The sequence below is a fragment of the Mus musculus genome, chromosome 3 (genome assembly GCF_000001635.26).
Source record: "Mus musculus strain C57BL/6J chromosome 3, GRCm38.p6 C57BL/6J".
Taxonomy (NCBI): Eukaryota; Metazoa; Chordata; class Mammalia; order Rodentia; family Muridae; genus Mus; species Mus musculus.
The window spans coordinates 58,406,539-58,478,627 of record NC_000069.6 but is presented as its reverse complement, the minus strand read 5'-3'; the positions used below and the strand labels follow the sequence as shown (position 1 = coordinate 58,478,627).

Genomic DNA, 72,089 nt, shown 5'->3' with positions numbered 1-72,089 from the left:
CTCCTATTTTCTGCCTCAGCTCATTGGCTATTGTTTTTGTTGTTGTTGTTGTTGTAGTTGTTGTTGACAGGTGATGCTTATAAGAGATTCCCTCTACAGTCTTACACTTTCCCATGAGGAATTTGTCTCCTTCAGTTTTCTGGCATTCTTTGGCAAGCTTCCTGTTCTCCAGCTTTATAGTTTAATATACAATTGATCTATAGAAAAAGATAATGAACACTAATACAATGAGATAGATTTAACTCTTGAGTTGGCTGTTTTGACATCAAACTCAAAACTCTTAAATATTAATTTATGTATATTTTGCCTGTGAGGTCAGGCATGAATGTACAATTCAGTGTGTATGTTTGGAGGTCAGAGGAGAGCTCAATGTTGGTTCTCACCTGACACCTTGTGGGCCCTGAGGATCTAATTTGTGTTTGCATGCAAATGACTTTTAACTCCTACTCTTGAATCTAGGATAGTCCTCCCGAAAGTTTTGCTTGTCTGCTTTTGATACTCCTTCCCTGAGATGTTTGCTCTTACTTAATTCAGTGAATACTAGGAGAAGAGAAGGAAACACTCTCCCATCATTTCAATAACTGTTCTGTGTTTATAGTCTACAGAACCACATTTCTATATATTATTTAACTGAGCCCTTAAAAATTCCTTGGAAAGCCAATCAATGTTCTAGCATAAGGTGGGAAGAAGTTCAGAAATCTCATTCCCTAACTGAGGCATAGTGGACAGTTGCTGGCTGTGGGAGGGCGAGTCAGTTTCTTAAAGGATATGGCTTTTGGTATATTGATCATCCAAGAGGGATAGAAGTCTGGTCCTTTACAAGTTCAGAATTGGTTCTTAACCCATGAGCCATCTTTCTAGCCCCACAGTGGGCCTTCAGTGAACACTTTTAAGGCAACATTTCCTATTTTCCTAGTGACACTGGAAAGAGAGACTTGACAAATGCCCTTTCTTAGAATTCAAAGTACTGAAGGAAAAGATGGAAATATCAGGATTTTGCTGAGGCCCATGAAGGAGAAGCTACATCCTCCTGGTGAAAAGAATAAAACCTGAATTCTACCTCTGACACTTACCTGTCCTAGAGATCAGAGCATTACAGACTATTTTTTATTGTCTCATCCCTTAAGATTTAAAGGAGCTGGACCTGTCAGTCATTGGCCAGGAGATAAAGACCACCGCCCATGAAGGCTGATTCACCTTTTGATATGCCAGGACCATTGCATCATAATAAGCAAAGGCAGCCAATCTCAGCCCACTTATTTGGTATCTATGTCCATCATAATATCTAGTCCAATTGAAAACCGTATCAAGGAAGGGTTGGTTGTCAAGGACAACTTAAATATTGGAAGCAAGAAAGGTAATGGCATGGGTGTTTATGTAATTAGCTGGAAGATAGTGCTAGGTATTGGTTGCATATAGGAGGAGGGCACCCGAGGAATTAAGGCAAATGGCAGTATCTAGGTGGTTAGAGTTTTTGTTGTTGCTGCTGTTGTTTAGTTTTTTTAAAAAGTAGTTTTTTGTTTTTTTGAAAAAGAGGAATGTGAGTCATGAAAGAAATCGCAAGAAGCCAAGACCGTTTGAAGGATGTTTGATGTTTAGCGATTTAGTATTGGGATGAAAAGCCTAAGGTCAGTGAAAGAATCTGCTCTTTCGACCAGAGTAGAAAGATGACAACTTATTTAGTATGCTGCAAGAAACATAGCAGGTATGAAAATACATAGCAGGTGTAATGGGCATAGGAGATCTGCCGTTGGAAGGAGGCCTGTTTAGAAGTGTAGCGCAAACTTCTTTGTGTGCTATTTCCTGGCATGTCTATCATTCAGATGGAGGCAACTCTTTTTTTTTTTTAATACATTGAATATTCCAGCATTATTTATTTGATCAAAGTAAAATACACTTTCCCACTGCTATAAACTACAGTTGTTCACACACCCACATTTTTTTTAACGATGTGTCAACAATTTTGTATTGTACATAAAATGTTTGGTTTAAAAAACAAAACAAAACAAAACAAAACAAATCCTTAAATGCTCTCTAGGCATTTTAATTGCTGTAAGATTTGACTTCCCAGACATCTACGTGGTATGAGGGATGGCAGGTCAACACATGAGCTTTACCATGGCAACTCTTTTTTTTTTTTTTCGGGAAGCTTTTCTTCTTCTTCTTCTTCTTCTTCTTCTTCTTCTTCTTCTTCTTCTTCTTCTTCTTCTTCTTCTTCTTCTTCTTCTTCTTTTTTTTTTTTAAAGATTTATTTATTTATTTACATGTAAGTACACTGTAGCTATCCTCAGATACTCCAGAAGAGGGAGTCAGATCTCATTACGGATGGTTGTAAGCCACCATGTGGTTGCTGGGATTTGAACTTCGGACTTTCGGAAGAGCAGTCGGGTGCTCTTACCCACTGAGCCATCTCACCAGCCCGCAACTCTTTTTGATATGAAGTTATGGTTATTTCTGCTGTTGTGCTAGTTCACAGTTTGGTGAAACAGAGCTGTTACTGTTGTTCTTGCTCGTTTTTTTGTTTTCCTTCGAGCACCTTCTGTAAGGCTGGATTTATAGACATGGCTTAAATTTGGTTTTATCTTGGATTGTTTCATTTTTGCCATATATGTTGACTGAATGTTTTGCAGGATATAGTAGTCTGGGGTGACATTTGTTTTCTCTTAGCATCTACAGCACATCTTTCTAGGCTCTTCTGGCTTTTAGTGTCTCCACTGAGAAGTCAGGTTTAATTCTAATGGGTCTGCCTTTATATGTTAGTTGGTCTTTTTCCCCCACAGCTTTTATTGGTCTTTCTTTGTTCTGTACAATCAGTGTTTTGATTATTATGTTCTGAGGCAACTCTCTTCTCTGGCCTAGTCTATTTGATGTTCTGTATGCTTTTTGTACCTTTATAGACATTTCTGGTAGAAGTTAGGGAACCTTTTGTCTATAATTTTGTTGAAAATATTTTCTGTGCTTTTGGCCTATGTTTCTTATTCTTCCTCTAATCCTATTTCTTAAATTTTATCTTTTCACAGTGGCCCCAGGAATTTTTATTTTAACATTTTCTTTCATTGGCATATCCATCTTTTCTATTCAATGCCTGAGGTTCTCTCTTCCATCTTGTATTCTGGTGATGAACCTTGTCTCTGTAGTTACTGTTTGAATTGTGAAGATTTTCATTTCCAGAATCTTCTCAGGGTTTTTTTTTTTTTTTTTTTTTTTTTTTTTTTTTTTTTTTTTTTTTTTTTTGAGACAGGGTTTCTCTATAGCCCTGGCTGTCCTGGAACTCACTTTGTAGACCAGGCTGGCCTCAAACTCAGAAATCCACCTGCCTCTGCCTCCCGAGTGCTGGGATTAAAGGCGTGCGCCACCACGCCCAGCTTGAATCCTCTCAGTTTGTGTTTTCTTTATAGATTCTATTTCCATTTTCAGGTCTTTAATCATGTTATTCACTTTCATCCATTCTTTGTGTTTTCCTGGATTTCTTTAGCAGTTTCCTTCATGTCCCTTCACTGTTTGTGTTTTCATCAATTTCTTTATGGGATTTATTCATTTCCTCTTTAAAGACTTCTAGCATGGTCATAAAGCCTGTTTTAAGGTCCCTTTCTTGTGCTTCAGCTGTGTTGGCATATTCAGATCCTGCTCAGAAGGTTTTCTGGGCTCTAGTAGAGAAGGCACGCTGTCCTGGCTGTTACTGTGTTTCCAGGCTTGTGTCTAGACAGCTGGGATTAGGCTCTAGTAGAGAAGGCTCGCTGTCCTGGCTGTTACAGTGTTTCCAGGCTTGTGTCTAGACAGCTTACTGTTACAGTGTTTCCAGGCTTGTGTCTAGACAGCTGGGATTAGGCTCTAGAAGAGAAGGCACGCTGTCCTGGCTGTTACAGTGTTTCCAGGCTTGTGTCTAGACAGCTGGGATTAGGCTCTAGTAGAGAAGGCACGCTGTCCTGGCTGTTACTGTGTTTCCAGGCTTGTGTCTAGACAGCTTACTGTTACAGTGTTTCCAGGCTTGTGTCTAGACAGCTGGGATTAGGCTCTAGTAGAGAAGGCTCGCTGTCCTGGCTGTTACAGTGTTTCCAGGCTTGTGTCTAGACAGCTTACTGTTACAGTGTTTCCAGGCTTGTGTCTAGACAGCTGGGATTAGGCTCTAGAAGAGAAGGCACGCTGTCCTGGCTGTTACAGTGTTTCCAGGCTTGTGTCTAGACAGCTGGGATTAGGCTCTAGTAGAGAAGGCACGCTGTCCTGGCTGTTACTGTGTTTCCAGGCTTGTGTCTAGACAGCTTACTGTTACAGTGTTTCCAGGCTTGCGTCTAGACAGCTGGGATTAGGAAGATTGCATATAGTCCTGGGTGCTGATAATCTGCTCTTGTCTTTGTTGGTTGGGTGTTTTGTTCCTTGGTTTCTGTTTCTTCTCTGGTTTTTACAAGAGTATAATGGGTATGCGTTGCCTGCTAGGAAGTTCTGCTGTGGACATATAGGTGTGGCCTCTTGCAGTTCCAGGTAAAATGTGCTTCTGGCTATTGGGAGCTGACACCTGGGAATGGGCTGTGGCTGTGGGTCTGAGGGGGTTCACAGGAGGGAGAAAACAGAACCTGCTTACTCTGTCTCCTTGGACTTGGGACAGAGAGTGAAGAGCGGTCACCCCATAAGCTCGGCTATAGATCTTGGGACAGACCTAAAGAATTAGATCTGGAAAAGCAAAGGTGAAGATCTACAGTCAGCCTACCTGCTTCTTTAGCAGGAGTGGCCTGTGGATGAGCACGGGGTGTCTCCTGGAGTTGTGGGCTGGGATAAAGCAATGAGTAGGTGGAGGGAGATTGTGAGGAGAAGGTATTCGAGATCCACAGGAGATATTGGCTAGGGGCTAGGAAGGGTGCAACAGCTAGGGATGTTGCAGAGCTAGTGATGAGACTGGATGGGGAGGTAAGATGGGAGAGAAGTAGGCAGGGAGTGGTAAAGGTTAGCTTATCTGTTACTCTGGCCTGCTCAGCTCATGTGCTCCCAAGGAATCCCTCCTGGTACTGGAGCCTGGGGTCCTGGGATGAGTTGGGAAAAGGAAGATAGAGAAGATTTTGGTAATTCCTTGGTTGTGAGATCAGAGAGGATAGGTAGACCTTAGCAGGTATTCTGCTAGAGAGCTGGGAGGAGAGTTGAGTATCTGGGGTCAGTCTACCTCGTTTCTTGGCAGGAGTCTAGATACCTTTTTAAAATAGACTCATCTTTGGTTTTTGTGTTTTACATAGGTGTATTTTCACAGTTAATTTTATATTTGTAGTGTGAAGTACAAGGATTTTACAAAGGGGCCAGGAAAGTATCCTCTTACACAAACAACCTTCGGGTCTTCTTGACACACATTTGCACCAGAATGCATTCTTTCTTACTCCCCATCCTGATCTTACTGTGTAGCCTTGCCATGAGGTATAAAAATGTCTGGGGCTCAAACCCAGGGATAACTGAAAGCTCCAGTTTAGGTTAATTGTGTGGGTAAGAACTCCTTTTCCTAAGCAGAACCTCTGGCCTCCATGAGCACACTACTGCAACGGTAAGATATCCCCCTCCCATGTCCACACAAGAGAAATACAATGTAAAAAGGGAATTTAGTTTAATAAGTATTTAATTTGAAAGGAAGGACTTATCAGACATGGCTAAACAGCAATCCGATATTGTATGCCTGCTGCTGTGAAGAAGAGCAAGGCTCCAAGCCCTGTGTTGGACTCTTCTGGCTAGGTGGACTTAGGATTTAAGGAGGTCTCTAGAAGTAACCCCTATTTCTAGGTTATAGGGTATGAGTGGGAGAAGAAAAGCTTAAACAAAGTGGAATGCTGTGGTCATACCTGTAGCCCTAACACGTGGGAGGCTGAGACAGGATGCTTGTAGAGAAAATGAGGTCAGTCTTGGATACATAGCAAGACTTTAAATTAAACAAACCAAAACAACACAACACATGGAGGGAGGGAGGAAGGGAGGGAGGGAGGGAGGGAAGAAGAGGGAGGGGAGAAGAGGGAGGGAAGAAGAGGGAGGGAGGGAGAGTAGGTTAGGGGAGAATAACATTTGAGTTGGGAAGCTGGGATTTACTTGACAATAATTGGGTAAATAAGTAAAATGAATATCTATTGGTTTCCACAGACAGATTACCCACCTTCGTTCTAAGAGCCAAAGGCACAGCATCTGTAGACCTGTGTCTCCTCTAAGACTGGAAGCAAAACTGATTTCCTGCTTCTTTTTGCTTCTGGTTAGGTGTGCCATAGCTCTTGACCAGAAATAGAAGAGAACTTACCCCCTGTGATAAAGGTTTCCTTAGTAGAAGCCCATAGCTAACAAGATGCTTAATGGTGAGAGACTGTATAAGGCAACGAGGTGTACTCTTTCTTTTATAGTCAACATGGTACTAAGATTCCCATCTGTGTCATAAAGAAAATATCACTAATTAATTAGCTAACTACATCTAGATAAGAGAGGAAGATGTAGAATAAATTGACAGTTTATGCATTCCTCCTAATTTCTGAAGAGAGAGAGAGAGAGAGAGAGAGAGAGAGAGAGAATATCAGGGATAAAAAATAGGAGCTTGCTCGCTCATGCTGGGCTGGACATCCCTGATATATATTTATCTTGACATAGGTCTGCCTAAGATGTGCAGGTGGGCTTTGTAGCCCAAGCAGGCCTCGAAGCTGTGATCCTCTTGTCCTAGGCTCTTTAGTAGCTAGATTACAGACCTATGCCACCAGGCCTGGCAAATGTGTCCTTATGAAAGGCATGAGATTCTATATTGTATGTCTGTTCCCCTTTGTCGAATAGTAACTTTTTTATTTCTTTTTTGCATCGCCTTGGTCTTATCCAAAGATGTTATCTTTCTGTCTAAGAGTTCCTATCAATTTAATGAGTATATTTTGTCTACTTTTCTTTTAGCTTAGCAGCATGACCCAATTTTCTTTCTTAGATCTAGTATAGAACTGTACACAATCCCTTGGAGGAAGAAATATTAAGTAAAATTGTCCCTTTATATTTTTCTTAAAGGTCAAGTCTGATGCTGTGTATAAAAAAGGAGTAAACTGTTCTTTGTAACTTAGATGAAGCAGCTACCAGCCTTGCAATAGGGCAATTCACAAGCACTGTGTAGATGACAACATTTATTCTAACCCAAATCGCTGACTGGTAGGGCTGAGCCTGTCCTGTGTTGTTTGGTGTACTGATGAGTCCCTTACAACCTTTACACGAAGTGAAACTGTCATTTAAAAAAAAGGGGGGGGGGGAGTATGCACTACTTGTTAAAAAATATTTTAATAGTCTTTTCCTTTTTTGGGTCTCATTTTGTAGTCCAGGCTGGCATAGATTTACTAGATAGACCAGCCTGGCCTCAACCTGTAATCCCTTCTCAGCATCCCAAATGCTGAGATTATAGGTGTGAGCTACCACACTTGGCTTGACAATCCACATTCCTGACAGAGGAGCAATCACACTGATCTCAGAGAGCTGCATGAAAGCTGCTTGAGGGGAGGGTGTGTTGTTATGTGTTATCGGTATTCTGTTCATCCTGAATGGCCAGCTGTTAAACACAGAGCCCAAGGTTTATAGATGTCATGACCTGAACAAGCCAGGTACACATCTTCAACATGTTTGTTCCAGAAAATATGCTTTCGTCCCTTTGATCCTGAGCCCATGGAAGCACAGTGGGAGAAACATGGAATACCAGGTCTCTTACACTATAGCTGTACCTCTGGTCAATTCTGAGATCTTGGGCAGATTACAAACTCCTAAACATGTCTCCATACTTGTCAAATAAGCAAATTCTTGCTGTCGCTAGCCATTGGGTAGTTGTGCTGTTCTAAAAGGGTAAGGAGGAAATTTTTTGTCAAAAGGGTTGTAAATTTCCCAGTCTTTCTCCAGAGGCTCTGGTCAAAAATTGATAAAGAAAAAGACCATGGCTTTAACCAGGTGCCCAGAAAGTGGTAAAACAAAAAAAGCAGAAGCCAGCACAAGGAGTCATGTCCTACAAGAAGCCTATGAGTAAGTTATTACCCCAATACTTAATGATTAATAAAAAAAAAGTATAAGATTCATGTGGATCTTCATTTACTCCTTCAGTAATCTGAGTAATTAGTGCCAGAACATACAACTGTAAATATGAAAGCAGGGTCCCTCTCAGAGACTGCAGCACTGAGGCCAGTGGGTACAGAGGGCTATCAAAGGGCAAAGGGGACTTTTCATTTAACATCATACTGCTCAGCTTCTGTCTTTAAGTATTGATGCTCTCCTGCCCAGAGTCTAAGCTGTTCATTTTAAATTTCTGTCGCAGACATGATGTCGTCTCCTGTTCCTGTGCCTCTCCAACCCCAGGCTGGCGGTCAGGACCCAAGGGGTAGAAGCTCGTTTGAGGGTGTGATTATCTGAGAAGAGAATGCTTCCAGGAAGCTGTGTTTCTGGATGAGTCAGCTAGCTTCAGAGCCATTACTGAACGCTGAACTCGGTAGATTCCGGAAGTTAAGTCGGTAGTGAAAAAGCCAAGACTCACAGGCTCAGAACCCCACTTATTCCCTCTCTCTAGAGAATAGGACAGGGCAGTCTTTAAGGGGCCCATTTTCATTCTATAAAGGGACTTCTTTACAGCTTTTCTCAGTGATTGTCTTTGCAACAGCTGGCTATTAGGGGCAGGATGGGAGAGTTGAGAAAAAGGAAACCTGTGACGACTAAGATTGGTGGATGAGAGGAGGACCACACAGACCTAGGCTCTTGCACAATCTTGCACAAGATTATTAAGCTAATGCTTCAACACTAAGTCCTTGTCCTGAGTCACTTTCCTGTGTCTGGAGAAAGTCCAAAAGGATGATAAATTGGTCTTTGTGGAGGCATGTTGAACTAATACAGCAGACTCCATGGGTACCAGTCTTGCTGAGCAAACTATTAGACATAGTTTGTACATGCTGAAGTCCACTCACCCACTGCCATATCTCTTAGTAAGCATTCTGGCTCATGGGCTTATATGGAAGTATGTTCAGTAACCACATGGTAGAGGTTGAGCATGTACGAGTGGACTCCTTGTCTGTGTAATGACTCCCTGGGTTCTTGAACAGCTTCTACTGCTGTTTCTAGATGCTACTGTTACTCTCAAAGTAGCGTCAGTTGTGCCTGGATATGGGCTTCCCATCCTGTCTTAGTCACTTCTCTATTACGGTCATAAAACATCAGTCCAAGGCAACTTATTGATGGAAAACTGGGTTGATTTTGGGATTAGGGTTCCAGAGGGATGAGAGCCCATCACCATGACAGCAGGTAAATCTGGCACCAGGTAGGCATCATGGCAGGAATAGTGGAAAGCTCACATCTCAGAGCCACAAGTAACAAGCTAAGATAGCCCCAACTGGGAATGATCCAAGACTTTTGAAACTCAAAGTCTGCCCTTAGTGATTTACTTCCTCCAGCAAGGCCATATTTCCTAAACCTCCCAAAATAGTGTCACCCACTGGGGACCAAATACTCCAAATGCCAGAGGTTACGGTGGACATCTCATTCAAACCACCATATATCCCTAGCCCTCAATATATATATTTTTTTTCTTTTTGAGAGTCTGATTCTGTAATCTGGGTTAGCCTTCAACTCATGGCAATCCTCCTGTTTCAAAATGTTCTTGACACAGAAGTCACTCTGTGACTGAGCAGTAGAGACCAGTTGTTTTCAATCACCAACTTTTGTCTTTTCTTTCCTTCCTTCCTGGCTCTCCCTACAAAGCACCAGAGGTTTGGTATCCCAAATGAACTCACTTCATTTTCCCATAGAACAAGATATTAGTTCCTTACATATTTATTTTTGTTCATTTTTAGAACTCAATGTATTTTGAAATACTTCCAGTTTGAAACTGGAAGTAAAAGGAAGAAATAAAGCCCCCACCTTTCTTAGATGACTAGGTAAGAGCAAGGCAGTTTCTCTTTAGAGGAGTGTCCTTGGAGAGTGAGAGAAAGTGTAACAGAATGCATAGGCACATGGAATAATGATCAGTGATGGTAATATCACAAGAGTAGAGGCAATCAGACAGAAGCATTCAGCAAATGTGGTCTTTGAATCAATTCTGACGATATATAAAGTTGAAGCTTCAAGATCTGATTTAGAAATAGAGAACTCTACAAAAATGCAACCAGGGAAACACAAGCTCCAGGAATAGCCACAGGAAAAATAGCACAGATTACTAGAGTATTTTAAGGGGTAGGGAGAGAGAGACACACACACACATGGACCCTTTAGGTGAAGAGATTTCAAGGTATGACAACCATTTAAAATGTGCCATCACATCAGTCCTTCCTTTGGTCCAGATTCAAAGAAACTATAAACATGACAGAAGGGAGATGTGACTGTCAGTGAACGCTGACTAGATTTCCTGTGAGACAAATGGATTGCTCATTTTGAGGTGGTGCAATGGTTTGCTTACAAAAAAAATATGTTTGTGAATGTGAAGTCTAGGACATCTCAGGTTCTCTTCAAAATAATCTGGAAGATCACGGGAGTAGACAGTAGAAACGTTAGTAATGTAAGATTGGCCATGAGCAGATAGTTTAAATTGGGTTGTGAACATATGGGCATTTACTAGACTACTTTTTTTTTTTTTTTGCATATGATTGGGGATCACCACAACTTAGTGACAAAGATGATGGTAAAATAAACATTAGTGTGAGTGGACATGGGATGTATAACTTTCCAACAATAAAAGGGTAAGAAGTGAAAAACAGTATCAGTTGAATAAGCCAAAAGAGGGGAAAATGAGGACGTTCCCAGAAAGTATTTTAAAGAGAAAGCACAAAATTACATGGCAGAAATAGTCTAGACATGCCAGCAATGATGATACATGGTAATGGATTAACTCACTTGTTAAAAGGCAGATTGAGTTACGAACAAGGAGCTGTGACGAAAGGATGGACCATCTAGAGACTGCCATATCCATGGATCCATCCCATAATCAGCTTCCAAACGCTGACACCATTGCATACACTAGCAAGATTTTGCTTAAAGGACCCAGATATAGCTGTCTCTTGTGAGACTATGCCGGGGCCTAGCAAACACAGAAGTGGATGCTCACAGTCAGCTATTGGATGGATCACAGGGCCCCCAATGGAGGAGCTAGAGAAAGTACCCAAGGAGCTAAAGGGAACTGCAACCCTATAGGTGGAACAATAATATGAACTAAGCAGTACCCCGGAGCTCTTGTCTCTAGCTGCATATGTATCAAAAGATGGCCTAGTCGGCCATCACTGGAAAGAGAAGCCCATTGGACTTGCAAACTTTTATATGCCCCAGTACAGGGGAACGTCAGGGCCAAAAAGGGGGAGTGGGTGGGTGGGTATGGGGGACTTTTGGGATAGCATTGGAAATGTAAATGAGGAAAATACCTAATAAAAAATTAAAAAAAAAAAAGAGAGAGACACTAAGGACAGTGAGGAAAACTGAAAGTGAAGAAATGGAAAATGACATCTCATCTCAATGAAATGATGGTGAAAAATTAGGCATAGCACTCCAATAAGAACACTGTGGTTGATTAGCATCAAAGGAGCATTGGTGGCATTGACAAGAACAGCTCTAGTGGCTCTGTGGACCAAGGCCAGTTGGCACCACTGTGACAGCCCAGGAGAGCAGGGAAAGCAAAGGAGAAAGCTGGAAGGGCAGAGTGGCGGGGGGGTGGGGGAAGGACACAAGACTTTGTTAGGGGAAGAGTGTTACATTTTATTATTTATTATATACTTACATGGATAATCCAGAGGAGAGGGGTGATATACAAGAAGTTGGGGGGGGGGCAGGGGGAGGATGGAAAACACTCCTGGGACAGTAGTCAAGTGGGGAGGCTGAAGGAGATATTAGCAGTAGACAAGAAGAAAACACTTTCTATTTCATTTTATTTCTAATTTATTAATGTTACTACAGAAACAGTACATGAGTGCAAATTCACAGACATCAAATATTACACTTTAAGCTAACACACACCGCCAGACTACTGTAAACAGCTGGGTTAGTATCCTTCCAAACTCTCTATTTATATTGTACACACATAGTTATTTGCAGAAGTACACTATACAGTATTGTGTATGGCATGTTTTTTTAAACATGTATCATGTGTATTACATGTATTTCCCCCCAAACTTTTAACAAATTTAACATTGCATCCTAGAGGTCTACTGTCAGCATACAGTCCTTCTTCATTCTTTTTCACTGACACCTACCATTTTATAGCATCTAGCATATTCCATTATCTTGTTAGATTTGTATTTTTCCAATTTTATATTAGAAGCTGCCTTGTGAATATGTGTTTCTTTAGGGAGATACTAAAAAGTGGGTCCATTGGGTCACAGGGCACCTAAAATTTCAATTTTACTGGACATTAACCAGCTGCGTTTAGAAGTGGCTATGCAAACTTTACGACATCAGATTTCTGTTTTTTCATATTTGTCAGCTCTTAATCCTTGTGTCTAATGTTCACCAACTGGATCTGAGATAGCGTGTTTCATGTGCACTTTGCTTTGCTGAGGCTGAGCATCTCTTCACAATTTATTTGTAAAACTATGCACTTTCATGCATTATCAATGTTTTGAATTTCACAAAGTAGAAGACTCACTTCTAGTGTAGCTGGAAATTTTAATTTTTGTGAGAGCTAACTTTACTTTCTTCAAAGGGTACACAGTCTCAATATTGCCTGTTGACTTAGCCATCCATTCCTTCTCCACTGATCTGAACGGTAAGGCTTACCACTTACCTAGCATACAGCCTTGTATTTATCTCAGAGTTCTCAGTCCTACTGGAGATTCATTTTTGGCATCAGGTACCTGAGTTATTAACTTCATTCATTAAATAGCTGATTAGGACAGCCAAAATGCATGTTGCTTATGAGACGAGACAATATAATTCATGACATGGAAATTCTAGTCAAATTAGGTTAAATTAGATCAATTATCTGCAAACTGAGAGTATTAAAAATGTATAAACTTCTCTCTGAGATTAGTTCTTTTGGGGGTGACCTCCCAGGCTCAGTACAGGTGTGAAGTCTTTTGTCTGGTCTCCTCTTTCCAGAAGGATTATTTGATGCAAAAGCTTTCTGACGATTTAAGTTATTTCCTGGCAATGGCAAAGGATTTCACATAACACAGCAAATTATTACTTAGAGAACCTTCCTCTACCGAACGAGCAAGGTCTATAAACTGTACTTATTGTGGATAAGCAACATGGTACTTCACCTTCTACTTTCACATTGGATGCTGAGATCCTGGGGTTGGAGAGGGGGCAAAGATCATGTCCTAAACAGCTTTCGCTCCTCAAACATTCAGTATAGGGTTAAGCACCTAAGTTAAGATAGAATCAAACTGCTTTTCAACATTTCTAGGAAATAAAAATACAAATAAAGCCCAAATATTTCCCCAAACATCAACATATTTATCTGTGAAGACTACTGCCTTATTAAGGGATTTACATATTTTTTCAGTGAGCTAGAATTAGACACTGGCCTAGTATTTATTATATACGCCAAGTGTGGGAGAGGTTTCCTTGTCTGCAGTCTTCTTTGGGTTTATCTATCAATATACTAATTGCAAGATGACAGAAACTATCATCTGGAAGACATTTTGAATTGCAGTGGGCAAGAGCACTTTGTGGTTATTTTATGGAAATAATGAAAGCATGCAAACAATTGGCGCTACAAGTAACCTTAACTTTTAATATGGGAAAGCTGAAGTGTGTCATTTAGCTTGTCTTAATCTCCAACCATTTTTTTCTAAAGTTAGCAATTTCCTTTCCTTCCTTCTTTCAGAGGAACATTATGGCTTCTGTGGGCAGGTCCTAGTCTGTAAACATACGGACTCTGGATCTCTGAAAGGCAGTAAGGAAACACTCCAAACTGCCTAATTATTCAGTTTCCCTGGCAAGAAAAGGAAACATTAGAGCTAACTCACTATCTAATCATGTTGAACAAGTTTAGTTTTCAAGTAGACTGTGCCATCACAAAGTAAGAGCTTATCTTGCCATTACTATCACCAGTCCCTCAAAGACTGTTCATTTTTAAATTCCATTCAAACAAGAGAGAAAAGAAAAAGTGCAGGTCTGTGAACTTTTAAATTTGCATTCTATAGTACTCACTTAGCAATTCTTCCATTTGAACATGTCAGACCAATATAGACCACTAAGGGAACTCTTGTATAGTAACTCTTCACATATATAAGAAAAACGTGCATGAAAAGAGAAAGAGAAATTCGTAACCTATTATGGAAATAGGAGACAGGGATGTTCTCTGGAAGATCAAATGGTGGGCCAATTGGTACAAACATCAGAGGATATTAGTATTAGAAAATTGAAACACAAATTATTAGGGGTCTGGAAGCAGGGGGCAGGAGAGGTGTGTTACTGTATTAGCAGAGTATTGAAGAGCTGCCTGACCTATGTTAGAAAATGAAAGGTAAAGTTAAAGGAAAACCTACTCTTAAGGTGTATTTGCAAACTGGAGTCAGAATCCATACTATCTCTTCAGGAAGCAAGAGGCTGGAAAGGTTTGGAATTATGGTGGCCAGTCACCTGGAGGAAGATTCAATTGTTTACCACTGGGCTGAGGATAGAGGCCTAGAGTGACCAAATTCCTGTTTGCCCCACTCTTCGGTCAGATTCTTGCAATTCCTTCGACAGGAAACAAAGACTTTAATTTTCTAGAGATGCATGGCTCCTGGTATGAGACTGACTAAACTTAAAAATATTGGCTGAGGTGCTTTTTTTTTCTAAAGGTGGGGGGGGGAGAACAAAGTACTGATTCTGGAAGTAGAATATTCAATAAACTTCAATTTGTCCCATGGAAATGCTGTCTCACCACTCTTTTGCATTTTTCTAAACTGTCTCCAGTTTTTACCCACCACTCTACCAAAGAACTGAATTGAGATTCTCCCACTATCATCCAATGAATCATTCTTGTTAATAATGCCAAACTACAAACACTGATGGAGCAGTTATTTCTAGCTTCCCTCCCACAAAATTCTGTGCTTCTTAGGCCTGTGTATGCTTTCAGAGCTTTGAGTAGGCTTTTGTGTTTAGAACACACCTTTCCTCTTAGGACCTTCAAGAATTAAATGTCACCATTTCAGGAACCCCCTGAGAAAGACACCCTTTACTGCATTTCTTGTCATTGGTTGGTTTGTGTAGCCTCAATTCAATTGTGAATCCTGGGGACTGGCCTTTCACCTTTCAACAGAATCACTGAAGAGAAATGAAACACATCCATCATAAAGGACATGTCATCAAGGCTTAATAGCTTCATCTAACAGTTAAAATAGCGAAATGTTAATTCTCCAACTCCCTATGCTTTTTTTTGTTTTGTTGGATAGATCTTAAATTTATATTAGGACTACCTAAAAATAATTTCCTTTGGGCAAAGTTAGTTTTCAACTGTATATGCAGTACTGTATTGGAAAATTAAACCAACATAAAGCTTATGTATTAGCACCTGGTCTATAGGTTGAGACAGAAAATTAAAGGTAGAGGACATTCTCATAAGACTTACCTCACAAATTGGAATTTCAACTAGTTGACAGTCTAGGTATTTGAAGACTTTAACCCCAACAAAAAACTAATCTAAATGAAGATCCTTAACCTATTGGAATTTCTGTAAGAAATTGTTCAAATATGTCCACATAAAAGCCCAATACCTGGCTCACCTCTGTTCCTGACTCTGGAGTTCAGTGTGCCTCGTGGAAATGGGGAACAGATTTGGATGGAAACTTCATTACACAACTTTAGGTAGGGACAAGGTAAGCAATCAAAGTTTTGTATCCTAGGAAGGAAGGAATATATAGGATAGGCACACGGTTGCATGTTCTTTAATACTGTTTCTTATGTAAGAGCTTCTTAATATTTAAAGCTATTAAGAGCTTTACACTGCCAATTTTCATTCTGGAGAAAAACCCACCATACTACATTAATTCCTACTATTTAAAAGATGTAACTGATTAAAGTGGTTTGCATTTCTTAGTTTATCAGAAGTCAATTCTTTTGGAATCTTTTTTATTAACCATTTACTAGTTTTGCTCCTTTTAAAAAGATACGAGTAGCAGCAATTGCTGTCATCATTTTTAACCTTAGAATATTAACGATTTCCTTGGTGGATACTATTATATTTTGCTTGTTTTTATATCCCTAAAATAAAAACTCATTTCTTGTTTTTACAAAAATCACTTTAAGTGCCAGGCATCAAACAAAATCTTGTGCATTCTTGGGCAGCCATCTGCCATTTAACTGTCTCCTTCTGAAACCCTTTTCTAACATTCTTTGTATGAAGTACCACATTATTAGCAATGAAGGGCATGAAGGGAAATCTTTAGGTTTATATTCCAACAGCAGTTTCACATCCTATCTTGCCCATAGTGGCTCTACTAGAATCTCACTCTGAATCCTTAGGGTTATTACATATTCAAGTCTACATACTTACCTAGTTCTTTTAAGTATTTCTAACATTACTATTAACATGAAAATTTTGTTTATTGAACATTATTTCTTGTAACACAACTAGAATATAAAATATTTGGTAATCTCATGTATGTTTCAATTTTATGCCTTCTGTTTGAAGCTAGAACGTTTCAAATAGATAAAGAACATTTAACCTCTTCTAACATGGAAAGCTAACTACTGTTTCTCATTAAGACTTAATTAGCTAGTGGGCTACCCATACAGGACATGTTAATTTCTACAGGCACCTTTCTGAATTCAAGTAAAAGTTTTGGTAGACGAGGATTTCCTATTTATATTGTTAACATAATATGAATATTGAGTACAAATATTGCTCACCATTCTTGTGTTCTTTAAATTATTTTACTTTGAAAATTTAAGAACTATCATTGTAATTAACATCATGGGTGTTCACTTAAGGAATATTTTGAACTGTGAAAATACAAATCTAGTCAAATTCTGAACACATATAGAGCCAAATATTTGAACAAAACTGTAGTTTAATTTCAGAAAATGTGTTAAAATATATATTTTACATCAATTTCTGACATACACTTAATGTGTTAGTATACACAAAATGATGCTTTCTCTTGAAACTGTATTTATGAAATGTACATTTTAATTTAAATACTCAGTATACACTGCACTTAATCTGCATGTTGCATTTATTAAATACATTAAAATCTGCAATGTAACAAAACGTTTTCTGCATATGAAATTCAAAACACCATTTTAAATGAACAAAAGATGGCTCACTTCATTTTTGTTTCTGTACAACTGGTGCATTGTACACTAGCTCAGCTCCACCATACGACCTGTTCGTTCTTTTTTATTTGACATTGTTCACAGACTAGTACACAGTACAATAAGAGTGCTGGATAAAAACATGAGGTACGAAAGTGGTTCAAAGATTACAGGCCATGCAGATCATGCTAGACAGCAAAGAAAATTGTGACCAAGAAAACACTAAATAAAAATACATAAAGAATGTGCATTATAAAACAAAACAAAACTCCATTACACAGCTTTGCTTCTTTGGTTACAAAGTAGGTTGAACAATTTCACAGCTTTTTTTATTCCCACCCAAAAAAAAAAAAAAAAATCATACGAAATGTTGAAAAGCAGAGGAATCGTGGCAATTTCTATTAGAAAGTAGAAACAAATGAACAAAGTTTTCTTCATGAAAAATAGCCCAATTATTTATTATATCACAATAACTGGTGACTACCTGTACAGGTGCACTGTGTTTTTCATACTTACAACTATACAAAATTTACATTCAAGCTGGATCTTTTGAAAATAAATACCAACGGTAAATTGCCATTAGTGTTAGAAATATGCCAGGATTCTTTTGTTCAATTATTGCCTAAACGTTTTTATTTTTTAAATGTAATCCTGTCGTTCAATTCCTTTACTGATACTTATAATTATTCAAGAAAATTAAAAAAGTTCTGTGACATTGTTCATGTACAATATGAAAATAGCAGCCCTGTAATAAATAAAACACAAAATAAATGAAAACTTATGTAGGCAAATGTTATTGATATTGAAAGAAAAGTGGCTCTTTAGATGAACTGTTATTTATAACGTGACAGGAAGGCTCAAGGTACATCCATGGGTGGTAAGAAACATGGGAGAGCCACCAAAACTTTTAAAGATCCCACTCATGGGCACATGTAGAATGCAGACTCTCCTTGCTTTACTAAACCCCATCTAGTATTCTCCTCGTGTACTGATGACACACAAGTGGACCGACAGCCACAGTGCTGCATGACATCTGAGAGGGAAGCTCCTGTAGAACGATTGTCTAATACTGAAAAGGCCAAGCACACAGCCGAAGCATGGCTACTTGCTTTCTATAAAGTGGAAAGAACACCAGTGGCACACAAGGAAAGATTGCTTTCAGTTTTTCCTTAACGAGGCTTAAGAAAGCTTTATGCTGAGGAGACATTCGGCTGCTGTGGAGGTTGCGTTGGCTGAGGAGGCTGTGCTATCATTGCTTGTTGTTGAGAAGTGCTACCAGGATTGGCCTGTTGGGCTGGGAGTTGGGACAACTGATCATTGTTTGAAAGAGATTTTAACAGTGCATTTTCTCGTTCAAGTAAAGAGTTTCTTTCCACTAATTCTTTTATTTGCTCCTTTAGAACTTCCACTTCTTCTCTTACTGCATACATCAAATGGCTTTTCACCAGATCCTGTGAAGAACAAAATTAGGAATGTCAAAAAAGAGTTGAGAAGAGTTAAGAACTACTTAGTTCTAGACTATTTGGGTGCCTCATAAACACTAAATAGTTTCTATATTTTGCTTTTTAAAAGCAGTTTTCTCCTCTTGGTTTTTAATGTTTCTGCGATATCTTAACAGGGCCTGTGGGAGATGGGGTGGAAAAAAGTCTCTTTTCCAGCTAGTATAGAAAGTGCTCCCAAAGTTTAGAGTGAGCATTTTAAGATGCAGAATAAAGACAGCAGAGAAGTAATATTCCAATGCAAAGCTATATGATAATAAACTAGTCACAGGCGTATTTTAGAGACTTAAGTGCCAATACAGCCTCCACTTTAAATGAACAAAAGGCTGAAGCTTTTCAGATGAGCACACACTATACTGAATTATGTCTTTCCCTCTTATGGTCCGGATCCATCGTGTGGCACAAAGTATGACATTGTCAGACAGACGGACAACTAGTATTGTGTGGGTTAGAAACTTTCTGTGTCCTAGCATTTTTAAAAATTTGATACTAAGAGGGAACTTTGGGCTTAAAGAAATTCAGGTTTCTGCTCTCTGGACCAACAGTGCCGTGAAAGGACAGCTGGGAGCCTACTTACCATTGCTTGTTCTATTTTGTTGTCAATGGCTACAACACCGCCCCCAGATGCACTGGAAAAAATTAGAATATTTCATTAAATTATCCTTAACACTTTAACCATCCAACTCTTAAAATAATGTATATTTGTGTTTACCCAATACCAAATGTAATAACTTTAAATATAATTTATTAACTTTTTTACATGAGGATCTTGGTACATGGCCATCTTCTAAAAATAATTTATAGTCCCAGTATTTACAATTTGTCTATGACATGCATATGCCATTTTAAAACTCCCAATTTTCATTAGGAATTTTTTCTTTGATGGTCTTAATACATTAAAATTCAGATGACTTCTTTCTATCAAGTTTATATTTTAACATTTTTTTTTAAGTGTGTAGGAAGGTCTTCTAAAAAGAATTCAAGAGGATTTTGGATAAGCTGGTTAAAATGGAATTCAGTATTCTGGTAGACCTATGTACTTTGACTATAGGTTACTTGCTGGCAGACAATCACCTAAGAAAAGCATGTTTTTCCTGAGAATAATCAGTTGTCTGGCTATTAGAGATACCAAATTCAAAAAATACCCGAGCGTTTATGACACAGAAGATTAAATAATTGTTTTCTATAATTTATATCCTCCTATTGTTTAAGTAGTAAACATAGCAATAATCTATACATATACTCACTTGTTAGTATTTTTATAGATTTTTGAAAGGCAGAATTAGTTTAAACTTTTTGTTTTGAAATAGTCTTGTAAAAGAAATCTGATACTTCTTTGAGTTAACATGAGGTCTTTAAATATAATTTTGGAATAAAACATTACTTACAAAGTATACTATAGCTGAAAAGAATTTGGGATGTAAAATATCTGAAGACTACTTTTCTTTGAATGGTATGGACTATTAGAAATATGCCAGGTTGAGGTTCAGAACCATTCTTTTCCATGTACCTCTGAGATTATAATCCAAGGAGGCCTGGCTATCATGCCAGGGTCTGCTACTCACTCATTTATTTAATGTCTCTGGACCTCAGTTTCCCTATCTGTAAAATGAATGGGGTCAGTCCCTAAGCTTCAATGGACTTGGCCACTTTGGTACTTTCAGCCAACATATAGAAAATGCACTTAGAGTGTACTAGTTAACTTTTTGTTGCTGCTAAGATGAACAGGTACTGTATACTTAAGACCTTGAAGGGATATTCACTAACCAACAGTGTTTAGATGCTGGGCTTTCAGTCACTGGAGAAATATGTGCAAATATAAATAAGATTACATGTAACTAAATTACTGACCAACTATATAACCTATAAGGCTTTGGTGTAAAAAAACAAAACAAAACAAAACACCACAAATAAAGATGGTGACAGGTATTTAAACTAGCACTTGCTTGAGAATCCTAGTTTACCTTTTCTGTATTATTACTTTTACCAAGAAAGACTTTTACTTTAAGTCATTTCATGGTGTGAAGACATCCTATTCCTTTGATACATGTGGCTTAAATAGACTACTTTAAAATATTACTAACCAGTTTTATACATTAGCAGTTTAAAAATTTTAAAAAGGAGTTTATTATTTCCTTTTCTTCTTAACTAAAAGGAGTCAAAAAGTTTCAAGTCATTACTACAACTAAGGAATGGTAACGAGCTTGCAACACTTTGAATGCTGACCTAACAGAGTCTTGTCCTGACTCTGATCTCATGCAGCAAGGAAGAAATGGATTTACAAGCTATAAAAAGGTCATGCTAAAGAAAAGTGGTCTGTTAGGTCTCAACATTTCAATTTTGTTAAGCACTGTGTTCTAATCAATCACAAATACAATTACTATTTTAATGATATTCAACAATTTATACTAATTAAAGTTTCTCAAACTAGTATACACCGGTCTCTAGAAGTCTAGTATAAACAGACTGCTGAGCTCTAAACCGCACTTTTAACAAGTTCCCAGAAAATGCTGATCCTGTTGCCTGACTGTTTTAAGAACCACTGGCTTACAGTGAATAAAAGTTATAGGAGAAAGAGTAAACAAAAACAAACAAAAACCCCAATCCTATTGGGGGTAGGGGGGTGGCAGTTAACAGGGTCTTACTATGTAACCCTGGCTGACCTGAAACTATGGGACCAGGCTGGTCTCAAACTCAAGAGAGTTATCTGTCGCTGGCTTCCCAGTGTTTTTATCAAATGCATACACCATCACGCGCAGCAACCAATCCTACTTTTAAAACAATTTAATATATGAAATTCTTCATGACTTTGACCTTTGCTGTAGATGGTCTCTTATCCCTTTTATGTGTTCTGGTCTTATATAATATTTATAATCTGATACATAGGTTTTCTTGTGTTTCCTTCACTTTGCAGAAACTTCTCTGGATGGAGATACCTGTAGTTCTAATGTATGTGGCTTTAACTTGTTCTTTAAGGAGTGCAGGGCCATCTCTTTTTGTGATATCTTTTACTGTCCTATAGTATAATCCATTATTCTATTCCTCTTCTAGTCCAGCAATATGTATGCTTTAAATTTTAAACAGTGCAGGAAGATACCACAGCATCATACCAAATTCTTGCTCCTTAATATACTCACTGAATTCTGGAAAATTAGTTTATAGATTTTTTTTTCTCTACCTCAAATAGGCATTTTATGTCCTAATTCTCTGAAGATTAAATGAGTTTAAGTATTATTTTGCATAGTTCCTGGCACAAAGAATGATCAATGAAAAGTAACTGATTTTACTATATTAATGGAACTACAGTTGACTTTATTAGATTGAAGTTCTTGAGGGAAGTTCAATTAGCTTTAGAGAAGAACAGTGCCTTGACACATAAGAGCTCAAATGCATTCTGACAGTAATTAGAGATTACAATAATTTGATTTCAAACACTAATGGCTTGTATTAGGAAGCCATGAAAATTCTTTGGATTCAAATTCATTTTCAAAGTAAAGTTAATCTTAACCAGTATTAACTGGTTAATACTGCATCAACACTATCTGGGAACTTGCTAGAAGTGGATACATTTGGATCTGCCCTAGAACTACTGAGTCAGACTGACACTCCTGGAATGAGGACAGTTAATGAATTTAATAACCCCTGTGAGTGATTCTGATAGAAACTTAGGTTTTGGGAACCACCATTTTAAATGGCCAAATTTATAATGAAGGTATTAACACTGTTAAGTTTTAAGTAGTTTCAAATGAGGTGAATGTTCTCTGTGGTGCTGAGGCGAGAGATTCTGCTTCCTTTAAAATGAGACTGATGAATGAAACAAAATATTTTTCCCTTCAATTTTTCTTCATCTAATGTTGATTTATACCTTGATTATTTTTTTATTACTACATCCACCATATTTTGAACAGTTTCAAGTTCTAAACACCTCAAGGTAATATTTTTGGTTTATCTACCCATTATACTAGGTACCCCTAAATGTAGTGTTGGAATAAATGCAGTGTAAGAATAAACCATGTGTTTTAGATTATGAGGTGGTGTGTGCGCACACAACGCGCGTGCGTGCACACACACACTCAAACTGAAGTTAAATCCATTTTATAAATCAAGTGCTATTATTACTACCAGAAATACAGGGAAAAATGACAAGCTCAGAATCTCCTTGCTTTTAAGCTATTATTGTAAACTAGAAGTGTAAAATAAAGCCCAAAGTTAATTTTCAAATATGGGCAACATCTTTTAGGGGAAAAAAAAATCCTGATTAGCATTTATTAACAAGTTAAAAGTGCTAACAGAGTCAATGAACAAAAATATAGGATATTGAAAGATAAGAACTATTTGAGCTACATGCCTAGCGCTGAATTTAATGTTTCAATAAAGCTAATCACAAATCTCGTCAAAGAAAGAAGTCAAAGTAACCATGCTCCATTAGGTAGTGTGCCTTCTCATCTGTATCATCACAGCTGGCTCCCACGAGCTGCTTTTCTTCCTAGGTTTTCCTTACTCTTTAGCACCTGGTCATGATCAAGTATGTGTAGCTTTACCAAGAAGATAAGAAGGCAGAAAGAAACTTGGACTTTACAAGTGAAGACAAAGTCATCCAAGTTGATTTCATTTTTTAAATGACATGAGAGGTAACCTTTGCATAATCTATAATAAAGTAGACTGGCCTGGAATAGTTTCCTGTCTGAAGTAAGTACAGAAACAATAAAAGAAAAATGCAAACATATTTCTCCAAGTGGACATAGTGCTTTGACATATAAGAGCTCAAATGCATTCTGACAGTAATTTGATTTCAAGCACTAATGACTTATACTGAGAAGCCATGAAAATTCTCTTGAGTTCAGATAAACTAGTTTTCAAAGTGAGGGTCCTTTCAACTAGATGCAGCAACATTACCTGAGAACTTGCTAGCAGTGGATATATCTGGATCTGCCCTAGAGCTACTGAGTTAAAACACTCCTGGAATGAGGACAGTTAATGTATTTTAATAACCTCTCCAGTCTCCTGTCTTTTCTCTATCTAAATGCTAATGAACAAAATGATAAAGCAGAGGAAGTTTATGACAATTCATTTTATGGCAGGCCTATAATTATCAATAAGCCTGGGCAATATCCACATTGTCTAAGTAAGGAAACTAACATGGACCTAATGTTAAATAAAATCTACGACTTTTTTTCCTGAGAAAGACTATGAAAGAAAGCACCTATCTATAGTGACTTAAATAAATCTTGAGCTGTGTATATTAAAGAATGCTTAAAATAAGCACTAAATGTTAGCTGTGAAACTGAGCATGGATCCAAAGATTAAACAGTGTTCATAACATGTTATTTATCTTATCTAGCACATTCCCGGAAGTAGTTCCACTCGCAGAATTAGGGAGGCAACTTCTTAGAAAAGGCATTTATTTATGTGCTCAATGATCTTTGGACAGCCAGCATAGTCTGCTTATTTGCTAGGAACTAAAAAACGTTCTTGTCTGTCAGAGTTAATATATTAAAATTCTATGTGTCTATAAATAAAAAAATATAGAAAAGTTACCTTGTTTTTACTCAAAGATCCTTTAAATTTTCTGTCTAGTCACATTCATAGTGACACAAATACAGTAAAGACATTTCTTAAATTACAGAATTAAATCTTCTGTAATAAGAGTCAGTTACTTTGAGTAGGCAATCCTGATTCTTTATCCGTAAGCTTCTGCAAGCCAGGTAAAAGTGACTCTTCATCAATCATGACAGGAGCTAAGTCCTATACCCCTCAGAAATCATACGCTGCTTGCTTACAGTAGGTTATTTATCAACTTTATTCCTACCATTTCTCAATAAAAGAGATATAATAATAGCATTATTACTAAAACATTAATTAAAACCCAGGAAGCATTTTGCCTGTCTTTTAAGAAATGCAGTTATTTACGAGACTGTAAGTTGCTGATTGAAGACTAAATCTAATCAACATAAAGTTTTACAAAACTGAAGGTTAAATATATTTAAATACTTAAAAATTATTTAAGATTATAATTACACCATTTCCTCCTTCCTTTTCTTCCCTTTGAAGTCTCCCTTTCCCTCTCTCTTTGCTGTCTTTCAAATTCATGGCCTCTTTTTTATTTTATTTTTGTTGTTGTTGCTGTTGTTTTTCTTTCTTTCTTCCTTTCCTTCTTTCTTTTGTTTTTTTAGTTTGTTTGTTTTTTTCGAGACAGGGTTTCTCTGTATAGGCTGTCCTGGAACTCACTTTGTAGACCAGGCTGGCCTCAAACTCAGAAATCCACCTGCCTCTGCCTCCAGAGTGTTGGGATTAAAGGCGTGTGCCACCACGCCCTGCTACTGTTGTTTTTCAAGACAGGGTTTTCTCTATTTAGCCCTGGCTGTCCTCTACCTGACTCTTGCCTCTTGAGTGCTGGGATTAAAGGCATGAGCCTCCACGCCCAGCTTAATCCTGGCCTTAAAAAAATGTTGTTACACACAAAGATGTAGACACACAAACATAATTCTAAGTACAACCTTTGTAGTCCATATAGTTTTGCCTGGATGCATGTTTTCAAGGCTATTTGGTAGTGGGTAATTAGTCGTGTGATCTTCTCTGGAGAAGACTGTCTTCTCCAAACTCACAGAGGCCTAAAATACTTTAAGAATAATTAATCCTCCCCTCCCCTGAAAGGACCAAAGAAATAAAATTCACACAGAACTAATCTCTAGGCAAATGCAAATCTTCATCTCCTGTCTTAAGAAGAAAATATAATGGCTAAGTGATTACAGTGCTTGTTTAACCTATGTGAAGTCCTTGGTTTATCCCTAGGAAAACAAAACAGGGAGAGCATGCACATGCGTGTACATGTGTGTCCAAGTGCGCAGGCGCTCTTCTCTCTCTCTCTCTCTCTCTCTCTCTCTCTCTCTCTCTCTCTCTCTCTCTCACACACACACACACACACACACACACACACACACACACACACACACTCTCTCTCTCTCTCTGAGGCAAATTAGTTACGCATTCAAATTTTTATGTATTTTGTACTGACAAGTGATCATAAATTCTACTAATATAAAACTAATGTGCTTTAATGATTAAAAATTCCCAGAAAAATGTTCAATTGAGATTTCCGTTAGTAGTAACCTAAAGTAAGAAATGGGACAGGAGTTTTAATATGGTCTCACTATGCATCCCAAACTGACTTCAAACTTATGATTCTCTTCCCTAGGTCTTATAAATACTGGGATTACAAATATGCGCGCTCATGCCTGGATCACAGTGATTTTTTTTTTATGGCTATTATTTATCTGGAGAAAGCAGGCATGAAGGCTATTGTAAGATTTAGGTGTTATTATTTTCTAAAGTAACCAGAGTTAACAAAGATGTAAAAGGTTTTCACAAGGAAGCTTTGAAAAGCTGAGGTAAGTACTTATGCAAAGACTGATACTCACCGTTAGCACTTTCTATAAAAATTTTGTTCACTAATCCTTCAATATCTTTTTTTTTTGAAAATTCATCAGGTAATTTTAAGTCAAATTCCTGGCCAGAAAAGCAAATGTTTAAAAGGAGAAAAGGAAACATGTGGATTGTATGTACCTATGTCAGGTTCCTAGTTTAGATATTATTAAATACAGTCATAGAAGATTATCCATGGAAGACATTGGTGAGTTAACAAGTCTTCTATTTATGTGTGTTTGTGAGATTTCTTATATTAAAAAAATTAAAGACATGCACATGGTAAGAAAATAAATCATATACATATATATATACATATACACGTATATACATACATATATATGTGTATATATGTATGTATATATATGAGATTGAAAGTATGCAATCAATTCCATGCTCCTTTCCTAATTTGGCCCTGTTTTGTCTAAAGTCAACTATGTAATTTATATTAAGGGGTTCAAAAAAAAATTAAGAAGTCTACTTATGTCTGAAACAAAGCAAAAAAAAAGTCTTTTATAATTTTCACACACACACACACACACACACACACACACACACACACACACACACACACACACAGAGCTATCTAAAAGACTCTGAGCCTAACAGAAAGAATTCACACAGCTTACAAAAATATTTGAAAAGGCTAGACTGATCTACATGATTCTGTTTCCCCAAACAAAACACACATACACACACACAGAAGACATGAAAATCATAATAAATCATAATATATAAATTAAAACTGTAACATAACATTTTTCAATTCAGATATTCAACCCAACTTTCCCTTCCCTTTATTTACTCTTTATTTATTCACTCTTCGAATCAATAATCCTATATCTAAGAATTTATCTCTTAGGTACACATACAGCATATCTTATTATTTACATGGCCACTCATTACAGCACTGTTTGTTTGTTTATTTATTTGAGATTTTATGTTTATTTTATGTGTATGAGTATTTTGCCTGAATGTATGTCTGTGCACTGTGTATGGACAGTGCTCCTGGAGGCTCAAAGAGGGTGTCAGATCCCTGGGACTGGAGGTACAGATGTTGTGAACTACCATGTAGGTTCTGGGAATTAAACTAAGGTCCTCTGGAATAGTAGCCAGTGCTCTTAATGGCCTGCCACTTCTCCAGCCACAATTGTATTGTTTTAACAGCAAGAGTTCTATCAATGGAAAAGTGGTTAAATAACAGCTGAATGGTATACATCTCTAAAAAAGCAAACACAAAGACAGTTTGTCTCACAGCATAGCAATATATTTAACTGAACATATCTCTGGGTCAGGGAATGCTTTATTTACTGAGGAGGGGACAATGTACAGAACATCTTTAAAATTATTGTCTGCACAATATATAATCATACACAAAAGGAGTAATATATCTGTATATGCTGTGCAAATGTACAAAGAAACCAAATAAACATATACACAAAACCTAAGAAGGTGCCTGTTTGGAAAGGTGGGCAAAGAGAACATAGGTGACTAGTTTCACTATATGTTGAAGAAAAAAAAAACACTCAAAAATGATTTAAGTTACCCTGTGCAGCATAAACTTAAGACATGTGTTTATGGCTGCAGAAAAAACTAACAGGAAAAGGGGAAATGATAGAAGTAAAGGAGGAGCTAGATTCCATTGTCCCTAGGGATTACTTCATCATGCAAAATAGAGCTTTCCTTTTTCCTTTTCCACTTAATAAATGTGTGTATATGTGCATATACCACTGTGCCTATATGCCAGTCAGAGGACAACTTGAGAGAGTATGTCCCCTCCTTCTGTATGTGTTTCCCAGAGATCAAATTCAGGTTCTTAAGTTTGGTAGCAGCACCCATATCCCTTGAGCCACAACCATCAGGCATTTAAATTTTTATGTATTATTGTTGTTATATGAGTGAAGGCAGGAGCACATGTGGAGGCAAGACAACTGAGAATAGAACTAAAATTTTAGGTTTACAAGGCAAACACTTGTACCCACTGAGCCATCTATTTCACTAGTCCAGATTAAGGCACCTTATTAAATATATGAAACAGAAGTTACTGTGACATCTATGATTGGCAAAACTTAGATCCCTAAGTTTAGGAGAGCTGAACATATTTAAGAACATAGCTTATTACTGTTAGTTCTGTCTACCCAGTCTATTTATACAACAAAAATATCTGAATTGTAAAGACAAAACCAGGATTAATAGTATCTATCTGTTTGGTTTCTCTCTCCAATTCCATATTTGGGGGTGGTGGAGTCATCCTTGAATCTGTCAGTAAAATTCTGATATAGCTCTTCTGTGGCGTGCTTTGTCCCAGTGGATAGACGGGCAGAACCAACTACAAGTTCTCTGATCTCCACAGGTCATGTCCATGGCACATGTGTATCCACACACAAAATAAATAAATGTAAACAAACTAGTAATTTTTTTAAAATTAAAAATAGAGTATGTGTGAATTATACCTGGAAAAACTGAAAATGATATAAAGTGATACTTAAGTAACTATATCCAAATATTTCAAATAAGTGAAAGGGGTTAGTATCTTATTACTCGAAGTTAAATAATTTGCTGTTATAAGAACATGGGATATCTACTCAAGATGAATGATGTTATTCACTACCATACTCCCCAAGCCCCTTCCTTTCTTTCCACATGTAGTTAGGGATTCCCAATCCTCCTGCTTCCACCTCCCAGAGCTAGGACTACATGGCATGCACCATGATGCCAATTTTATGTTGCACCAGGAGATAAGCTCAGAACTCTGGCAAGTACCCTACCAACTGAACCCTCTACTTGCTTCTTACCCCACTAACATCATGCAAGATCCAAGAAGACTTAAAGATTACTTCATCCTTCTCAATCAGACTGAAACAAGGAAGGATGTGAGAAAGGGGTAGGAGGAGAGTGGCAGTTTCACTAACGCTGGGGTGCTTACATTTAAAAAGGCTTTCCTGATTTCATTATACTTTTCGCACAGCAGCAATTAGGTAATCTGATGATATACTACTAAGAAGTGAATGCTGCACACCAAGGGGCTTAAACTCAAAAAAAAAATTAGCGCTGTAGTGATGAGTAGGTCTATATTTTAATAACATCATCCTTTAATTTAATTAGGATAGTTGGTACTGATCTAAGAATATTGGTAAACCTTAAAAGCAAAAACCAAGCAAAACCTACATAGTTCAATACTTATTTTAAAAGGTTTTCCATTTTCTCAAAGGTACTAATTATATAAATGGCATAAGCCCAATAGTAAAAAATCTTATATATCAAAAACACCTAAGGAGTTAAAAGATTTCAGCTGGGAAATGAATAAACAATAAAAGTCAGGCATTTTATAGTAGAGATCAATCCTCCTTTCATAGCTTTTTCCCACCTTAAGTAAGAGGAAATGATAGTATTCTTTCATTACCTAGTGTTCATGGCAGTTTTCATGGTATACCATGGTATTTCAGGTTCGTTGAATAGAACCCGAGAAGAACTATGTCAGAAAAGAGTGTAGAAATAAAAACATACAAATATAAAAGTTCATCCCAATTCCTGTTCCATTTTAGAAACCATGAACAGCAAAAATTTCAAACAGTAGTGGGACATAAAAATAATCTTCTGCAAATAGCCATATCCATTTAACATTAGCTTGGGAATTCTCAGCAATGCCTCCTCTCCCTGCAAAAGGAACTAGGCTATTAATAGAAACCCCTTTGATTTATTTCAAAAGAGAACTCTATCTATCTATCTATCTATCTATCTATCTATCTATCTATCTATCTATCTATCTATCTATCTATCTACCTACCTACCTACCTACCTACCTACCTACCTACCTACCTACCTACCTACCTACCTACCTAGAGGTAGCAGCTTATTAGTCGAGGCTAGCTTTGGCCTCTTTTAAGTTCACGCTGAGGTCAAAGGACAACTTGCGGTTGCGGATTCTCTCCTACTAAGTAATTGCAGGATATAGAACTCAGGTCATCTGGCTTGGCCTTTATCTGGTAAACTGTCTCACCAACTTTGAACTTTTTATATTTTATATGTAGGGGTGTTTTGCCTACATGCATGTTTATGCACCACATGCATGCAATGCTCAAGAAGGTCAGAAGAGGGTGCCAGAGTCAGAGAAGGGGTTGGCAACTGAAGTCTAGTCTTCTGGATGAGCAGCTACCTCTCTGTACCAGTGTGCTCACTGCCCAGCCCCTAGCTGTGAGTTCTCTTGATCCTCCTGCTTCTACATCTAGAGTGCTAGATCACAGAAATGAACTACTTTGTTTTTTCCTAAACCCATTTCAAATATCATTTCATTACACCCTCTCCAAGGTTCCTTTACTCCTTTTTTTTTTTTTTAAATGATGCTGAGGCTGGGGCTCAGTGTCTTCTGCATGCCTGGCAAAGGCTCTATTATCCTTTTTTTCCAGCATCTTTGCTTATCTCTTTCTTCCCAAGTACTTCTGGGATAATTTTTTCCCCCTCTCAGCTCAAGTTTTCTCTTATTTAAAGGTTTAAAAAAATCTGTATACTTAAATCCCGTGTCACTTGCTGTGTTAATTGTGAGGCCTCTTTCTCTTTTTATACAATTTTATATCACTTCCCAAACTGTTTCCTACATTTACTGTGTTTCTTTATGGTGATTCTTCCTAGATAGTGGACACTGACAATTTTACACTCAAAATAAATCAAGTTGAAAATAGCTCTGAATCTCATTCCTCATTTTTTAGTTTGAAGCTAAATAAATACTTGCCATTTTAAAATTTTACATTGATTTCATATGCATGCATACAAACATTCATACACACAAAATAAAAATAAGTAAATCTTAAAAGGGGGGACAGGAGAGATGGTTCAGTTGTTAAGAACACTTCCTGCTCTTGCAGAGGACCCAGGTTTGATTCCCAGCATTCACATGGCAGCTCACGTCTGTCAGTAACTCCAGTCCCAGGGATTTGATATCTTTTGACCTCCATGGTAATCAGGCATTCATATGGTACACATACAGCCCTGAATGCAAAAATATCCATAAACATAACAAGTGAAAATATTTTTAAATCTTTAATTACATTGATTTATTTTCTGCCTGTGAGGAGAATACAATGGTTTATGGTCAAGGTGAAAAGACAACTTTATGAGATAATACATACTCTGCCTTTTCTATACCAAGGATGCCAGCCAAAGATCATTGGTTATAAGAAAATTTAGCAGCATCTAGGGGTGGTCGGATCACTAGATATGGAATTAGTAGATACAGTGTAGCCTGGCTTTACCTCAAGTCATTTGTCCTTTGGCAAATTACTCTTATTAGATATACATTCCTTTATCAATTGGTTTTAGAGTTTTATGAAATAGTATTACCAAGTAAAATATTGTTTCTTTCTCTCTCTGTGAAGGAATTGGTAATAAGATGGTAGGAAAAAAGTTAAAGAAGAGAGAAGCAGAAGCAGATAGATTCATAGGTATAAAACAGTACTATGTACTTAAGGTTAAAAAGGGGTTTTGCAACTGAAGCATAGAGACCATGAGAGAGCAAACAGATGAAGAGGGAAAGGGACTCTACTGTAAAATGCAAGGAGGCAGGGGACAGGGACTAGGACAATCTGGAATTGGATAATGATAATGATAATGATAATGGAGGCAGCTAGATTTTTAGGTAAAGTAGGAAAGGGGTTAAATGAGTTTAGGTTTCACCTGAAATATGAACCCTGCAGAGAAATACAGAAAGAAGACACAGGAAGTAGGTACCTAGAACTCCAGGAGTCTGGGGCCAAGAGCTCTAGATCTAAGAGTTGTTAGAATGTGGTAGCTAGCTCAGCCTGTGGAAGAAAATGAGCATGCTTAAAATTAAAGATAAAATGGGAAGCGCACTGCGAAAGGTTACAGAGTAAGACGGGCTTAAGAAAGCATGTATAGTTTTTTAGAAATACTATTTAATCAATAGCCTCAAACTATCTCCTCTCTCAAGAACCTAACATACTGCTTCTTACACCTTGACATTTGTGAACAGATCCTCTCAATCCCATTTCTACATGAGACTTGATCAAAATGAAAATCAAACTATTCCTCTGTAAACTAAAGTGAAATTCAAATATAGCAATGAGTACATAGTTCTTACCCATTTTATAGCTATTTTCAGTTATGCTCACTTCTTCATAGAAAAGATATTTAAACCTGCATTCTAGAAAAACTCTATGGACAATACAAATGAAAAAATAAGTTTTAAGATTAGCCACTAAGACCCCACAGCTAAACCACATTCAAAGGTTACTAATTTTTTCTTTGCTATGTTATGTTCCTTCACTCATAACCTACCCTCATCCATGGTAGTAATAAATAAAAATGTCCAGGGTAGCAATAATTAAAAATGAAGGTTGTCAAGGGATTGTTTCAAAACTGGATTAAACCCAGAAGCTCTAAGAGAATATCTTGAGGTTTATGACTAGGTAATTGCTTGCTTCTTGTGTGGATTAAAGTAATAACACCAAACAGTCATTGTTCCTTAGGGAAAGAGAGGAAAGTGTTCTTTATTGAGGAAAATATCTGCTTGCTTTATTTTGTTTAGGATTTCTTCATGTAGCACAGGCTGGTCTAAAACTTGCAACCCTACCCCCTTCTTCCTCTGGAGTGCTGTGATTTCTGGTGTGTATCAATACACTGTGTTTTAATAAATCAATTTGGTTTTTAATAAACCAATCAATGTTTTACAGTTGAGATGTGTAAAAATTACAATCTTAACTCTGAATAAACGAACACCTTTAACAAATAAAAGACAGCACAGATTAAGCACAATACTGTCTAGGCCATCATTTCACTACTATTAAAGTCCCCTTTGCTCTTTGTTTCATGGTGATGTAGCCATTCTGGGAGGTAAAACATCTTACCTACCTGTCATCTCTTGTCTAAGTCAAAAATTAAATTCTCAAAGAATATTACATTTTTAAGAGCATAAACTTTTGGATTAGAAATTTGTTGTGGTTGTTGCTGTTCAAGATAGGACCTCGCTACATAACCCAGATTAGCTTCAAACATGTAATTTTCCTGTTTCAGCTTCCAGTTGTTTTTGCATCTAACTTCTATCCATTTACTAGAAGGTATATCCTATAGAGTTAACAGACTATGACCAGCCTCATCTGTAAAGTGGGGGGTCACAGTTATTGCATGCTAATGGAAGACTGTCAAAAGGTCTTATGAAAATACAAGATTCAATTAGTTCATTCTACTGTTTGAAACAGTTACCTTGTCTTCTGACCCTGTAAGGTCAGCCTTTTAAAACTATCTTAAACTACGAATTAATAATTAAGGTCCTGAGGCCATGAAATAGTAAGAAATTAATTACGCTTAGTTATTAAAAACATGTTGGGCTGGTGAGATGGCTCAGCAGTTAAGAGCGCCGACTGCTCTTCCAAAGGTCCTGAGTTCAAATCCCAGCAACCACATGGTGGCTCACAACCATCCATCGTGAAATCTGATGCCCTCTTTGGAGAGTCTGAAGACAGCTACAATGTACTTACATATAATAAAATAAATATTTAAAAAAAGAAAAAGAAAAAAAGAAAAAAAAAACATGTTTATTGCTATTCCAAAGAATTTTAAACAATTCTAATTATATCCTACTAGATTAACTTTGATTTTTTTTTTTGTTCTGTTAGTCAAATTTTAAGACTTCATACAATTCTAAAATAGGTACAATTAACTTGAGGCTGAAATTGGTATTAAGGCTTAAGACTGAAATTAACTTGAGACTGAAATTGGTATTAAGGCTTAAGAAACAGCATTTATGTAGACTACACAGTAATAAATCTATCTAAATCCTTAGATTGTCAGAGCTTAACAGTGTAAAATATAATTAAATATAATTACAAAATATAATATGATAATATAAATATATAATAATAAAATATAATAGTTACTGTGGAAAAAATCAACAACTGTTATTGGAATGTAACAGAATCAATTTAACATAAAATTTATAAAAAAGTATAACTCAAAATATTCCGGGCCTTTTTTAGTGTTATGCAAAACTCTAACAATAAATATTAAAAAATGATAACAATAACAAAACTACCCAGAAACACTGGATACAGTGCTGTTTTGCTTAAACCATTTATTATCCTAGTCCTACTGCTTTAGACTTTCAGAGTTAAGAGTCTGGTGCAGAATAAAGGCACTAGGAAAGCAGCACTAGGAAAATATACAAGGGTTTCTTTCAAATTTTGTTTTTCCATTAAAGAATGGTAAAAAGAGTGGCACATGGTCAGCTTTTAACAACTTTCTAGTTTAAAGCTGAATCATATTTCTGAATTGATATTGAGTTATATTGTAGGTAACAGTGAAATTTAAATGGAAGAATGTCATAATAATTGTTTACCTCAGCTTATGTAAAATCTTTAAAAGCTTTTTCAAGATTTATTTATTTTATGTATATGAGTACACTGTAGTTGTCTTCAGACACACCAGAAGAAGGCATCAGATCCCATTACAGATGGTTGTAAGCCATCATGTGGTTGCTGGGAATTGAACTCAGGACCACTGGAAAAGCAGTCAGTGCCCTTAAGCGCTGAGCCATCTCTCCAGCCACTTTCTACCGTGAGACCAATAAATGTTTGTTATTTAAAAAATTTTTTTCTAAAAATTACGTTTAATTAATGTATTGTGTGGGATGTGTCGGTACGGAAGTCAGATGACAACTTGTGAGATTGGAGTTGATTTGTTTTCTTTCTAGGAATTGTCAAGTATGGTGGCAGGTACCTTTATTCACTGAACCACCCTATGGGCCTCAGTTTTATATAAAGTCTTTATGAGGAATTCAAAATTTCTATCATGATCTGATATATTTGTTATATTAATTTAGAAAGACATCTGTTCCTTTCAGGCCTTCATTAGCCATCTCTGTCTTGTCAATAGTCTTCTGATTCTTCACCATTCAATTCTGTTTGTTCTCTTTATCAAACAGAATTGTAGCCTTAGTGTAAACCTTGACAGCAGGAACTATCCATCTCAGGGGGTCTTCTTATATATTCTGAATATGACTAATATCTAACATATTTACAAAGAAAATGATGAAACACAGCTTGTAATGTTTAATATATTATCTAGTTACACTTGAAAAGATCAGTTTGAAATTGGCGCTATGTAGAGCTTGCCAGGACAAAGATGTAAGAAACGTATCAGGTATTTAAATGATTAAAAGTGACTAGAAAAGTCTCATAGGGACAGTCAGTAGGAGCAGCTCTCCCAAGTAAGGTTAGAGAAAGTCAAGTCAATAAGTACAGCTCTTCCTATTCCTTTTTTGGTTGTGAAGCTAGCCTTTAATGCGTACTCCTTCTAAAATGTCCTTTACATTTGGTCTTATTTATCGAGAAAAGATTACAACAATTTCTATTGGTTGCTGGCTATTGCATGATGAAACACAGCAGTTCTATCCTGAGCATGATGATAAAGGAATAAAAGATTTCACAAAAAAACTTGGGACTTTCTAAACTCCTAATCTTTCAGATAATGAAGATTTTTCACGTTACAATTATTAGGTTCAGAGATCAAATCTAGTGAAAATATGAATTTCATAATCATATTTCAGAAGTACCTATCTATGAATTCCTTTCAACTGACCAATCCCTTTGACATTGATCAGAAATGAGTCTAAAAGGAAGTAAAAGAAGCCAAGTTATTCTGAAGATGAGCAGGACAGGACAAGGATTTGAAGATTTACTTAGATGAGATAAAGATTCATAATGCTTTTAAAATGCCTAATAATTAGTGGGAGTTCTTAGTAAATGAGATTTTGGAGCACGAAGAAATTCCAAGACACTTTACTCTTTTTAGTATTAGTAGATCTGAGTACAAATAACCCTAAGAGGTTATTAACAACTAAGACAACTATTATCTAAGAGGTAAATAACAACTACAAAGAGAAGACATCTTTGTGATTTCTAAAATTAAAACTGTGATTTCTTTTAAGCAATACCTCCTTACCATTTTGGAACTATGGTTATATTAGTACTATTTAACTTATATGACCAGAAATGGAAGCCTATACTTATAATTAGGACAGCTATAAGAACAGCTAACTAGACCATATACATTCTTCAGTATTTCATGTGTTATATGGTAGTAATCATCTTTTTGGTATCATCTAAGTGATGCTGGCTTTCTAGAGAAGCCATAGAAACTTCCACTGATATCTAAAGGAAGTCTTGAAAGCCATGCAATGTGTGGCAAGATTAGAATCTCTGTGGGAAGCCCTGGAAAAGTCAATTATGTGAAGTTGTAAAAGTTATCCTTAAGCTGACATGAAGATTCCAGAAAGTCAGAGATGACAAAAACATAGGATATTTGCCAAGGAAAGCCATAGGCAATGAACAGAGCCAGCCCAGTAGAGAGGTCATGTATGCTGCAACCAGCAAGGCCAGAGGAGTGAGGGCTGGCTAAGTGTGTAAGAGTGCACATCATACCACTGTATGTAGCAGATGCCACACAAGGAGCTAGAGGATTTAATGTCTATTCCCCTGGGGCTTGGTTTTGTTTTGGTTCAATTCTTCATGTCTATGTCTCCTTCACCACTGGAATGGCAATGTTTATCCTGTGGGCAAACTGGAAGTATATAACTTGTTTTTGTTTTTAGTGCAGGCTAATAGGTATGAATTTGTTGGAGTCTTAGAGGGACTGTCCCTGTGGAACAATGTTGGAACTTTGATGTTTACTGAATGAATTTTGCATTAAAGACAACTGTAAATTTTTGGAGGCTGAGGCAGAGTAATGCAGTTTGGATATGAAGTTTCTCCCAAAGGCTTGGTCCCTGCTGAGGTGGTGACTATATCATGAGGGTGCTAATGGGCTCGCTCTTAGGACTTAGAACTCTAGTTGGAAGAAGTAGATCATAGGATATGCTTTTGATGAGTATGTTATGTGTGCAAGACCCTTCCTTTCATACTTTTCTTACTATTTCCTTGATGACATAAGATAAGCTACTTTCATTCACTATGCACTTTCCACTATGATGCTCTACCTCTCTCTACATCCAAAAGCAAAACTTGGATTGAGGTCTATGAAGCTGTGAGCCAAAATAAACCCTTCCCTTAAATTACTCTCTCAAGTGTTTTGTCACAATAGCAAAACGAAGTTTACTATCACATACGAGTTTTACTTTATATTAGCTTAAAAGTACTGAAAAATTTTAGTTATTAGTACTATTAGTACACATACTCATTATGTGTTCATATGTGTGTGTGCATGTATGCATGTATGTGTGTATTTATGTATGTAACTCAAAAGTCTCAAGGGAAATATATAAAAACTGGGACAGTAATTGTGGTAGAAAGTTAGATTAGGTAACTTTTTCTTCTTCTTTTTTGTCTAAACTTTCCACAGTTTTATTTTTGAAAACATAAAAGTATTACTACTAAAGAAGATGAGGTATAAATGTATTCCCAAAAATAATACTTTAAAGATTTTCATATTCTGATTTCATATCAAGTTGTTTATATACTTTTAATTGTGGCATTGAATAGTTTCTTTTCCTGCAAACAATGTGAATGTATCTGCAAACTATTAGTATTTTTGACTTGAACTTGTTTTAAACAGTACCATTTTGGATTAAACTTTACCATCCCTCTCTCTTCCCATTTATTATGTGGTGATGTAGACTGAACCCAAAACTTTGTACATTTAAGGCAATCAATGTATCATGAAACTATATCAACAGCTCTACTGTTTAGAGACAGGGTCTCATCAAATTTGACTATCTTCAAACCCTTCAATTCTCCTGCCTCCACTTCCTAAGTGCTAGAATTAAGAGGTGTGTATCACCATGCTCAACTTTAAGTCATATTCAGCACACAAAACTTTCAATGTTTAATTGTTCTCTATATTTAAAATTTAAACAAAATGTTATAAGGCTTGGAACTCAATGAGATGTAAAATTAAAACCAAAAAGATATATGCAAATCACATAAAATGGTTAAAGGCTCATGTACCTAGAAGAAACTTTGCTTAATGTTTCAAAAGTAAAAATAAATGCGATTTCTCCATGGATTTATAACAAAGTAAAAATTCACAAAGAAATTCTTACAATGAATTTAGTAGAGAGTTTGACATATATTTCCCACTATCCTAGAAAATATATGCAATTAGAGCTTTTAAAACAGCCTCCTTATTGTTTGCTATTTATAAAACTTGATTATTAAAGAGTAAATTTCACAATCATTTCATGTAATACTATTCTAATTGGAACTAAGACTTTAGTATTTTGCATTATTTATTTAATTTAGTGTTTGTTTGTGTACATGCACACACATGCACATGCCATGACGTGCACATGAAGGTCAGAGGACAACTTGTGGGAGGGTTTTCTCCTTTCCACCCTTACATGAATCATGGAGATTGAACTCGGGTCATTGGATTTGGTGTCAAACACCTTCAACCTCTCTATCTTGTGGGCTAAAGACTTTTTTGAAGAAAAAAAAAGTATTACAATAGATATTTATTTGCTTATAATCATAAGCATTAAACTTGAACAAAATGTTTTCTAATGCAAAAATTAATTTTGGACACTATACAATTCATGGCATGTATTTTGGAATTAAAGGATGATTTTCTAATAGAGAATGACACATTAAACTCTAGTTCAATGAGAATTAAAATTATGTATTCTGTGTTTTTGTATAATATAAACTTATCCACCATGTTATCTAGGTTTACTCTCCATGCCAGCATACTGAGAGCATATATATATATATCCAATGAAAACTAAATGTGACTCCTAGTGCCACCATTTAATGGCTATATAATACATTATTTAATCTCTCCATGCTTCAATTTCCTTCTCTGCAAAACAAGAAAATTTGATAGGAATGGTGGTACATACTTTTAATAATAGCATTTTGGAGGCAGAAAGAAGGAGCCTTTTTGAATCCAAGGCTACCCCGTTTACACAAGTTCCATGCACCCTGCCACAAACCAAACTCCAAAAAAACCCAAAACAAAACAAAATAAACCATCAGGGATACTGATAGATGATTTATATAATTATGATTTAGAAAAACTAAGTGAGATATGTCTAACAGCAGTAGAAATACAACTAGCTTGTAGGAAAAACTGAATCAAAACTTAAACAAGGATTGACAGTGTAAGAATTCCTGGGAGCCTGGAGAGACGGCTCAGCAGATGACTGCTCTTCCAGAGGTCCTGAGTTCAATTCCCAGCAACCACATGGTGGTTCTCAACCATCTGTAATGGGATCTGATGCCCTCTTCTGGTGTGTCTGGCTGAAGACAGGTACAGTGTTTTCTTACACATAAAATAAATAATTCTGAAAGAAAAGGAAGGAAGGAAGGGAGGGAGGGAGGAAATCCTAACCCTCCCCTAAGCCCACCACTACACAAAAAGATAGGATTTCTCTGTCATTCTGGCTTTCCTGGAGCTTGGTTCTTGGAGCAGGCTGGCCTTGAACTCAGATATCTGCCTAACTCTTCCTCCCAAGTCCTGCGATTAAAGGCATGTGCCACCACACCGAACAGCATGAAAATTTAAAACTAGAGCAGCTAGGCTCTGATTTGTTCTATCCCTCTCTGTTAAGATCAATTATTAGTGAAAATCAGTAGGATCAATGGACTTGTTAAAAATTCCTTTTGCAAATCATATACCTGGGTGACTAACAAGGCTTGCCTTTTAAAACAAAGCCTACTCACTTTGTTTGCTTGTTATTTTTCAGAGAAGGTCTCACTATGTAGTCGCAGCTGTCCTAGAGCTTGCTGTGTAGACCAGGATGAACTCCAGAGATCCCCTACCTCTTACTCTGGAGTGCTAGGATTAAAGGCACATGCCACCAAGCAGAGCCAAATATTCAGTATTGATATTAACTACTCTTAAAGATCTGATCAATGCTCTTAACTTTTTATGTAAGACTGCACTATTCTACCTTAAATTCCTAAATTTACAATTTTCTGAAGCCTTTAACTATTAAACATACACTAGACAAACTAGATATTCTCTTGGTTGGGTTATGAAGATTTGTTATAGAAAAATGAAGAAACAAAAAGTATATAGAATAATAAAGAATTTGATGGTTTATTTTATTTCCACACTCACAATTACTACTTGAAGGAATTTAAGCTTACAGAGTAGTTATAAAAACCACACTAGAAACAACTGAGGATTTTATTGAGAAGACAGTGTAGGCATGAATGTGGCTAAGGGGACACTGGACAAAAGACCTATGTCTGCTTGAGTATAAAGTTGCAACGGCTACAGTGGCTTGCTTAGTATCAACCCACACCTTTTAGCTTTCTTAGAAAGTAACTCCAAATAGTTCTTGATAGCTTTGTAGTGTTTTTATACAATACCTTAATAAGAACATTAGTTCTATAACTATATACAACTTAGCCCATCCTTTTTTCTTCATTTTCAAAATATGAAAAATAAAGATCTTATTTATCCTGACCTAAATCCTAGTAAGAGTCCAATTTATTAAAACACAGCTTCAGAAAACAAGCCAAGGAAGGTACATAAAACAAGTTGTCTTCTACGGAGAGATTCTGAGAGAAATTAATTTTCAAGATATAAAAACAAGTATACTGACATCTAATATACTGTTTTCACATGACACTGCCATGATAAGTATTCTCAACATTAAAATTGGAAAAAAATGGCTGTGTTTAGAAACAAAGATGGCCTTTATGAAGAAAGTAAAACCCTCCAAAGAAATAAAATTAATATATGCAGTATGTTATGAAGAAAATGGATATATTTTTAAAAATATTTCTCAAATATTTCCTGGAAAAATAGCTGCAAATTATTTTGGGCTTTCACTGAACTGTAAGCATCTATAACAGATGCAACAAAAATATTTACTGTTACTATCATATAGGATTTCACTTTCTTTTTTAAACTGCTTTGTTTAATACTACAGAGACAGGGGCTTGGGCTTTGTGAGACTTTGAAATAATTACATAATCAAGTAGTTAAAATTCTAAGTTTAACTTATATTTTATACTATTAATTACACAACGTGCTCATTTTGTTCATATAGTCATCTCAATACAACAACATCAGGTATAATACATAAAATCTAATCCATTAAGTCTTACCAATTTATGACCTGATGAGACACTCTTGTGGACAACATTCAGTCCTTAGAAGCTAGAATAACCCTCCAACCATGTGAGGGCATCACAACTTTTAAACTTTCGGCTTTCGATCATTATTATGTCACATTCCTCCTCCGATGCTGAATTCTAAAAAAAATTCTAGCAAAGAGTTTAAGTAAATAAGTGCTGTAATCAAATAGCCTTTAAAATCGTTTATAGCAAAGGTTCATGTTTTACCATGGTCACACAACTGATATTTTTAGATGTAAAATAATTTGAAATACTTGATTTGATTAAAACTTAAAATTCCAACATGGAGTTCCAGGCCACCAGAATACTTCTCAGTGAAGAGTCAAATAGAAATGGAACCATTAAAGTTTAAGATCATGATCCAGAAATTCTGATTTAACACCATACAACCGGATAGACACTACAGAATGCACTGGAGCACTACTCTCTAGCCCAAATCCATGGAAGTCTCTAATCCAGTACAGTTGGCAAGATCATAAAAACCTGCATGGATCACGTCAGCAAGTAAGACAGCACTCCATGTTTATTCCGACATCTGCGTCTGCCTATGCTCCCAATTTCTAAAGTAGACATGTTGGTAAGAACAAACTTCATCACATGCTTACAAAAATAGTATATCCTGAATTATTCAACAGTGGTCCTGGAAACTGGGGAAATATTTAAAAATGGCCAAAACTACTTGTAAAGAGTATCTTCTTAAATTATTAATTTTTTTGCTAGAAAGTTTCTTAATGAGCATCTATTTCAATCCCTAAAGAATGACATCATTAAAAACATGTCCTGTCATATAATTCATATTTTTATTTTTAGTTGTCAGAGATCCACAGCAAAGGCAAAAGTTGTGGATACAATTTTACCTAAATAATACTCTAAATAAAATTATTTAATGGGTAGATGGTAGGAGCAAAGAGGAGGGAGAAAGAAAGAGACCCATTATTGAGGAAGATCAGTATGTTCAAAACTCCAGACAGTCTTGGAAAGGAAACTCTGCAGCTATCTAAGGTATCTGACCTAAGTGTATGAGGTGCACTATGCTACCACAGATTTTACCTTTGAATGGAACTTTTCTATCATATGTGGCTATTTACAAATACAATCTTTCCAAATGTAATCTCACAACGCACTTGACTTCATTAAAAATCATGCGAATTGGAATTTTTCCCCTGAACACATAAGTTTATAATGAAATCACCTGGTGAAGGCAAAAATCCATATTTATCCAAAGCTGTGACTGCTTTATCAACTATCACCAAATGTCTTTGAAAATGTTTAGTTATAATCCTAGCAATCAAAACACTCACTATTTTAAAAGTGTCTAATTTTGATGATTTACTCTGTTATGGGAAAAATCTCACAAGAAGATAAAATATATAGTCCTATTTAATAAGCTAAATGCTTCTTGAAATGTGTATTGATAGCATTGGTAACTTGCTTGTCTAGAAGGCCTGAATGAATTGGTCATTTAATGAGCAATCTGACTTTTTGTTAAAGTCTGCTAACTAACACAGTATTACAGTAAGTGCCTAGGAAGGCTTTGGAAGATAGAATTAAACTAGCCATATATAAGGCAAGTTATTTTAATGATAAGCTTATAGGATAAAATAAATACATATATGTTATGCAAATATAATCTCAGAGTTTAAAAACTATGTTTAAGAAATACAAAACTTCCATTTCATTTCTTTCCTTTAGCACACATTTTAAAGAATTAGTTATTATATAGAACAGGGTAGTATTTGAAGAGTTACTTCAAATTACTTCAAACTTAAGTTCCAAATGGTAGAAAAGTCTAATTCTAAAATAAATTAGCTGAAGTATTTATAGATGAATAAAGATTAATCATTTAACATTATCAACCATGATCTAACAATATTTCTATTGTTAGGAAGAGAAATCCCACTTAACTGACAAAGTGCTTTTGAAAGTTTCAAGTTAAGAACTAAGTTTATATTACCATAACTTAGCTCAGTTTTCTTTATAAAAAATAAAACAGAACAAAACAATGAATAGGAGGGCACAGATGAATGGCTTAAAATTTCCAGATATTAATTTGAAAGTGATAGATACTCAATAATAAGCTTGTTAAGATTTCCCAAATAACTTTTTGTGAAAAAAATCGCTTGACAAACGAGGTGCCAATAAGTGAATGCTCTACCACTGACAGGCAAATCCCTAACCTTTTTGTCACTTGAATGAGTATCTTTAGAGTCAAACACAATTCCATGTTTAAGTATAAACCATATTTCTTTTAAAGTATTCTAAAAATTCTATACAACTATCCATAAATATGTAGATATAATTTCATGGCTATTCAAAGTTCCCTACACTTTTACATATAGTTTTTCCATAGATTATGTATTAGAAAGATGAACTTAAACATCTAAGATAAGCAATTAATAGTCCTGATAGAATAAAAGCACGAGAAGACCACATGTTCCCAGAAATTGACATAGAAACTACAACAAATGTTAGATCTAATATATTATGACACAGTAAAAAGCCTCTACATGCTGACATATATTTTTTATTCTTGGGTCAACATGTATGTATGTGTTATATGTGTCAAGGAATAGATACGGAGACCGAAAACTAACATCAAGTGTCTTCCTCCATCAGTTCTCCACCTCAGATTCTGAACTAGGATCTTCTCATTGGCTGACCTTTATTAAAGGCCCACGGATCCTCTCCAGTGCTGGAATTGAACAGGTGTGTGTTGCTCTTGCTGGTTTTTCTCCACCCCCTTCAAAACATACATGCTGAGAATCAACCTAAGATCTTCAAGCTTGCGTGGCAAAGATTAACCACTGAGTCATTTCCCTTGCCCATCCTCCTTCTATTTCTCTTTCAGTGATAAGGCTTGTGACCAGAGCCTCACATATATAAGATGCAAACTCATCATTAACACTGAGTCACATCACTCAGCCCTATATACATTTATAAATTTACAAAGGGTGTAATAACAATAAAAAAATTAAAATTGGATAAAATGGAATAACAAAGTAAATGGAGGCCAGTTATATATACTACTCATGAATATGTAAAGAAATCCTCATACTTTCTTAATGGGAAACTACATATTCAACTCTGAATTGTTGATTTTCTTTGAGACAGGGTTGCTCTGCATAGCTCTGGTGGTCCTGGAAGTTGCTGACCATAAACTCAGAGAACCATCAGCCTTTGTCTCCTGAATGCTGTTATTAAAAGTCCATGCCACCATGTCTGATACAATATACACTGACAAGTATATTATATACTTATATAAGTATAAATAACTAACTATAGACAGTGACAGTCATACTGCCCGCACACATACTTTAATATATTGAGGATACCACTATTTCTGACTCAAATACTATAGAATTAAAAAGCGCCCCCCAAAAAAACCAAAACAAAAAAGTAGCACCTCCAAATCTTTTCATACTTATAATGAATCTTCAAATTTTGAAGAGATAAAACTGTCATAACAAAAATACTATTTTTAAGGATATTTAGTAAACACTGTAATTCATTTCTTCTATTAAAATGTATTTCTTCTAAATAAAACAAATATTTTACAAGTAGCCAACTAAAAGTCCAAACATAGAAGCTGATTTTTGGTAATCCATAGCATTTATTTAAAAGTTCTCTTTATTGATCACCAAAACCAAAATATTCAATGATTTATTTATTTTATTTAGCATGAGCATGTGTGTTCAGGCACATAAAGAACACTAGCTATAGTTTAAATCTCTCTCACTGCTCCAAATCTTAAAAATAATTACAATTTCATCTGATATTTCTTCTCAAAAGGCTTACAAACTATACATGAGTTTAAATATATTGAAGTATGAACCTAAACTTTAAGCAGCTGATGAATATAATGGAAAAACAAAATAACAAAAGACACCCTGTTTGTTTTACTTTAGTAATTTTAGGGTGCATTTAAATTTTCTCTTATTCTGAGCCAGGCTAATAAATGGCTTCTCTTAACAAATATTTCCTATAAAGTTCTAGATTTTGTAGACTAGGTTATTGAATTAATTTATAATTTTCTGCTATTTAAAGCTCTGGTTCTCTGAGAACCAGAGAATTTAGTGAGAAATATATATAATAACTTCTTAATTCATCTAAAATTTCACACTGAACATAATTACCACACTCTCTAAGTAGGATGGATGATTTAGGTGGAGTAATTTAAACAACAAAGACAGGTGGTAAAGGAAGAAACAAAACCGTTTTAGCCCGGGAGTAAGTTGCTAAACTATTTCTGATTGTCAATTCTGAAGTCTATCGATGGGCAGAAAACAGGTATCAGTATATCAAGTGTTCTGAATGAACTATAGAAAAACTAAAAAAATCATTACCTAGGAACCAATGCAAAGAGTAAGCTTAAGACTATGGTTCAAACTCCAGCAAGCAGACAATCTGCCTAAGAGCAGATGCAAACATTCTTTTCTTTTTTGTTAGGAAGCAATATTCCCAGAGTGTTCCCATTTCTAAAACACCTTTTTCATACTATCTCGATTCTAGTCTCTAAATGTTAGGTGGTGCTGCTTAAGGTTCTGGTTTGACCCATATCCTACTTATGTTACTTGTTACTCTTATCCTAGTCTGTTCCTTGGGATCCTGGCCTCTTTTGAAGTTTGGACTTTACAGAAGAAGAAGAAGAAGAAAAAACCTTCTAATCTTATTTCTCTATGCAATTGCATACCTGGATCATTTCTAATGGTCTGTCAACTAATCCATAAACAGCTAAAACCATAAACCTCATCAATATATGTACGCTTTTCTAAACTAATTCTTTTGTTAATGCAACCTATAATATAAGCATTTCCTCAGTCAACTGGGTTTTTGACACTTTGGAGTTCTTTGGGTGCTTAAAATCTATGCACTGTAAAATTTTACTAATTGATTCCTACTTTCAGACAATCATATTTTTTCTCTGTTCAATCAAGCTCTTCTTTTCTGTTGCTTTTATATACTAAGTCAAATCTAATTATTCTTATTATACTAACCCACACAAATACATAAGATATAATATCTATCTGCACACTAATCCACAGTACTGTTTCTCTAACTGAAATGCTCCTTTTCCTCAGTTCTCTAACTCTGTAATAACAAACTCTATCTACTTTTCAAATAAGAAAGCTACCTTCTAAAGTAGTTTTGACCAATGGCTCCAACTCTCCTTATGAAGTTGAAACTGCTTGCATATTATAAAGGAGCCATCATTTTTAATTATGTGGGTCATGTATCTGGTCATCTTTCCCCAGAGTTTTAACTGATTTCTTCATGAAGACAAAACACTCCAAGTGCTTATCCCTAAGGCAAATTTTTATAAGCCGTCTGTTTTTCTCCCTTTAGTCTAAATGTTCTTTTCTCTAGCACTCCTTTATCTTCCTGATATGCCATTAAGAGATGGTAAAACTGTCTACTATAATTCCTACACTAAACTTTCATAGATAAAACCTCTTAATGATGTTTGATTCTCAATGATTATTGAAACAGGCTTCTAAACTAATTCTGAAAACAAAACAAAACAAAAAACCAGGTAGACCAAAGAAATCTAAGAATGAGCACAATTTTTAAAAGGTAATCAAAATTTAGTATCACTAAAATGCTAGTATGTGAGGATATCACAGAAAATTGACTTCACAAGTATATTACCTCCTACCTAGAAAACTAATTATATAAGCTACACTATTATGAACAGAGCTTAGGAAAGGGTTGGATTATTTTGGGGCTATAGTATCACTCTTTTCATATTTGTAGATATTTTAACCAACTGGCCCTGAGGTCTCTGCAAAACTGACAAATAAGGAACACAAACTATAATGGTACCTACGAAATGATGAAAAGGAAGGGTTCAATTTAAGTACATAAGCAAGAAAAACACTAGACACCTCAGAAAAGATCTGAATATAGACAAAGGCATCTGACTATTTTAAAAGTCTCTCAAATTGTTAATTCTAACTTAAATACAGGAAGTGACAAAGGAGAACTGGCAAGTTAATATGTAATAGCATATTAGTTATTCCTATTTTGATTGTAAAGACTTGACAAATTGATAGTATCCTGTCAGGAAGAAAAAGGTTTCAGTCCTTAAAATTGGGTGTAAGCATGGACCTTCTGCAAGCATGGACCTTCAGATATTCTGGGACAATTATTTAAAGCTAGCTTGAAAGTTGGCTTTTAAAGTATCCCCAGGACTAGAGAGATGGCTCAATGGTTAAGAGCTCTTCCAGTTATTCCAGAGGACCCAAGTTTGGTTACTAGCATCCATGATAGCTCACAACCATCTTTACTCCAGATCCAAATTTGATGTCCTTTTCTGGCCTCCATAGGTACCTACACACAAGTAGCATACCTCTGCCTAATCCAAATAAATCTTAAAAAGGTTACCTCTACTCAATATCATTCCAAGATTTCAGAAACAGAAGCCTGAAATATGGTATCAGGCAACAAGGATATGAAAATTTATGCTTCAAAATATGTAAATAACATAGATAGATCATATAAAGGACGTATGGCCTCCTAAATCAGTGTTTCTCAATCTGTAGATGTGATCTCTTTGTGTGTGTGTGTCATATATCAGATATCCTGCATATCAGGTATTTACTGTTATGATTCATTACAGTAGTAAAATTAGTTATGAGTTAGTAACAAAATAGTTTTATGGTTGGGGTTTCTATAATAGGAAGAATTGTATATTAAAGGGTCATAGCATTAGGAAGGTTGAGAACCACTGTCTTAATAAACCTTTGAATGGTTCTACTTAACACTGAATTAATTACCTTTGTAAAACATTTACCTGGAAAATTGTAAAAAAGTAAGAAGAGAAGAGAAGAGAAGAGAAGAGAAGAGAAGAGAAGAGAAGAGAAGAGGAAAGAAGAAAAGGAAAACAAGAGAAGACAAGACAAGACAAACTTCCCAATTTACAATAGTCCAAAATTAGGCTTTTTGGTGAGATCCAAAACAAAGCCAAAAGTTGTAATTACTATTTTAAGCCTAATATTACAAAAAATTTTAACCCATCTGTTATGAATAAATAGAACCACGATGCTTTCTCAGTGTCCCTTAACAAGCCTATAGGGATGTGCCAAATAAAATTGTATAAACTGTTCTCTATTTTTGTTTAGAACTAATAAAGCTGGTCATTTTCCACTGTGTCTTGTGTGTCTATGTGTGAACATATGTGTATAATTACTCTATTACTAAGTCGTATCTCCAGCCCACATTTAATTTTCTTTTCATATAAGAAGTTAAAAGAAAACTATTCTCAAGTTTCCATTGTGTTTTACCTTGGTACCAATCAGTCCAGCTTACAGAAAAGACTATCTACAATATTAAGCTCTGATTATATTGGCAACAGTACAAATATCCACTAAACTTCTTTAGTTCTAGATAACAGGATCCAAAAAGAGAAAATACATATTGGGGTATTAGAGTATATGTGTGTGTAGACCAGAGGTCAACATCAGGTGTCTTACTCTATCCCATCTATTTCAAGACAAGGCCTCTCACTAAATCTTCATCATACTAACTGGCTATATTGGGAAGACCAGCAAGCCAGTAAGATCCTGGGAGTGTTCTGTTTCCATAATTCTAGTGTCTGGCTTGCTACATCTGCCTTTTCCCCAGCTCAGAAATAATTTTTAACCAATAAGAAACGATACAGATGCAGCAACTTGCCTCACTTCTGATATGTTAAAAGGATTTGGTATCTATTAAAGAGAACAAGTTAGTATTTCATTGTTAACAAATTATGAGCAAGTAACTTCTATGGCTGTCTTATAATGAAACTTATAAAGATCATTTTGATATTAGATCCATATTATTGAAAATAAAAATCAAACCTCTCTCAAAAATACAGCATTCATACTGACATGACAGCTTATGAGACAGATATTACAAATAATTAAACTGCATTTAAAGCTACTTTTATTATATTTGAACAGTGTACTATATTTCTTTTGTATTCAGGAAAAGTATAAGGTTCGCCTCAAGTACTATTTGAATGACTAAAACTTCATGGTATAGTATAGTATTTCATACTATAATCTACTTATATATTTATTTATAATACTTTATACTATTAGAGCAAAACCAATTAAAGCCCGATTATACATAAACACAGTACTACAAAATTTTAAAACTTTCTCTTAAAAATTATTTAAAATGATTTTTGGTTAAGTAAGGAACAAATCATCTACAAGATACTTTGTTTAGAAAATAGCTTTAGAGTTATACACATAAATAAATCAAGCCTAGAGATTAAAAGGTTTACCATTTCCCATTAAGCCAATGCAGACCATGTCTTAATAGGACATGTACATGCACTTAGCAACTCTCTTTTCTAATGAAAGAGAGAGAGAGTTGAGTCTATGAGTGTTATCCAAAAATATGCCAGAAGACACAAATGCGTTGCCAGGCAGAGTTAAAAGAATCTAACAAGCTTTGTGGGAATTTAAAACAAAACAAAACAAAAACCACTGTGCTCAACTCCTATTAATTAAACACTGAATGATAGATTGCTAATAAATATTCAGCCAAATAACTAAATAAAGCATAAACTATTTAAAAATGTGTGTTAAGCAGAAAGATAAACCAAAGTATCTTTTGCCAAAAGTGAAATCAAGTTTTCTTTTAAGTGAAAGATAAGACCTAAACAGTATCTCTGGTTAAAAACAAAACAAAAACTTGTTTTGAGGGCTTACAAATTATACACATCTATGAAATTCTAATAAGCAAACTTCATGACAATTTCTTGTCAAAATTAATGGCATTTTGTTATCCAGGTCTTGTCCCTCCTCCAGTTTTTTAGTTTGCAGTAATATTGTGTGTGTGTGTTTATAAATCCTATAAAACACAAAAATTAAGACCAATTTAACAGAAAAAAATGTTTTGTATTAAGATATATTATGTGACTATTTCAAGACAAAGATGCAAATCCTTAAAAAAGATAGATATAATATGGACAGGATGCAGTAAAATAAAAAGCACATTTACACTTTTATAGAAAATAGTCTTTTGGTTTATTTTGCTGCTTTGTCCCATGATAGATACCATGTAATTCAATCCCCTTCAAAATAGCAAAGATCAGTTTTATGCAAAGCAATTCATGCATACACTTTTGCATGTATGCATTCCATATCAAGTAATCATACCTATCCCAGAGGCTCTTTGATTCCTGACACGTGTTCAAATGGAACGCTTGGTAGAAAGCAGTTGAAGGATTCCTGTGAGACCCAAGAATCAAATGGAAATGAAGTTGAGAACGTACAGTATAATCAGAACTTACAAAAAAATGGAAGACTTTAGATTCCTACACAGTGTAACCACTTAAACTTGAAAAAGGAAAAAGAAAAAGATTATTGTTTATAAACAATACTTTGGAGACAGACAGACACACACTCCAGAACCCACAGTAATTCAGGATCAAAGTTCTAAAAGGAAGAATAGCAGATAAAGTTAACTACTAATAGTCAATTGTGTGCATATATATATCGATCGATGTGACCGTTCAGAGCCTATCAACACCAAGTTGTATCAGATGCCTTAACAATAGTCTATGATTTTAGCTGTTAAGTTGTTCTCTAGTAGTGTATACAGATACAACACTAAGCTTCAGCTTTCTAGTATTTGTTAAAAGACAGTTAATGTAAATAATGTAAATTCCTTCCTGGTTTGCTCATGATACAGTTCCACTGTAAGTTTGTGTGCAGTTTCTTTGGGTTAGTATGTGTATGGGGGGCAATTGTGGGACAGTGTTTTAATTTCTAGCATTAGTTTATTGTCCCTTTAAGGGTAAAAACCTATCAACTATATCACTTATTTCTATCCTTAGGGCCAACATAACAGAACTGTAAGTAACTGATGAGCTGATGCAGGCAAACTCCAATATGTACAACTGACTATGATAGGAACAGTTTCTCAAGGAGCTAAACTTTTAAGAAACATATTTTTCCTAACAGTTTTCTGTCATTAAGCATAATTCTAATGTCTTCTTCACCATCTACCCGTACTTGATGGGAGTTAACAAGTACCTGTTACATCACTTTAAAATCCCTGACTTGGAGCTAAAGAGGGCCACCTAGTTGAGAGCACATTAAGTGCTGTTGCTAAGGGCCCAGGTTTAACTACCAGGATCCTCTCATAACTGCATGGAACTCCCAACTCCCTGGAATCTTATGTCGAATCAATCACCCACCAACTCACTCAATCATTCTTCTGGGTCCGTAAGAAAACAAAAAAAACAACTTTGATCCATGCTTTAGTATAAGACTAGCAGCTAACAACAAGCTTGTTATATACCAGATGCTATTCACACTACTTTACACTGACTGACTCAATTTCCACAACAATTCTAACAGGGCTCAGATTTACTGATTCTATCTCACTGATCAGAAATGGATCACACGACTGTAACTTCCAAAATATCAGAGGAGATAGCAATCAATCTGGTTCTCAGTTCCTATCACAGATGTCAGCTGGATCACAACAATTCACTGTTAACTCCAGTGCTAGGAGATCCAACACCCTCTTGCGGCCTACATGGGCACTGGCAGGCACATAGTATACATTCACACACACATTCATATACACATAAATGAAAATTTAAAACAAAACAAAAAAACCTTAGAACTATTTACAAAGTTGTCTGCATTAGCAATTAAATATAAAATGATCATCAAACTAAAAACAAAATCGTGACTTCAAAACCAGAACTGTGTCAAACTGTATGCTGTATGTATACACAATCACGTTTTAGAAAACTGTTTAGATCTTAACCAACAGGTACCCCTTTTGATAAACCAGAAAAGACACACTGACACTGGATAACAGAGAATAGCCAAGTAGTTGTTGGATTAATTAGGACTCTCAATGTAGTCCTTACTGCTTTCCCTACTCTCTTATTTCCTTTCTATTCTTTGAATCCTTTCATCAGAAGCACAGATTAGATCTTCCAACAAGAAAATTGAAGAGGATTCCAACCTTTTCCAACTTTTGTTAAGCTACTTCTTTTTCCTCACTGTGCTTCAAAATTAAGTCACTAAGATAGAAAGCAAAAGATCTGAAAAACCTAATTTGGCTCCTCCTACCACCAACTAAATCAGGCCTGCCCAGGACCATATAAAAACTGGTTTGCTATTCCTTATATTTTGTTTAGAAACTTCAACTTTAATGAAATAACTAACTCTAAGAAGAAGGCAGAGAGGGAGAGGAAAATAACTTTGAAGCTAGTGCCCAATTTGGAATTAAAGCTTCTTTATAAAGAGTATTTGAAATTAAATCTACTCAGAGAGATGACATTAAAAAAAAAAAAACCCTCAGGTATGTTGACTTTGGAAATACCTACATTTAATTTGAAGCAAATTTACCCCCTAAGCAAATTGGTGTCAAAGTCACATAATGCTACCATTTTTTCAATGTATTTCTTATAAAATTAAAAAATTATCTAAAGTTAACAGTAAACATTAGGGTATGAAAAGGTCCTATGAAATAAAGTACAATAAGGGGAGGGAAGGATAGATTTTTATCAGTGGTTTTAAAAAATGTTTCATTTAAAAACTGCAATAAATTCAATATAAACTACATCTCATTCTTCTAAGAATTGCTTTATCACCCCTCAATAGTAGTAGTTTATATTCACTTCAAGAAAGTTGTTAGAAAACTGGTTTCGAATGTAATTTCTTGCAGAAGAAAATATACAATCAAAAATGCACAAACGTTTAATAACATTTCAGTTACATCTTTGTGCTATTAATTTTCATTTAGCATTTAAATAATCTTATTAATAGAGCTTTCCTTAGGCCCTTAGTCCCCTCAATTTTTATGTCATTTCAAAGTAATTGTTTAATTGTGCCTATTGGTATTTACAATGGCTTTTTTTTCTCTAGTCCCTGGCTTCATACACTAGTCTGTCACTTTAATTTCCCAGTTCATGAAAAATAGTATGTCAGAAAGTAACAAAACCCATATAACAAATATCCACTTGCTTTAGCAAGATACTCTATTTGTAAGTTAACTGTAGTAGGGAAAAGAAACACACATATGCATATCCCACATCTAAAAGCCATAAAGTTGGTGAAGCTTAAAATATGTCAAAACTCAACCTTCAAGATTACATAGAAACCAAACAAAATTTAAAAAAATCATTAAGGGCCATTCCAATCTTACAAGTGAACTAAGCACTTGTAAATATCCTTCAGGTCAAAACATAACCAATTATTGTGGTTACTGTAACTTTGCTTTCTTCCCATTCATTGTTTGCTAAGTACTAAAGCAAAGGAATACTGGTTTCTGAGTGTCATTCCTAAGTATTCATCTTTTCTTAGTCCACAAAAGAGAATAAAACATGTGTTTACAGGTCATTGAAGAGACCAAATAAGATTATGTTTATATAGGGTTTGACACAATTAAGCTTAATTTTATGCTATACAAAATGCAACTTTTGGTACAGAATCTTGACATGCATCAAGTGTTTCATCATCATATCATCATCATCATCATCATCATCAAGGTAATGTTGAAGCAAAAAGAATAATTTAAAATTTAGAGTTAGGTACATGAAAACTATTTAGTATATTTGCCAAGTAACAGCTCTGACTTTTGGGCTTCAGTGCAACGCCTCCAACGCAAGCCCCCATAAGTTTATTACATTTTAACGTATAATACAATAATCACTGAAATAAATACTGAAGTAAGCTGTAAGAGAAACACTAATTTAGCAATAAAAGTTTCAAAAAATACTGTTAAATAGCAACTGGAAAGTAAAAATCTAAATTTACTATGGTATTAAGCCCTTCACTGTTCTTGTCAATTAATCAAGTATGACGGTTTCACTCTTCAATTTCATTTCACAAGCTGCTACTTCTCTGAGCTTAGCAAATCACTCTTATCAGTGATCAAATGTGGATGGCCTTTTAAATTAAAACTCAGTTCAAGAGTTAGTCTCAGAGAATGTACAAATATTGGGTTGATTCTGAAGACAGAAAACTGGCTGGCTGGAGAACAGAGGTAAGAAGTTTTTGATTTATCCTGGTTTTGGTATTTTAAGTTCTGAACTACAAATATACATACATATGTACATACATACATATATACATACTTGAAGACAATGTCTAAACAGAAGTCAGCCTGTATTAAGAAATCACATTTCTTAAACCATTCCCCACTAGCATATACTATTTACTCCATCAACACCTAACACATGTATCATAGATAACCTAATCATATAGGATGCCACCTTAGAAGAAATAGAATCTCATTTCTGTACCTTAATGTTTACAACTTGGAGAATCAACAAAAACTGAATGATTAGTAAATTGTTCCTTTAGCTACTTATTTTGCATTCAATTTACTTCTGGAGTATTTGGATAAAGAAGCTCCATTTTCTTCCAACCAACCAATCATACAATGGTAATAGCAAAAAAAAAGTGGTAGAGGATTTTGACAAAAGGTTCTTCCCAATTTCTTCTTTAATGGGCTCAATAGAACTAGACAGAACTTTAAAATATGAGTAAGACCCAAATTCTAACTTTACAAATGGAAGGGGGGGGGAAAGCTGAGGGGAATTAAATGACTATCAATTAAATCAGCAAAGCAGTTGAAGAATCAAGATTAGAACACAATTTGCTATAACTCTTATTACATCATGACTAAAGGAGTATTCTCCTTTTCCATGGGCATCAGCAGGCACACACACACATGCAGGTAAAACATCTTTCCATATCAGTCTTATACTTGTATATCAAAACTGAAGACTTTGAAAAATGTATACTATTTCAAGGGATAATCTATAGTGGTGATGGGAATACTTACTCAAATTTCTTATGTTAAAGGCTATTCACATAAAATTTAATATTAGGCCAGCAATTCTCAACTTGTGGGGTGACAAATGACTCTTTCACTGGGTCACATATCAGATATCCTGCATATCAGATATTTATATTACCATTCATAACAGTAGCAAAATTACAGCTATAAAATAGCAAAGAAAATAATTTCATGGTTGGAGGTCAGCATAACACGAGGAACTGTAATAAAGAGTCCCAGAATTAAGACTGAGATCTCCAAGGCAGGTATCCTCATTTTTCACATAAAGAAGCAGAAATTACACAGGGCTAAGTGACTGGCTTAAAGTCCAATATTCCAAATATACAGCAACAGATTTTAATTCAATAGTCTGGAGTCATGGCCATTCATATGTTAATACACAAACATATTATTGATTGCATTTAACCAAAAGAAAACCCTTTTTCATTTTCGCTTGTTTCCATGGCAGAGGTAAACTATAAAAAGGATTTGTTTGGTTTAATATACATAACCTCCAAAATGGTAAAACTATAACTCTCTTTAAAAACTAATGGGCCTTAAAATTTGCTTTTAAAATCCTTTATTACATATTAAACCTTTTACTTGTTAATAAAAAGTAACTGCCTAAAACACTCAAAATAGATTTAAAATATTCCAACGTTCTTTATAATTGATATATTTGCCAGAAAAAGCTTATCTTCTATAGTGTAAAACTCCAACCATATCTTAGTGAATACTTATGGACAAGGAGACTGTCCATAATTTAAACTAACAATCAGATTTCACTTGCTTGCCTTGCCTAGTCTAACAAACAGTAAATACTAGGTATATAGCAATAAAATCAGTAACTTGCATACTGATTTTGCGCGCGCACACACACAGACGCACAGTTTGTTTGATTTGGAGTTTTGAACTTGAAATTTGAAATTGAATTTGAGAGGGGAGGGGACTGGAGAAATGTCTCAGTAGTTTAGAGCAAATGTTCCTCTTACAGAGGAGTGGGTTTGACTCCAAGCACCCACACGGCAGCCCATACCATCTGTTAATCTAGTTCCAAAGGACTTGGTATCTTCTGGTCTCCACTGGTATCAGCAAACACATGTGATACACATACATACATGCAGTCAAAACATTCATACAAATAAAATTAAATGAAGCTAATTTTAATTTGAAAGATTCAGAGCAACATACATGAAGCCAATTTATGTATCTTCAATATCATCATTCAAATTTGAACTATACACATTAAAGTGTATTTTATTAATACCATAACATGATAAGGCAAGCTAGTAAATCTTCATGGGAGGCATATAACTTTGATTTTTGAGATGGTGTCTCATTACGTAGCCCTGGCAAGCCTTACTATGTTAAACCAGGCTGGCCTTGAAATTACAGATTCTGCCTCTGCCTACCAAGAAGGCAACTTTTTTTTTTAAAGCAATACAAGACTAAGAAAGAACATACAAATATTGAATAATTAGTGTGTCTTTGATTTGCTATGGGAAAAGATAAATGATTTATGTATGTACATTTTTTTGTAGATGTACCTCATCAGGATTGTGCTATCTAAAATAATTTTAAACTAGTTGAATATTAAAAAAAACTACAACCTTTAAGGTTTTTCCAATAGAATACTAAGAATTAAAATTTCTAATTTTTAAAAAAATCTTGTATTCTTTTGCATAAGAATCGAGGGGTCAACATTTAGACGACATTTAGACAGACTGGCTTTTATAAAGCCCCTTCTCCTTATAGCAAAGAGTAATTAGTAAATAGTATCTTAAATGGTCTAAAACTATTATCCAAAAGTAAAAGGGTATAAAAAAAAAATCAGACTATTAGTCCATCCTCATTATTGAAAAGTCCACTTCTTCTAAGACCAAACTGGATGATACTCTATTATATTTTCTTTCATCTTGGTTATTTGCCATCACTCAATACTTTCCTACACCTAAGTTCAGGCCGTCATGGGAAATGAAAAATTAAAACTTCTTTTTTACTTTCCTCACATCCAGTTCCTCTATCAAGAAAACTGAGTGTGAGAACATTTGTTTAATATCTGCATCTAACCTCTCCTTGTGCAAAAAAGATAAATTCCACTCCAAAGTATTACAACCAAATCCTTAATCCCAGTGTCATACCAATTACAAATGAATGCTGTCAGAGCTTTAAAGAATAGACGGATGGTGTATTTATTCTCAGAGATACATATCATCTATTTCTAATACTATGTAAAATTACTTCTCACAAAGGTGATTTAGTATATTTATGATTCCATACCCTTCTTTCACCTACCTGAAAAAAACCTGTACAAAAATGTTACTTGGAATGTGTTTCATCCATATACACATAAGCATATATTTTCTTTAAAGTAACAAACATTTGGTCCATAGTAACTATTTCTCAATTTAAAAAAGGTATGTTCCCATGAATATGAAAGGTCAAGATCCTGATAAAGCTGTAGGAATTTCAGCTCCTTTGGAAAATCTGTAAATTCAGATATATTTTATTTACATCTATGTTTGCAACTAATGTATATTTTAGCAACTAGGTATTTCTAATGACTGTACCACTATCAGTTTTTATACAAAATATAATGTTATATTCACATCTAATTTTATACTTTGACTACCAACCAACTCCTGAGTAGGAATACATTCCCAAAGTCTTAGCTTGGCATAAGACAGTATCTTGCTGGTGATTTACTCTTTAATTGTAAAGCTGGAAAAGCAAAATTACCTCCATGATGCAATCGATTAAAAAAAAAAAAAAAGAGTTAAGGTCCAAAGAAACAGATTCAAATAAGAAGGGTTCATATTTTTAAATTTATACACAGGAAGATCAAGGAGACCTTTCTGTAACATAGCTCTTAAAAGGGGGTCAATACATTTTACACCAAGAGGACAGTGTTGTTCCTGGTATATATTTAAATAAATCCTCACTTAAACTTCAAATTTTAGAGAGAGATCCATTAAATGTATGTGAAATCCATTAACTAAATATATATGGACAAATTTGTTACAGCACATACCAACACATGCCAGTCAACATTACTAGACATTAGCAAACTATTCAAATTAAACTAACAATACTAAGTAACGTGTCACTAAGGGATCCTTACAATAATCAGGTTTTCAACTGTCACACAGTTGACAGTTCACAATTATAGCCATTCATGAGTTCCAGGAATGCTACCTTCTGAGTTAACACTGGTCAGTTATTTATGGAAAACAATCTGTACTGTGCTCCATTTAGGGCCAGTGATAGTTTATATGTCCTCTCATTTACAGTAAAGCAGACTGTTAAACATACAGGCAGTTTAAGCAAAGTTTGTAATGTTCACTATAAAAGTGGCTACATAATTCCTTATCAATCATCATTATAATCACCAGTTTATACAAATTCAATGTGAGAAGTCTTAATGTGTAGCCATAAATTTTTCCAATCAAAATGGCTGGAAAAATCTCACTCTTTGATTACTTAATAATATAGGGTCAACAGACAATGATAAGGACTCCGCATTAGCCTTTATATGGAATCAAACCGTGATAAGACTTCCAATGTAGGAACCTAAAACCCACCTTTTGTTAACTTCCCACCTTCTTTCATTTTGTTTAAAAACAAAAGAACTAAGACCTGTTTACTAAATTTGGAATTTTAACAAAAAATGAGTATTTACAAGTATTTCCTTAGGATCTAAATGTGTTAACCTATTCAGAAAGTTTAAGACATTAATTCCTCAAGAACTCTCCAATTTATATTTTATTTGAAGTATTATAAATGATACTGCAGATTTTAAGAAAGTTAACCTCAAATTATATTAAAAGTAATGTTTCTAGTTAGTATTGTTTCTATTAAGTTATTCATCTGGGTAATTTAAACATGTGCCTGGAAAACTATTATTCCCATGTGTAAACTTCAGAATGACCTCTTTACACAGACTTTCCTTTAAAACAAACAAGTAAACAAAACCAAACCCTATTTCTAATTAATGGATCATTCCTTCACCAGGTGTGTTGGTCTAGTGACAAAACATCAAGTGTGTTAAGATTACATCTTGGAAACTAGCATATTAAAAAACGGAAAAACCGATAAATATGCAATGCAGAATTTAAGACTGGGGTAAAGTGGCACATTTAAAATGGGGCTACCACAATCAAACCCTTGAAAAGGACCAACTGATGCAAGAACAATGACATAGCACTATCTGGAGTGAAAACATTCATATTTGGAAGTAAGATTTCTGAGATTACTAACTTTCTCTACAGTAAGGAAAAATGTATGCATCTGTAGAAATATTCAACAGGAATATGTTTCAGAGTTTCCATTTGCCAACAGATTTCTGTTTCAATAATATATAATTATACTTTTAAGTTCTGAAGACTGTAACTGTAGACGTTGTAAACTGTAAAGTGTGTGAAGAGGAAAGATGTACTTTCCATTCACAGTCATAGGTTTTATGTGTAAAAGAAGAGATTGGGGAAAAGTCATAATTGAAGAGAGACAGGACAGTGTATAGATCAAAGAGGGTAAGTGAAAGATAACTTACTTAGAAAATAGAGGTTGCTGCTAGCTAGAAAAGATAAGGTGCTATTGACCACCATCAAAGGTGAAAGGTAAACTCCACCTTCCTGTTATATGTGGCCCTACCCTTGAAAATAGGAGCAACTAGAGAACAGAGGGGGTTTTGTTGTTGTTGTTTTGAGTTGCTCATGAAGTCAGTTTTCTTTCTTTCTTTTTTTTTTTAATCCCACTAAATGTTTCAGTGACCGGCTGGCCGACTAGCACACTTAAGAACACTGAGTTCTCAAGTGCAACAGATTTCCCACAACTTGACTACAAAAATCATGAATTCTGAATCACAAAAAACAGTGATGAATGAATTCCAGTCAGCATTTTTAAACTAGCAGAAATATATATATAAAATAAAACAAGGATAACTGGAAGTCAAAAGTTAAGGCTGTGTGAGTCTAAAATGCTGAAGAGAAGCTTTATTATTTCATGGTAGTCTTCTACATAACTAACGATTCTAGATCATACCAAATTCTGACCCTTTTAGCTCCTAAAATTAACCTCTCTCAAAAACATACAATGTAAGAAGATACCCAACTCTTTCCCTGTAATTTTTAATGTAGTGTTAAACTGCAATTAAGTTTTTAACAAGGTTGGAATTATGTAATGTCAAAGGTCTATGTGACAGCTCCTAAAGAACAAACCAAAAAACCCCCTACAATTCCTAAGTAGGCCACAACCAAACACCACCACTATTGAATAGTGTAGTAATACACTAATTTTTACCTAAACTATTAAAAAAGCAATCCTTACACTCTAGGTAGAGGGAGTTGGTTACAGACATTTCAAAACTCTAGTTTTTACTACTGTTTAAGCATTCCACACCTCCCTTTCCTACACTAAAGACTGATAGGAGAACATCCATTTTCCCAGTACTTTTTCTTTGCTTTTTTTCCTCTTTTGCTTAAACAAAAATATTATCTTTGAAAAGTTACTGGGAATTCTCACGACCCCCTTCTATAGACTCACTTAGGGATAGTCAAAGCTAGACTTCACATTTTATCATTCTCTCCAGTCTTCCAAATTCACTGATGGAGACTGCTTCTATTCCATCACTTCCCTGCCCCCAGGAAAAGGCTTTCTGGTTTTCAGTCTTACCAACTCAGGCAAAACTCTACCATAAACATTAAAAAGTAATTTACTACCTTAGAAAGGGACCCTCTTTCTTACTGAAGGGGGGGGGGGCAATACCAGCTCTCATCTTCAAACTATTAAGCTGAAATACATCAATCATGTTGAATCACTATCCATTTAATTGCTTAAAAAGAAAACAAAAACAAAACAACAACAACAAAAATCCCGTGACTTTTGTCTCCTTACTTCAAAACTTTGAATTGATTTTTACCAAATTTAAGTTTTAAAAATAAAGACCCTAAGTGGAAACAAACTCCCCAAACTGCATCTTAAGATATTTGGGGCAAGCAACTCTATCAGATATTCAAAATTTAAAAAAATGTACATACCTGTCTTCATCACCATCAACAGGAATAGCTATGCTGAATACAGAGGTGGCCAGACTGTTCATAGGTGTTAACTGAAGAGGGTTTGTCAGGGCATCTGCAACTGGAGGCTTCACAACAGGCTTACTTTCAGCAATGAGAGAAAGTGGTGCTTGAGGTAGGGGTTCTGATTTTCTTCTAGTATCGTCAACTTGCCCGACTAAAGGCTGGGTCTGAGTCTGAAACTGGCTTAGGTCAGACTGTGGTAGACTTGTTGGTGCACTGTGTGTGCCTTGAGCTAAGGGTGAACCAACTTGCTGGATGACGCTGCTGCTCCGGCTGACTGGCGTATGGCTGCTCAGCTGCTGAGACTGGCCCAGAGGCGCGGGTACATTTGGCATAGTAACAGAAGTGGTGGGCACACTAGGCACGCTTGGAACGGGTACCGCTGCAGGCACGTTTGGAACTCCGGGCACCACGGTGTGAGGACCACCAGGCACGGCTGGCAGCTGACCACTGCCACCCATCTGCTGCGGAGGCTGCACGGGCTGGGGCTGCCCAACCCCAGTAAGCCCGGAGCCTGGCTGCACCACGCCTCCTAGAGCAGCTGGGGCCACTCCGGCCGGCTGACAAGGAGCGGCCTGGCCTACAGGAACCGGACCCGGGGCCACAGCTTCACTGGGCTGGGCGGAGGCGCCCATCATCTGGGCACCCAAGGAGGAGACGCTCTGGCCAGACCCCAGAGGAAAGCTGGCCGCGGAAGCAGAGGTGGCGCTAGCGCTGGTAGACAAGGGCTGCGCAGGGCTTGGCGGCTGCAGGGCCACGTGCGGCGGCAGGTACTCACTCTGGCCGGATGGCTGCATCGGCAACAAATGCCCGGGTGGTATCTGAGGCTGGGGATAGGCGAACTGCTGTGACAACGAGGAGCCGCCGGCCGGGCCGGGCTGAGCTGCCAGGGCCACAGGCTGCGCCAGGTTGACATTCGGCGGCGGCGGCAGCCCCTGACCGACAGGCCCGGGGAGGGCGCCTCCGGCCACGGCTCCCTGGAGCTGGGTTGGCTGAACGGCTGCTGTCATTGGCTGCGGCCCGGTCGCCGCTCCCGGGAACGGCGGCAGCGACGCCGAACTTGGAGCCACAGCCCCACCTACGGGCGGTGGAGGCTGCGGCTGCCCGACGCTGAAACTCTGCGGCTGGGCGAGAGTGGGCTGGCTCATTTTCTCCGACGGGGGTAGCTGTGACACAGCAGTCAAGGAGCTGTCAGTTCCCGAGTCCAGCCCGTGCGCCCCCTGCATGGAGGCCACCACCACCACCACCGACCCTCCGGTGGCTCCCAGGCCGCTGTCCCGCTCCGCAGTCTGCTCCAAAGTATTGCTGTGTCTAATGCAATCCCCGGACCTGGTGAGGACGCTGCTATCCGAATCCCGCTCGTAGTATTCCATACACGTCCATCGGCCGCGCCGGTACGGCTCCCCGCTCCCGTGGTCTAGTTTGATCACGCGGAAACGCGAACTACAAGTGGCAGGGGGCTGAGATGGAGTTGCACTACTCGGCCCAGGAGTGGACACCGAAGCGGCGGCCGCCGCCAGGGTCTGGGCGAGTGCCCCCGCCACGCTCCGGGCCGACACGCCACCGCCGCCTCCGTTGGCGGGCGCAGCTGAAGCGGCTGCCAGCTGCCCATCCAGGATGAGGTTCGGGGACACGGTCCCGGGAGTTTCCGCATCCCCGACATTGTTGAGCGTCTCTTCCGAGGAGCTACGCTCGCACACCTCCTCCGGGCCGTAATCCGTGGCCCGGGAAACGTCGAAGATCTCGGAGGACACGTCCTCCGTGCGCGACTCGTCCGGGTCGTCCAGGCTCTCGGTGTCCTCGGTGATGCTGGTGGCCACCTGAGCCGTGGTGACACTGGTGATCTGGAAGCAGCTCTTCTTCTTGGCCGGCATCTTGGACATGGTGGAAGAGGCTGGAGGGCAGAGGCTCCTCTGGGACCCCACCGGAAACCGAGAAGGGCCGAGCACGGGCCCCCAAAGACAAAGTCCGAGTTCGCGCCTGGGTCTACGGCCCACGCCGCCAAGTCACGGGCTGCTCTGGGCGCCGGCGTCTCGGCGCGACATCCTCCTCCTCCCTCCTCACCTCCCGCGGCAGGGGTGCCTCAATTCAACTCCTCAGCGACGGCCCGAGCGTGGTCCAGGGGCGGGCCGGCTGCTCCAACAGCTCAGCCTCCGCGGTCAGTCCAGCCCGGCGCTCGGCGCGGTCAGCAGGCCCGGCTGGGGGTGGAGCGCAGGGCGCAGGAGGCGGCGGCGGCGGCGTGAGGGGCGGTTCTGCCCCGCTCGGGCTCTCCTGGCCGGGTCCCGCGGCTGCTCCCGCGCGGCGACGCGGAGGAAGAAGGCGGAGCGGCGAGGCCGGGACCGGCGCTTCCTGACGGACGGGGCTGGAGGTCCGCGGCGGGAGGCAGCCCTCCGTCCCGGGCTCTAGCCCGAGCGCAGTCCGGGGGCCATGCCGGCGGTGGCGGCGGAAGCCCGCTCGGGGGCGGGGAAGGCCGGCAGTCTGGCCTCCCTCAGGGAGCCACCCGCGGCGGCGGCGGGCCCGGCCTCCTCGCGGCTCTGAGGCGCGTGAGGGGCGGCGGCGGCGGCTGAAGGAACGGCAAGCGAGCGGAGGTGCTCGGCGGCGTGAGGGGAACCGGTGGCGGCGCCTTCCGCTTCTCCGCGGCGCGGCCGGCTCGGAGACTCCGGAGGGAAAAAACAAAACAAAACAAAACAGAAATTCAAACTGCTGAAGCAGCGGCTGCAGCTCCCTCCACTCGGCCAAGATGGGGCTGAAATGGCCGCGCCAGGGATGCTGGGAGGAGCAGCAGCCCCGCAGCCGCTGCCGCCGCAGACTAAAATGCCGCCGCTGCCGCAGCCACCGCCAGCGCCGCAGCCGCCGCCGTTCCGTGACGCGCCGGCGTCGTGACGTCACCGCCCCGCCCCCTCCGGTTTCCTGCGGCTTCGCGTGGAGGCTTGAGGGGGGTTCGTGGGCGGGGCCAAGGGGGTAGAGAAAAGGGAGCGGGTTCTTTTATTTAAAAAATTTTTAAATTTAAATTTCCACACTGCAGGTTCACTAGGAGAGGAAAAGCCAGAAGACGGTTTTAATTTGTAAGCCTGGGGCATCGCATGGTTTAGGGCCGGCGTGTGGCGATCCTGGATGACTGGAGGTCATGTGCTCGGTCTAATGTTTAGCATAGTCTTAGAGGAACCTGGGCGATAGGGGAAAAAAGTAGGGCGATCCAGCTGCCGAAGAGGTGCATAGCTGGAGAAAGCGAACCGGGTTAAAAGTCCTGAAAATATATGTTAACTAGGATAGTGGGAGAAGTGAGATTTAAGAGAAACGAGGGTGACTAACACAGAACATCAAGCCAGACTGAGTTAGAAAGATGATCTTTCAGACAGAAATTCTGTCTATAAAAAGCGGCGGCGACAGGGATGGTTACTTGCCCAAAGTAAAGTCGGTTTCGAAAAAGATTAGGAGTTAATAACATATTCCAAATTTTCACTTGTTGTGGTTCAAGGCTGGAAGAGTTCATTTAAACTTTCGAGACGTTGAACATGAAATCTGCTTATAGGTTCCAACGTTGAAAAGCCTACAGTGTTAAATAAGTGTAGCTCTTTTGATTGTTCTAAGGCTCCTGTTAGAGCCATGTTGTTCTTTGGTTTGCTTTGGATCATGCACAGTAAGAGAATACCTTTTTCTTCCACTACTAAGTCAGACAGCAGCTCTGAAAGTGCCACTGAATTTTTCCATCTTGTAGCTACTTCCCAATCAAAATCGAGTCTTGTTGTTATGAGACCTCTTGTAGCCCAGGCTACTTACTTAAACCAAAGTGGCCTTGAACTTGTAGTGAGCTTCCTGCCTCTGCCTCCCAAGTGCTGGCAAGTGTCTCCACATTGGGAGAGTGAGGATGTTATTTTAAACACCGACCACTCTTGAACTCTTGACACATGAAAACAACTCTAAGTTAGCTAAAATCTGAGAAGTTTTGCTGGAAATTAAGATGTCAGATTTGTTGCAGCTTTTAGAGATCATATCAGGCTGACTCGTTTAAAGTAGTTTACTCAGTTCTCTAATCTTTAAAGAACTCTTTGATCCAAAAACGGATTGAAAATTAAAATTTACACAACACTTTCTAGGTATTTAGCTGTAATGTATGGAGATAGATATTTTAAACTCAATAGAAACTGTCCTTCAAACCCAAGTGACAGAGGTCAGTATATAAACCAATACCTCACAGTAACATCCCTGCTTCTTGAGGGGGGCAGAAGAAAAAAGAAAATAAGTGTTACATGCTGGTGTTATTGTGGCCGAGATAGCTGAGGGAATGCTTCATTTCTAAATCTATAATTTCAGTAATTTCTCAAGACAGTACGTAGAAATAATTGGCTTGTTAATCCAATGTGAATTTATAAGAGATTATTTTAATGCTGATGTTAAAATTAATTATCAGTGGGTATTGTTGACCATAGGAGTTTCAGAAAAATAAAAACCACATGCTTGATCGTGACATTACATTATCTTATTAAATTTCCTTTTCTGATTATTAGGGTGGTATTCTTCAGCCACACGTTAAAGGGGGAAGAGTAATCTGTAAGTGTTCATTCTTTTTGGTTTTTTTTTTTTTTTTTTTGTTTTTTCGGGACAGGGTTTCTCTGTATAGCCCTGGCTGTCCTGGAACTCACTTTGTAGACCAGGCAGGCCTCGAACTCAGAGATCCACCTGCCTCTGCCTCCCAAGTGCTGGGATTAAAGGCGTGCGCCACCACGCCCGGCTGTAAGTGTTCATTCTAACAACAGGTGGAATCTACCATGACATGAAAGTAAACATAAAACTAATTTGAAGAAATGGGAACAACATTTCTGCTACAAAGGGAGTAGAAAATGTTAACAAGACATTTTAGGATTATAAAGTTTGAATATTTAGATGTTTCGTGAAATGTGTGTATGTGTTTAACTGTTTTCTTGAAAATAGCATTTTCCAAACATTTAAAGATCCTACTTTTGTATATTTTCCCTTTAAAAAAAATGTAGAACTCGTGAAGTTGAGACAGATGGATCACTTGAGCCCGGGAAGTTCAGGCCAGTCACCTCTCCACCTCATTGATACCCTGTTTCTTAATAAGCAAGCAAACCCTAGGTAAAAAAAAAAAAAAAAAAAAAAAAAAAAAAAAAAAAAAGGAAAAGAAAAATGAAGAGAATTTTATACTTTAGACTGTTGGGGAGAAATGAAAAGAATTCTAGATATAGGAAGTTTGAAATCTATGTACAAAGGAAAAACGAAACTATTCCCAAACTACAAAATGTATATAATTTATATAGTTGTTCACGAGGAATCAGAAGTCTACAAATGCAGGCAGTGGTGGTGTACATCTTTAATCCCAGCACTTGGGAGGCAGAGGCAGGCAGATTTTTTAATTTGAGGCCAAGCCTGATCTACAGAGTGAGTTCCAGACTGCCAGGGCTGTCTCAAAAACCAACCAACCAACCAACCAACCAAAACAAAACAAAACAAGTCTACAAATAACAACAAAAATGACAGTAAATAATAAATAAATAAATAAAATCAATAAAAAATAAATCAATAAACAGACTGTAGACTATTCATGTAAGTATCTTTGCTAATGTGTAGAGTTGTTAATAAGTAACCTGACAGCCCTCTTTGGGATTGGAGAGGTCCCTGGAGAGCCAGACTTAAAGGCTTTAATGCAGTTATCCTGGCTCCATGCCTGTACCCACAAACCATGCAGTGGAGGCTGTGGGAGCCCTTGATTACTGCTCTCTTAGCCCCCACCTTGACCATTTGACTTACATCTGGTACTTCCCCAAAGACTTCAGTTTGCAGCAGGATATGGGAAGTATATTTAGAAAGAACCAGGATGGGGGAAAAAAAAACAACCCTAGGAACTAAGGCCCCATTTCACTGATGAAAAAAAAAACTGCTAGAATGTAAGCTTTTCATTACTTATAAACAGTGTACTTCTGCTAGGCCATTGTCTTACAGATCAGTGCACTGTTGGATCACTTCATAGTCATCAGATGGTAGACTGTGAGCCACAGGTTCTCAAGAAAGCCTGACATCGCCTGACATCTCCATCTCCCAGTGAATAATGGCACGTGAAAGACTCAGAAGAAATATATAATGTTTTCAGTAGAAATTAAGCAAGCAACTATCTACATTAAGGAAAATAACTTTCGTAGTGATACCAAACCCAGTGGTATTTGCTGTCCATTGGACAGCCTATATTCCAGCCACCAAGTTGATTCTGGGATTTAGAAAGAGTTCATGCTTGTTTTCTATGTTTCTAATCACCAAATTATCTGAAAAGACACAAAATGAAGGAGTGTTTTTCAGCTTGTAAAAGGAATCAATAAAAACACAGTCGTGTAAGTAAGCAAGCACTGTCTGGATTTTTACTAAGGTTTTCCTGGCCCTCCATTTCTGAGGCAGTATCACATTAAGTGACACTATTGTATAATATTATTCAAAAAGGAAGAAAAGAAATACAGTGTAGAGGGATTAAGCTAACAGAAGTCCCTGACTAGTTTACTAATAGAAAACTCAGTCTTAAAGTGTACCAATCTTGAGAATAGATGATTAAAATCTTCACAGTTAAGAAAGTTACTATTAGACATGCCAAGGATTTGATGCACTGTGAAACAATAAAGACCCTTTTTGTCATGGTGAAAATCTCCTTGAGTCTCAAATATCTTTGAAGTTAAGGTGTAATGTAGGCAGTTTGCATTTTGAAATAATGAATGTGGTATCCTAGTGGTCGAATGCCTTATCTCATTATTGAATTTACAGTGTAATCTTGGTGAACTAAAATGATGTCCCTGTGGCTCTACTGTCTACCTTAAACGCTCCAGTATAGCACTGCAAGGAGAAAGCGGTTAATGACTGTATGACTTTACTCTTCCATGTTATATGTGGCCACTGGAAATAACACGAATAACATGTATGTTATCTGATTGGAGAGACCAAGAATGAGTTCGGTTTTGCCATAAAATTGTTTTATAACTGCTGATAAACCTCTTAATCCCTCAGTTTCCCTCTTCTGAGAAGAAATGTCTAGCAGCAAGGAGTCGCACTACAGAAAGCCATGAAAGAATGTGTGGAATTAGATACCAGGGTAATGACAGCACCTCAGGGGGCTGCGATTGGCAGTAGTATTTCTTAGATCCAATACCGTTAATTACAAAGTAATAAAAAGAAAGGAAGTAGTGAGGCTGGGGAGGTAGCTCAGTGGTTAAGATGATTCGGGTTCAATTCCCAGCACCCGCATGGTGACTCACCACCTTTCCTAACTCCTGTCCCAGTGTATCTGAACCCCTCTTCTGGCCTCCATGGGCACTGCATGCACATGGCACCCAAACTTATGTGCATTCACACCAATAAAAAAAAGAGAGAGAGAAAGAAAGTACTAGATATACATGATTTTTCAAAGGAGTCACATTCTGTCATAGATGAGCTAGCTTATTTGGTAACATTTAATAGCTATTTTTTAATAAATTGAAACATTTGTTGAATCTTTCATATATGTGTGTGCCTCTGTGTGTGTGTGTATGTGTGTGAACTAGGTGTATGTATAAGTATAATTATGTGCTGCTTAAAATAATAATTTTAAGTTGTAACTTCAACACTCATAAATAGGCTTCTAGCTTATCTCCCTACTAATATAAATATTATACTATTATTAATAGTAATTAATAGCATTACTATTAATACTATTAATAGCATTAATTGCTATTGTCAACTTACAATGGTTTTTCTTTTTAAAAATATGTTTGAGTGTAGAAACTTGTATAAATTGGATTTTAATATAAAAGATGTTTCAGCTGTTGTTCTTATACCTTTTTTTTTTTTAAAGTGCTTTCATACATTGCTGAGACAGAGCTCAAGCCTTGCACATGGTAGGCAAGCGCTCTATCCCGAGACAAGCCTTGAGCCCCAGATGTTATTCCTGAGTGAGAATAACATTCTCCTTCATTCTCGCCTGCCTGATTGTGCCACCTTTAGTAGGTAGGTGCCAGAGGCTGAGAAGCATGGGCAGGTCTTGAGTACCTTGTACTCCCAGTTGTGATTTAATGAAAAATAATTAGATCTTTGGTCACCAGCAGCAAAGCATCTTTAACATTTAACATTATAATGCTTAAAATCCTACTTTGAAAATATTACTTATTGAAAGTGTAATTCATGATCCATGATCACATAAAACTTGAGTGTTACTTAAAATGGCCATATAATGAGCTGCTTGTTGGCAAATTAACATCTGCTCCCTTACCTGCCTCTAACTTTGGATCTGTAGGAGACAGAGAAGTTACAAAATGGAAGATATTAGAGGCAAATACAAAATCAAAATTGAAGCTGACTAGAACATCAGTCCAATTTGGGCCATTAAGTCCCTGGATACAAATAATAAATATATTCTCTTCAAATGATGGGAAATTTTTACCTTTTCTCTAGATTTCACTAGTAATCTCTTTTGGGGCTTCTATATTTAATCAACAACTCACATAACTCTAGATTTTTTTAAATTAAAAACATTCTTTTTTATTGGAACTTCATCAATTCGATGGTTCTACCTTCTGTGATTGTTAATGTTGTCAACTTGACAGAATCCAGAATCACCTAGGAGACAAACCCTGTGCATATCTGAGAAGTTTCTAGAGTAGGTTGGCGAGGCAGGAAGCCCAAACAGAATGGGAGCGGCACCTGGGCCATGGGGCTCCCGACTGAAGGAGAAGAGAAAGGAAGCTGAGCTTAATCAAGCTCTCTCCCACTGCTTCCTGACTGCAGAGGTAGCATCTCTCTCCCCTCTGGTGGGCCAAGCCCTCAGACTCTTCCCCCCTTAGTTGTTCTTTGTCTCTCACAGCAAAAAGGAAATTAAATAATACACCCTCTGTAAGAAAAAATACTAACCTCTCCCAGAAAATATGTGTTTTCAAGAAAGATAAATCATGTGGTAATCATTTATATTATTAAAGCATTTACCACTGATTTTTTTTTTTTTTAATTTTAGCTAACTATTATGCTTACAATGATCTTAACTGTTAACATTTCTCTTCCCGCTTTGTTTTTTTCAAGACAGGGGCTCACTATGTAAACCAGGCTGGCCTTGAACTCAGAGACATCTGCCTGCCTCTGCTTCCTGAGTGCTGGGATTAAGGGCATGTGCCACCAAAGATATAAAGAAATGTAGTTATTCAAATATCAATGTCACATTCAGGCTCTGATGGAGCCAGCTGGCCTAGGTATTTCCTTCACTGTTTATCTTCTTCCAGTTTCAGCCCTACATGAATGAAGGTTAAATCTCTTTCTCTCCCCTACTGCTGAGTGTTGTTTAGTCTGGCCCTGACCTTGCAATATTCGTGCCTTAATCTCTTCATATTTGTTCTTACCGAGAACAAAACCCAAAGAAGAGGAACCATCTTTGGGTAGGGATGATTCAGAGTGTGGTACTTTCCCTGGAACACATAGATGATCCCTTTTTCAAGTAGGATACAAGAGGAGAAACATTTGTTTTATTAGGGTGTGCAATATAAATGTAACAATTGGAATAAATTCCAAACAAAAATAAGAAATTTATTAAATCTCTTCAATACTTTTGAAATTATAACTGTTTGATAAATTCAGTGCTTCATAGATACTACTATAAAGCATTGAGGTTTAAAAAAATGAAAAAGGTAAGCCACACCTTTAATCCCAGCACTAATTAGGCACAAGCAGTCAGGTCTCTGAGTTCAGGACCAGCCTGGTCTATGGAGGAAGTTTCAGGACATCCAGGGCTATGTACAAAGAAACCCTGTCTTAAAACAACAACAAAAACAAAAACAAACAACCAAACAACCTCCCCCTCCCCCTCAAAACTTTATAAAATGGACAAAACACACTAAAATGGATTAGCTCAGGATGGCGAGGAGTATCGCTTGACTTATTTATCCTGTATGTCAACAGTGTCTATCATTGAGACTGGCACATTAGACTCTATGGAAGTATTTTGGAATACACTGGCCTTCCATTTATAACAGCCTAATATTTTCATTCAACATTCTGAGAGTGAGAAAATCAGGGTGGTCAGAATCGTAGAACATCAGTATGCTGGGGAATGTCTGCAAAGATGGAATGATGTCTGCAAAGATGGAATGATGTCTGCAAAGATAGAATGATGTCTGCAAAGATAGAATGATGTCTGCAAAGATAGAACTTTTTTTCTTTTAAAGAAATAAACCGCCGGACAGTGGTGGCACACACCTGTAATCCCAGCACTTGGGAGGCAGAGGCAGGCGGATTTCTGCCAGCCTTGTCTACAGAGTGAGTTCCAGGTCAGCCAGTACTACACAGAGAAACCCTGTCTCAAAAAACCCAAAAAATAAAAAGAAATAAACCAATTTTCTACTAGACAAGAGAAGTTACTTTATCTTTTTATTGAAGCATCTCATTCTTTTGAAAAAATTTGTAAAAATATACACGTGCAAATTGGAGTCTGTTGAAATCTGAGAATATAACATCATTAGTATTTTACAGAAAACACAGATAAAATTTTGATCAGGAAAATACCCTGATAGCCATTTATTTTATTTTATTAATTGAATATAGACTTTTTTTCATACAATGTATTCTGATTATGATTTTTCTCTCCCCGGATTCCTCCCAGATCCCCTCTTCTTCCTCACCCACTCAAATTCACACTTTCTCTCATTAGAACACAGGCAAATAAATAATAAATAAATAAATAAATAAGTTAAAATAAAAACAAACTAGAGTAGGACAAGTCAAAGAAGCAGAAAACAAAAGGGCCAAAGAAAAAGCACAAGACATGCATAAAAATCCTGAGATACACAGAAAACTTATAAAAACAAAATCAGGAACGATAATATAAATGGAAAAGGCAGAAGGAGGAGGGAGAGGAGGAGGAGGCAGTGGCCCAGACAAAAAATTATGAGACAAAAAACTTCCAAGATACCACTTTGTTCATTTTTGTGTTGGCCATCTACTGTTGGGCATGGGGCCTGCTCTTAAGTATGGTTTAAGACCGCACTGGAGAAAATGAAGTTTTTCTCTTGAGTGGTTAT

General features: G+C 37.0%; 1 protein-coding gene across 4 annotated transcripts; it reads right to left on the bottom strand.

Moving 5' to 3' along the window:
• Positions 1 to 11,840: 11,840 nt before the first annotated feature.
• Tsc22d2 (TSC22 domain family, member 2) lies at positions 11,841 to 63,926 on the bottom strand. Of its 4 annotated transcripts, none has more exons than NM_001081229.2 (4): positions 61,015 to 63,908; positions 50,329 to 50,400; positions 19,246 to 19,297; positions 11,841 to 18,620 (listed from the first exon to the last, which is right to left on the bottom strand). In NM_001081229.2, the coding sequence occupies exons 1-4, from the start codon at positions 62,937 to 62,939 to the stop codon at positions 18,360 to 18,362; spliced, it is 2,310 nt and encodes a 769-aa protein (NP_001074698.1). In that variant the 5' UTR covers positions 62,940 to 63,908; the 3' UTR covers positions 11,841 to 18,359. The 4 variants fall into 4 exon arrangements, 2 of the variants coding, with proteins under 2 accessions (NP_001074698.1, NP_001334162.1); XR_003954395.1 differs by lacking the exon at positions 50,329 to 50,400 and adding an exon at positions 41,153 to 41,311 and having other exon boundaries at positions 18,425 to 18,620; positions 61,015 to 63,926; XR_003954394.1 differs by lacking the exons at positions 11,841 to 18,620; positions 19,246 to 19,297 and adding exons at positions 26,144 to 31,076; positions 41,153 to 41,311 and having other exon boundaries at positions 61,015 to 63,926.
• Between the last annotated feature and the right edge of the window lie 8,163 nt (positions 63,927 to 72,089).

What these genes read in the sequence shown, in the direction of transcription:
- Tsc22d2 (NM_001081229.2), bottom strand. Translation starts at nt 62,939, where the DNA reads ATGTCCAAGATGCCGGCCAAGAAGAAGAGCTGCTTCCAGATCACCAGT. An exon ending in GTTGATGGTGATGAAGACAG is followed by an intron (nt 50,401 to 61,014) that starts GTATGTACATTT and finishes TGGGTCTCACAG; the next exon opens with GAATCCTTCAACTGCTTTCT. An exon ending in ACAAAATAGAACAAGCAATG is followed by an intron (nt 18,621 to 19,245) that starts GTAAGTAGGCTC and finishes TGTTCTTCACAG; the next exon opens with GATCTGGTGAAAAGCCATTT.